We start from the raw sequence: 67,935 nt of genomic DNA, 5'->3' as shown, positions 1-67,935 counted from the left end.
CAGCAGTGGGGGACAAGGTGAAATGCACAATCTGTCACAGTAGGAGCATGCAACGCGTAGTGTACTATTGTACCAAATTTTTGTCTTCTAGCGCTGCCTTCTTTATCCTTGAATTTGAATCATGTCCTTTCTCATTTTTAGCACCCACCAAGTTTTCCCTCCATTCTATAATTCTTCCCTCTCTCTCTTCACAATTGTACCAGCTTGCAACGTTGGTCCTTTCTTAATTAAGCTTCCTCACTCATGGCTCATCAGCAGACTCGCCCGGTCTTGCCTCATCTTGACTACGGCTAACTTCTGCACGCGAAATAAAAATTAAACTAACAAATGGGAGCACCTAATGTACTCCACACTAAATTAAGCAAACAAACCTATAATAACACTGAATTTAATAATTCCAAGGCATATATTAACTCACAAAATGTGGATTAACAAGAAACATAGGACATCTTAAGTCTAAAGGCCAGAATTTCAATTTCCATAGTTGCTTTCTTTTCTTTGAGAAATTCGGTTTGGAAGGCGCGTAACTTGGCCAGATTTAATGATACGGTTATCACTACATCTTCTTCCATCTTTGTTAGTAAGGCTTTTGTTACTATTGCTAGCAATGCTGTTGTTATTCGATCCCATTTGAGTATGCAGGACTTCGTTACCCTTAAGAGTTTTAAGGTAACCACTCGGCCTCCGAAAGCACCGAACATTAGTGAGGTTTTGTGGCAACCCCCTAGAGATTGGGTGAGATTAAATTAAGATGAAGTCTCTCTTTCTCCTTCCGGTATTTCTGCTTGTGGGGTATTGCCAGAGACAATGGAGGGTGTTTTCTGGGAACTTTTGCTTCTTTTTTGGGTGCTTCTAATTCTCTCATTGTCAAAATCTTGGATGCTATGCAAGCAATTGAGTTTGCATATGAGAAGAATTGGAGGAATATTTGGTTGGAAACAGATTCGCAGGCGGTGGTTCTTGCTTTTAAGCCTTCGTATTGTGTTCCTTGGGTGGTTAGAACTAGATGGTTGAATTGTATTTATTTAGATTCTCATTGAAATTTTGTGGTCTCTCGTATTTTTAGAGAAGAGAATAGTTGTGCAAATACCCTTACTAACTTGGAATTATCTATGACTGATACTACTATTCATTCCTCTCTCCCTCTAATTTTAAGGGTATATTTTGTAAAAAAATAGATTAGATTTGCCTTTCTTTAAATTTATTTTTGGTTGAGAGAGAGTCTTAATATAGTCCCCTCTTTTTGTGTATTTTTTCCTTTTAATATTATAGTAAAACATTATTTATAAAAAAAAACTTAAGTTGTCTTTTTTATGTTCTTCACATACGCATGATTTGATGACGTCAAGTGGAAGTGTAACATACTAACACGCCACAAGTGAAGAAGAAATGAAACAGGGTCCTACTAGTACTACCATTAGATGGAAATGAAAAGACATGATAGAATAGAATAATCTAATACGCCACGCCAAATTGCATCTCCACGCCCAATCATCGATAATCTATTTCTTGTTAGCTCAAATAAACCAAAGAGTATACACTCCATGTTTTTGGGGAGCGGTCTGTCTCGTGAAAGAATCCCTCTAGTTAAATCTTTGCTATAAAAAAGGTCTTTAGTATAGGGATCTTGTTAACCTGGCTTATGAAATCTAAAAGGGATATCAATACTCGAATATTTTAATTTTTAAAAACTTGAAAAAACAATGTTTAAGATGAATATTTCACATTGTTTTTATAACATATCTCTAAGATAGGAGTATCTTATAGGAGTAGTAATGATGAGACATTAGTGGTAATATCTTAACTTATTTAAAAAAATTTAATAATTTTTAAGCAATTCTTTTGTTTCATCAAGTTTCTCTCAAAATATTTTGAGTTTTTTTTATGAAGTCAAAATATATTTACAAAAATGATTGTTACACAAAAATTGAGGGGGAAATGACAAAAACTAATTAATAAGATTTGAATCTTAAAAATAAATAAAAACTTAGCCAATTCTTCATATGATTTTATCTTACATTCAAGCGATTGAAATCAAAATAAATCAAAAAAATTAGAGACACAATTTATATTAAAAAAAATCCATTCAGCAATTCCCTTGATCTTAAGAAATGGTAAAAGACATCATGTTAACAATAATTATAATGAAAGTATGTCATCTATTCCAAAATTTTCAAGGCGCCAATAAACTACTAGTGTAATGTTTTTAGATTTGGGTGGGGTCTGTTAGTGGTATGTCTTTATTTGACATGTTTTTTTTGGTGCAGTTACCATGCATAGATAAAAATCTATGCACCATGCATAGATTATTATAGACTATTGGATTATTGGATCAAATTCTAGACATCAATTATTATTACTCAATACTCACCATTCAATACTCAATATTCAATACTCAATATTGAATTAAAAATATAATACAATGGCTTATAGAGACTTATGCATGATGCGATTATTAACCAAAGCCGTTTCCTCTTGTATCCTAACATTCCTTGTGCTAGCATATTCTCATTTAATATTATATCTTTTTGCTTCTTAAAAAAAAAAAACAATAGCCTAGACAACTAAAGTGGAGTCTGATTCCACCCAAATCATGGTCCGCCCTTTGTTTCTAATTGTTTCAATTGATCTAAACCCCCTAGAAAGTTCACCTAGGGCAATAGTTCAACAAAGAATTTTTTTCTCACAATGCCACAAAATTATTTTCTAGAATGTCACCGTTTTGGACACTTTTGTTGTTTGACCTGGCGTAAGGGGCCCACGTGTGATGCAGGTAAGAGCATCTCCAATGGTGCAACCCATTTTTGGGTTCTTTATGGGTCCCACTAGCCACATCATCTTAAATAATTTTTATAATTTTTATTTTAATTGTATAATTCTAAAAAGTTATTATTGGGCCCACAACTTTATTTCATAAACTAATTTGATTGGGTACCACAATTTTTTCATAGTTGCATTGCAATGCAATGGTACTATGATGTGGCATGTCTAGGTGGAGAACTTATTAGAAGGAACTACCATTGGAGATGGTCTAAGAGTACTTCCGTCATTTGACCAGACGGAACGGTCTTTTTTTATTTTTATTTTTTGTTTTCTTCAGATATAAATTTTAATACATTTTTAATACATTTAATTTAATAATTAATTAAAAATCATTTAATTTTTTTTAATTAGTTTTAATTATTTTTAAATAATAAAAAAATTTAAACTTAAATATAAATAATACGAAACAAATTACTAAATTAAAAACAAATACTATTAAACATAATTATAATAATAATACAACTTAATATTTGTAGCAGGCAATAAATCGTAACTAGTTAGAAGGGCCTGCAGCATCACATTTTTTGCGCATATGGGTTTGTTGACAGATTCCACATCGTCTTTTTGTTTTCTCAACAATGTTCATTTCAGTCCTAATGCGAGTGTTGTTCGGGCGACCTTTTTGTTTCATCGCATTCTTTCATTATGTAAACAGTATCGCCTTGATATTGAGGCCATCTATCTACTTTGGAAACCCCGGTGAAGCTATGTTCGTATACTTTGAAGATATTTTTGAAGGTGTGAAAAACACCAGAAAGGGGGTTCGAATCGAGTTTTAAAAACAAAAACTTTTTTTTGAAAATCCACTTTAATAAAAAATAGACTTTCTTCATTATAGATAATAACGTAAAAGATGCAAGAAGAAAAGAACAATGTATGTTTATATTAGTTCACTTGTAAATTATCAAGCTATTCTAGTTCACTCGTCAAGGTGATTTTTCCTTATCAAACAAGGTCTTAATCCAATAATCTCAAGATTATTACAATACACAAGTTAACTGCAAGCGACTCACGTACAGACTAATCTTAGACTTCTCAAGGATTCTGGCTAACTAGTCCCTTAAGGAACAATCAAACAACGGTTTGAAAAAGGTTTGTTTACAATAGATTTGCTTCTACATAAGCTGATAGTAAACAGTATTTCAAGAATAATAGACTAAGGAAAGCGTATGAACAGTCTTATAAGAACGAGAATTAGCAGCCTTTTCCTTTGGTCTTCAAGCCTATTTATAGCCAATAAAATAATATATTCGTTGGAGTGTATTTCTGGAAATTCCATAAGCTGGCAACTTGAACAACGTGGGAGACAAGATAGTACAACGCGTTCGTCCTTTAATGGTAGTGGAGCCAAACATTTGTTTTGTACCATGTACTATGTGCCACGTTTTCTTCTTGGACTTCAGAGGCTTCTGATGTGCATGAGTTAGAAGAAAGAAAATAAGCCTTTGGTCATCAGAACTTCAAGTCTTCAGAGTCTTCAGAACTTCTTTTTCAAAATCTTCAGCACTTGGTCTTCAGTACCCTTTATCTTCAGCAACATAAGTCTTCAGCATCTAGACTGTTCCTTAGAACTTTTGTCTTCAGATCTTCAGAACTTGGTTTCTTTTATCGTGTATCAGAGTCGCAACTTCAGAGCCTTCTAAAGTAGTTTGCTACTGTTCAGAAGAATTTGTGTAACACAGAAGCGAACACTTGGTCTCTTCTGATGTTTTAGCCACGCCTTACATCAAATTCAGAACCTTTTTGCTAAATACTCAAAATAACAAACATTAGAGTACCAAAATTGTTCATACAAACATACTCATTGTTATCATCAAAACTCAGGTATTATTGTATAACCAACTCTTGTTCTAACAATCTTCCCATTTTTGATGATGACAAAACTATGTATTTTGATGACACAATTTTGTACATAATCAGAAAAAGTTTCAAAAAATAAGAAAGGTAAGGAATACTTATCTTTTACATGAAAACTCCCGCTGAATCTAAGACTATGTGAAGATCATATATCCTGATTATGAATCGTGTGGGTAACTCCCCCTGGTTGCAATAAATCTGATATTGAGATCCTTAGAGTCTTGATTCTTGATGCTAATCATGCCATATGAGGTCTTGAATTCTCAGAACCATTAGAAGTCTGATTCCAGTCTTCACAAAGCCTGATTATGAACTTAATCTTCTCAGAGTTTGATTCGAAAGTTAGACAAAAATCTTGTTTAACACTTTTAGATACTTATTCCAATCAGAGTTCATGATTCTCGAAAAAGAAAACAATTCTAACAGAATCATAAGTTTATCTTTGTTAGAATGTAAACAATTCTAACAAAAATCATGTTTAACACTTCTCAGAGCCTGATTTTTTTATTGCTTTTAGGTGGTGTTGTAGCGGTGAAGTTTGTGAGACTGAAGTCAATGATTGACTTAGCTCAGATATTTTAAACAGAGTCACCATCGCGCTTTATTGTTTCCAAAGGAATTCGGAGTGGAAAAATGATGTCTGCTGAGCAAACGCGTCCCCAGACGCGTCTCTCTCTGACCATGTGTTGCCATAATGTTTGCCCTGCTGAACGCATTTCCAGACGCGTGCCAGGCCCCCAAACGCGTTACAAGACGCGTGCCAGAAGTCCAGAAAATATCTCCCTCTGCCCTGACGCGCCTCCAGATGTAACACCCCTTTTTACCCCATAAAATAATAAGCATATAATCAGAGAATAAGCATGCATATAACTCAAAAGGGCGTCACATTGACGTTTTCAAAAAACTAAAAAGCTTTTAAAACCGACAACATTTATCCATAAAATACAATACACCTGGTCATTTCAAATAACACCTGACATATAATCATAATTCATCCAGAATATGCATTAACAGCGGAAAGTAATACTCATGTGTTTCATATAAATGATACATGTCCCATACCATGATCATAATATTTGGCCTAAAGCCTCTCAACAACAAGTAACCAATTAAACAGGTTCACAAGTTATAACAAAATACATAAACAAATAGAACATGAGTTCAACATCTAAGCTACCCAGTGTTACATGACCAGAGCATTGACTCGCTACTTAATTATCAAGCAACTCGAACGAAACTCCGACTAGATCACACGCCAGCTACTAATCGTCAAACCTGCATGTCGCCAAACGAGGGGCAACATTAAAACAGAAGGGTGAGAATACGAACCATTATGAAGAAAGTATAATGAGATACAATGGTTAAATCAACAATTATAGGAATGCATTACACTTGCCTAATCATAAAATTAATGCTAATCATAATTCACATATATTAAGCATACACCAAGTATAAGAGTATAATATTTCAATACTATTTTTCTCAATTATACACATAGCCATAATTATCACATATTCCCGCATTTAACCAATTACGTATTCAAAAATCACCCATTCTCAATTATCAACTAATACAAATATCACTACAACACCAAGTGTACATAATCAATTACCAAACTAATACACGTAGCATTACGACATCAATGCACATAATCAATTGTTCACTCGTACACTTATTACAACAACATAATACACGTAATCAATTATCACAATCATGCACATATCATGACAACATAACGCACATAGTCAACTATCACTTAACTCTAATGTGACTCAATGAAACATGTGACACTATGCATGTGGTACCAATGTGAAATTCTAAGTTTCACCGGCCTCCGATTCATATCTCTATAATCTAAGCCACACTTCCGATCCGGACAAGATCAAAGTCCCCCAATTGTAAACATGTAGTTTACGGCTTCCGATTCACTCTAGAATCCAAGCCCGCTTGTGTTTCAAAGAAAATCCACCTGTGTTTCAAGGCACACTATGATATGAATGTATATATAATATCGCAAATATATGCAATTAAGATCATCTCTACCATCTTAACTTTCCGCATATCACAATAATTCAACTCTATGAATTATCCACCAATTGTACACAATATTCACAACACACACACACACACATCATACACATCATTCACATCCGAATATTGATCCAACTTCAAGTATATTCCAATCAATTAAACCCATTGCAATTAATTCAACTATTAAGAAACTCACCCAATTATAAATTACACTACATTAGTTCCAATTTACTAATTCATTTTCTATTCCAAAACTAATATTTAATATAAAATAATATTTAAATCCACACTATTTCGGTCGGTTCGTAAATATCAAATTTTCAACAAAATAACACAACCATATTAATCTACTAATTAAACTTAGCTACCACGTTTATTTTCATAAAATTCTGAACAATTAATTATACCGCTTAATTCGGCTATTCGATCAAACATGACTGTCTTAAATTTATATGTTATATAATTGTTACTAAAATGTTCCAAAGCTACTACCTGTTACGTTACTGTTTCTACTTAATTAAAAGAAATTTCTAATACCAACATCCAATTATATAATAGATATATACACTTACTTTTCAACTCAATTCTATTTTCATTTTCAATTTCTAGCATATCCATGTTTCTTCAATTACATATGATCTTATAATCATAATTCATTTCCAATATATATTATAATTCCATTCACATGGTAATATAAATATCACTTTGCATATACTAACATAACAGGCACATGTTGGGAATAGAAAACAAACCAAGTAATAAAATATGAGCACATAGGACTGGACCGTAGACACAGTAGAGAAGACAAAATATTAGAACACCATGGAAACAGTATGAAAAGAAAAATGACGCTGCCGGCCATCGTCACCACACTCAACATGTTTTCAATTTGTTTCCAATCATATTAACTAACAACAATTAACAACAACAATAGGAAATTAACGAGGCAGCATTTAACCATTATTTCCTATTACCAAGTCAATTTCCTTTATGAAACTCAGCAATACTACTACCAAATCAATTAACATTTCCATGGATTCAATCAACAACAAATCTAATCATGTTAATCTACTCATTGACCCAATCATACTAACCCATAATAATAGGGATTCTCCCCCTTACCTCTTCGATGTGCTTCAAACCCTAGCTTTTGCCCCTTGTTGTTCTTCCCCTTTTTGCTCCTCTTCTCCTCTTTTTCTCCTTTTGAAAAAACTCAGCAAAAAAATGAAAATGATACCCCTCTCTCTCATTCTACCCTTTACTATATTATTCATATTGGGCTTACCCCATATAATTCCACTTCCTAACTAATTAGGTCCAATTGATAAAATAGAGTAGTCAAATAAATAATTATGCTCCAACAAATAATATTATTACCCTTAATATTATTTTCTGATTAATCCAATTAAATCCGACTTTATCTCAAATAAATAAAAATCCAATAATAATATTATTTCTCTACATATTCCACTTTATTAATTCTTCGATTAACCAATAAATTCCAACTTCACTTAATGATCCGAACGCGTTTCTCAATAACGCCGACGATCCAATTAATTATCAAACTTCGTCCAAATTAAGTAAATAAATCCTTATTTAATTTAATTAGTCAGTTAATTAAATTCGGGCTGTTACAACTCTCCCCCACTTAAAATATTTTCGTCCTCGAAAATTCAGTCGACACAACCATCTCAACACCAAAACCACGTCCACTCGAAAATAGATAACTGTTGCACCAAACGAAACGGTTCCTGACAAATCCAACTCCAATACACAATTCCGGTATATCACTCTTCATACTTTACCACTACACATTTCCTCGAATTTCGATACATCATTAATACCATGATTAATACTCAAATCATTACGATGTTCCTCATCCAAAAATTCTCTTTGTCCGAATTCAAACCATCAGGAATACAAACTTGATCACAACATCTCATGACACCATTCTCGACATTCCAAAAGTTATCACTTTTTCCTTGATTACTCAATATCATCTTGTCAACCAATTGCAAAATCCGATTTCTAACCTTCTCTAATCTTGTCAAAAATATCACAAGTAGGCTTCAACATACCAACTTAACACACGAAGACGTCGCTTCGCAACCAAACTCAACTCTCTAAATCGTTCCAACGATTTCCAATTCTTGAATCCTCAACATAACTTATAAAATTATTTTCTACTTAATGCATCGGCCACAACCTTCACTTTTCCAGGATGGTAGTTCAACCAAAATCATAATCCTTCAAAAGTCTACTCGTCTTGTTTACTTCATATACAACTCTTGTAGTCACTACACACCTCAAATCTCGATCCAAATAATAATGCTTCTTAAGTTTCAAAACAACCCAACGGCGGATGACATCCATTCATACATCGAATAATTCCTCTCACAAATTCTCAGATACCTTGAAGCATAGACCACCACTTGTCGATTCCGCATCAATGCACTTCAGCTCAAAATCACAAACCTAAATAAACCCTCTTCCTTTAACCAAAGGTCACATTCAAAAAACTTCGCATTTAACCCCCTTCTCTTTCAACATTGATAATACAATCCTTAATGTTCAGCATGTCCTTGTCACTCTTAGAATCAAAACATCCTCAAAACATTACCTCATTGAACCTTATTTTCTTCTTACTCGATAAAATAGGCGTAACTCTACGACTATACACTCAGACAATGAACCTCTTCTCGAACAATTCCTCAAATCCACTCTTCAACTTCTCCTTAGTCGCTTTACACGCTACCAAGTTAGTAAGACACGTCTATCTCGTTCAATACGATGTCGTCTCCTATCAACAATAGATTAAGGGTGATCAAGTCCTCAATTTGTCAATAGACAACCGACAACCATAATGAAACATAAACCACCGTTACTAAATTATAATAGTGTTCCTTCAGAACTTGCACTCGAAATCACTTACAACACGAGATTCCATAATCTCTCTTACGATTGCAATTACTTAGTTCAACTCCAAACAGTTCACACCAAAATTCATCAACTTGGTCTAACGGAAAACAAATTACATCAATTCTCAAAATCTCTACTAAAGATGTGTAATCTCAAGCTTCTCCATAATTAACATAAAGCTTTTGTTTTGATGAAGTCAACACATATCAAAAATATGAGCAAAAGAACTATGATGGCATTTGGAGCATTTGCAACTTTTATGAAGATTAGCTTTGTGATTGATCTTCAAATATTTGGTAAAAGCTAAAACTGAAACATTGACATTTTAGTGCTCAAAAATATCTCCTTTATCATACATATGCATTACCCTATCAAGATATATCATTGCCCTTTTGTTCCAAGTCATTTACATATGTTTTTCACTTTTTAGCTCCAGAGTAACCGGTTACCAGAAACCAAGTAACCGGTTACCTCAACTCTGCAGTGCCTCTGTTTACATGTTTTTGGCTGTTTCAAGGTGAAGTAACCGGTTACCATAAACCAAGTAACCGGTTACCTGGGAGAAAAATTCAAAATCCAATAAGTAACGTTACATGGTAACCGGTTACCTCATTTCAAGTAACTGGTTACCACTGAACCAGTATGTCTTTTTCAGCATGTTTTGAATCCAAACGAAATTATATTTCACATCCATAACCATTGCATTGTTCCATCAAAATGCAACCTTTCTAAAGGGTGTAAAGTCATATATAAATACCATACATATTTATTTTTAAAACTCACCTCTTTCAGAAAAATATTCTCATATAGTCATATACATTGAGCACTAATATATCTTTGTGAATTGTTTTACTTGAAAGGGAAGATCAATCCAAGATTGATATATTATTCATCATCATAAACTCTTGTATCATTCAAAATTTATTTCTCCTTACTATCCAGGATTGTTGGAAGTAAGTGTTGTGTTTGAAGAGGATTGTTCTTCATCCACATTAGTGTTGATTGATCTTAAAGGTGTTAAGAACCTTTGATCACCCTATAGGTTAGATAGTAGGCATAAGCTTGTACAATCATTCTAACTATAGTGAAATCTCTTTCGTGTTTGAAAGGGGGCTGGAGTACTCTCGGATTGTGAGGGGAACTAGTATATATCGTTGTGTTATCTTTCCGCTTTTACCGCTTTCAATGTATCAAAACATTCTACTCAAAACTTCTACAAGTGATTGATTCATTGTATCAAAACTTCTACTCAAATTATACTTAGAAATTATATCTTATTTTTCAGGATTGTTGAAAATAAGATTGTATTGACTTGCTATCCAGGATTGTTGGGTGCAAGGGTTGTTTGTGTTTTGAAAAGGATTGTTCTTCATTCACACTAGTGTTGTTTGATCTTAAAGGTGTTAAGAACCTTTGATCACCTTATAGGTTAGATAGTAAAGCATAGACTTGTACAATAATTCTAACTATAGTGAAATCTCTTTCGTGTTGGAAAGGGGACTGGAATACTCTCGGATTGTGAGGGGAACCAGTATATATCCTTGCGTTCTTTACTTTTCCGCATTTTATTGCTTTCATCATCATTACCAAGAAAAGAAAAGAACCTCTAAAAAAAAAACCTTCATACATTCAACCAAAAATTATTAGAAATATTCTCATAAAACCGATAAATTTTTGAAGGCCTAATTCACCCCCCCTCTTAGGCGCACTCTCATACTTACAATTGGCATCAGAGCAGGTTATAGGTAACATGTTCCTAAAGATCCAAAATGGCTTCCGCAAATCAAAATCCGGTTATCAAATATGGTGGTAGTTTCAACAAACCTCCATTGTTTTGTGAAGAATACTTTGACTTCTGGAAAATTCGGATGAAGGCTCACCTAGAAGCACAAGGAATAAAAATATGGGAAGCAGTCCAAATGGTCCTTTTGTTCCTACAATTGTTGTCAACGGTGTTGAATCAACAAAGCTTAAAGATTCATGGAATGACGATGATAAGAAAAAGGTTATCTATGATAAAAAGGCAATCAATCTTCTTCAAGGTGCATTTAGCATGGACGATTTTTTTCGCATCTCGGCATGCATAACGGCAAAGGAAATATGGGATACGTTGCTAGAAACTTATGAAGAAACCACCAAAGATAAAATATTAAGATCACAAATTTTAAGTCAAGAATACGAGTTATTCAGAATGAAGCCCCAAGAATCAATCATTGACTTGCAGAAAAGATTTGTGCACTTAACAAATCAATTGAGAGCACTCGATAAGGTTTTTACTAATGATGAATTGAATCTTAAAATTCTTAAATCTTTGAACAATGAATGGCAACCGGAAGTTACGGAGATATTCAAAAAGAATAATCTCTCCAAAATGTCATCCTCAACATTGTTCGGAAAACTCCAAGAACATGAAATAAAACTTGAAAGATTGAAGAAGCATGGAATTCAAGTAAAAGATTCAAAAGACACTGTCTTAAAGACGAGAGTCAAACTTGATAACAACCAAGAAGAATCCACTAGTGAAGATGATGATAATTTTACCAAGAAAATGGAAGAATCTCAAAGAAAAGGAAAGAAAAAGGAGGCTTCCACTTCAACATAAGATGTCACATGTTATGAATGTGGCAAGCAAGGTCATATAAAACATGATTGTCCTAAACTTTCCAAGATTGGTGGTGTCAAAGACAAAAAGGACTTCAAGAATAAAAAGGCCTATGTTGCATGGGAAGACATTGATACAAGTTCATCATCCAATTCGGATAGTGACGAAAGCACAAATCTAGTATTCATGGCATCACATCATTCCGATGATGAAGACGATGAGGTTAGTAATGAATTTTCCATTTATGATCATGATGCTCAAGGTGCCATAAAAGAACTATTAAATGAATGCAAGATGTTATATAGAACCATATCAACACAAGAGAAACAAATCAAATCTCTTGAACAAAAAGTTGATACCATGCAAAAGGACTTTGAGATTGAAAAGAAACAATATGTTGATAAAATAGAACAAAAAACTGCATGTAATAATTGTGAATCACTTTCTTTTCAAATTGTCCAATTAAAGAGAGTCTTAGAAATATATGAAAAAGGACAAATTGGTTAGAAGGTATCCTTAGTCAACAAAGGTATTCTAATGATAAAAGTGGACTTGGTTATTCAAAGTTTTCAAAACCAAGTTCTAACAAAACCATTTTTGTTAAGGCTAGTGACCAAACATCTCAAGATAAAATTAATAAGCCTAAAGTAGTTCATCACCATCCTAAGAAAATATTCTATAAAAGAAACCTTATGTTCCTAGATATAGAAGTAATTTTGTTCCTACTTGTTTTTATTGTGGTATTATTGGTCATACACCTAATGCTTGCTATGTTAGAAACTTTAGTGTGGCAAGTGGACATTATGTGTGGGTTAAGAAAGGAACTAACTATGATGGACCCAAAGCACATTGGGTACCAAATCAAACTTAATTTGTTTTGTAGGTTTGCTTGAGGACCACTTAATATCTATGGTGCTTTTGACAAGTGGTGGTTCTTAGAATTTGATGGAAGATGTAAACTAACTTTCAAATCTAGTTCTAAAACTCCAAGGGTTATTTCATATGGGGAATACCTTAAAGGAAGAATCCTTGGCGTTGGCAAAATTGAAGCAATAACTTTCATATCAATTGAAGATATAATTTATGTTGAAAGACTAAAAGCAAATTCTTCTAAATATTAAAGTCAACCTTATGACAAAAACTTCAAAGTTCATCAAAGATGAATGCTTAATAGAAGACGAAGTCACACATGGGATTAAAACTTAAAGATTCAAAGAGAACTCAACATTTTTTGGATAAGCATGATGTATGAATTTTCAAATTTTCTAACATGTGAAGTTATCATATAAGGTACATATCACTAACTTTTATCTTTTAAATAATTCACAATTACATTTGTGAAATCATGTTAGAATATGTTTTTATAAAAAATATGGTCAAAAAGTGCATAAACATGCTATTTTTATGTTATATATGATTATATAAAATATTATGTGGTTTTCATCTAGATTCATTGCTACTATCATTACATTTTTTTTTGCCTTTTTGACTCAGGTAACCGGTTATCATAATTGAAGTAACCGGTTACCACATCTGTTTTCTCAATTTCTTCGCTGCTGGAAGTGTGATTCAAAATGAAGTAACCGGTTACATGATCCAGAGTAACCGGTTACCCTGTAGTGTAAATGTCTTCCTCGCCCGAATTAATTGCTGAGTCAATGTTTTGTTAAATTTCTTTTATTATTGGTTGTTTATTATATTTATTATAGTCAAAATTGTGAATACAAGATCACACTCACAAAGATGTTTTTGATTCATGGCAAACTCAACAAGCATTCAAGCAACAAGGTACAAGCAGAAGAACTCAAAGAAAAGCAAGCTTTGGTCTCTCATAACAGGGCAGGTCGACCTACTATGCACACAGGTCGATTCAACACAAGCAAAATAAGAGGAACTCAGAAAATCAGCAGTTAGGTCGACCTACTCCCAACACAGGTCGACCTAAAATGAAGAAATTTACATATCACTCTGCTAGGTCGACCTACACAACAACTAGGTCAACCTAATCTGAGAAAATTTCCCCAAAACGCATCTGAAGTGGATTCTGGTCGACCTACCTCTTTGACAGGTCGACCTAACTGGGAACAAATGACATCCAAAAGATATGCAGCTCTGTTAGGTCGACCCAGTCCTAAATTAGGTCGACCTATCTGATCAAAACTGACTTCCAAAGTATATGCAGCTCTGTTAGGTCGACCCAGCCCTAAATTAGGTCGACCTATCTCATCAAAACTGTCAAAATTTCTGGTTTTCTCTGCATCAACTGAAAAGCTCTCATATATATTGTCCAAGGTTCAATTATTGAATATAACACCAATGTCATACCCCAAATTTGTCCTACCCCTTATTTCTGACTGGCTTTAGACTTGCATTTCATTTGCCTACCTCTAATAGGTCATCTGCATTCATTCATACATTTTGGATCAAGGACCTTGAAAATTGAGACTTTTGCTTCTCCCCAGCTTAATTCATTATGTTTTATTTGAGTATTTGAGGTGGAATTATTGTCTTGGTTTATGATCACTATGGATCTTTTCACAACACCATATCAAAACTACTCGTTAAGCATTTTGTTAGACTTCTTCGGCCATCAATTGACGGGTTCTCGAATGATACGTGGAAAGAGCTAGAGCTATGGATGATTTTAGTGAGCCTACTTGAGTTTGCTCTTCATGGAAGCATATTTAAGTAGCATTGATTCCATTAGGGTATCTTGTATTTGAATGACAATGATGGTGAAATAGGCCTACATAATTTTCGTTACGTGAGGTTACCATCCAGGAAGACCTATGGATTTTTCTTCACCAAAGGACATTTAATTGTCACTTCATGACTGCATACAAGAGGTGAAGGTATTTTAGTCTTGTTCAATCAATTTGGTGGACATAACGATGCAAGGCTATTCATTTAAATACATGGTTGTCTTGTAATGTAAGCCACATCTCCCTTTTGTTTCAAGTGATGGTGATGCTCAGTAGGCTAAAAGAAAGTTAGCTATCTAAGGATTTGAGGAAACAATGTCCTTGTTACGTTCAGAAACAAATATCAAAGTTAAGGAAGGTTGGAATTCAAAGTTCGGTCACCCAAAATTACAACAAAACTGAAACTCTGCAGTGGGAGAAAAGTCTAACCAAAATATTACAAAAAAGTCCATTACAAAAGCCAAAATACAAGAACGCAGTCAGTTCCTCCCAAGTTCTGGATCATTCAACCGAAGCAGCTTCGACAAAACCGAGTCAAGCCTTGCAGCGCATCAAATCGGTCCGCAACCCGCAATGGTCCTATCCCAAAGCGACACTGCCAGCTTCTCCGCATTCTAGCAGCCCCGCGACCCTGCACAAAAACAAAATCAAATCAAAGTCACTACATTCAAACTCCCACAAGTTCATTACAAAGCACACTCATGATTCCAAACCATTTTCAACCTATACCATTCACAACACTGCCTAAACTTCAGAACTGCAATACCATACATATTCAAACATACATATTCACTACAAGAAAAAACCATGTAAACTTGCATAACCACACTAACAGCTAATCCAGTTTCAAACCATTTCCACCGTGCCTTGTAAATATCCAAGCCATCTTCCTAATCATAGCAGCCCTATTTAATTCAAAATCAGCACCAAGACTATCCAAAAAAAAGGGGGTTGAACATCAAGCTTAACATAACCGACACCTAGCTTCTAATAACAATTCACCAACAGCTTTACTTTAATTTCTACCAATGCTAACCATAGCTTAACAGAAAATCTGAAAAGAAAACAGTTGCCAATACCTGTACTGCATTCCAATCAGAGGCAATTTTCGTTCATCTTGTGGAAGCTCGCATGAACCAAATCTTTCACTTACTCAAGTTATTGCAGCACATCCAAGATCGAGAATCCGCAATCATTAATAATACCATCAAAACAGCCTGCATATCATACAAAACACCATCAAATCCTACATTCAGTTCAAAGCAATGTTAGCTCAGTTTCATATTAAAGAAGAAAACCGAATTAGGTTCAAACAGCACAATCCAAAACAATACCTACATCATTTCCATCCAACTAGCTCTCCTAATTACTAACCTTTCATAAACCAAACTATCCATAACAGAATTTCAAACCCTTCCTATTTGTCAACACTAACAAACCTTCTCACCTTTTCCTAGTCAGCATATAACAGAAAAACAGATTCGTAACTGCCTAATAACCAACTCTCAACCTCCAATCCTAGTCAGCATACTAACCTATAACTGACTTCAACAAACTCCTAACTGAAAAACAGAGATAACTAACTTGCTAACCGAATCAATCTCTACCCTCCATCTCCTAACCGATTCTCTCTAATCCAATGGCCCTCAATCATCACTCTCTAACTGAATCTCTTCAACCTTCTCACCTATATATTCTCCTCTCCCTCCACAATTCAAACACACGCCATAATCATCTTCACCTTCACACACCATTCTCCATTCACCTCACCATTCTTTATCTTCATCCTCTATTCATCATTAACCACTCTTCAACCTCATCATCATCAACAGAAAAGGAAAATCAGAAGAGAAGAAAAATAACTCTCAGAACAAAAATTGGAAAAGAAACTCACCGAAAAGATGTAACAAACTCTATGAATTTTCTCTCTCAATTCATACTCAATCTTCATCATCTCAGAGCCATCGTTCAGCTTTCAACAACCTTCGTCATCACCATCTTCATCAATTCAGGGAGAAGAACTTGCTACCTGCTCAATCTCAGAGATTTGCTTCAATCTTCAAAATCATCCCTCACCAATCACCATAACCGAATCTGCATCTGCAACATCAATTCAACGCAACTCCTATCTTCGTTATCCTCAATCTCCCTTTCCCAATCATCACCACCGATCCAGAATAATCTTCATCTTTATGCATCGACTCTGTTCATCGTGAATTCGAACAAGAGGAGGAGTTGAATCGGAGAGGATTCGAATCTGAGTAAAGACAAGTTTGAGCAGAGAGATGAGAGGCGAACGAAGAGCTTACGGAGTTGAGATGGAGGACCTCCGCATTCTCTAATCGGAGGATGGGAGATATTCGCCATCGGCGCCACGATCGTGAGAAGCAAAACGAGAGAGCAAGGCCGAAAGTGGAGATTTTCGTTGTGCACTCAGCTTCACGGTGGCCGAGAGAAGATTGATTTCGCCGGAGAAAGTTGAAGCCGTCACCGCCGCGAGAGGAAGAGAGAAGCTTAGGATTCGTGATAGAAGCTCAAAGGTCACACTAAGGTAACCCTAATCCCATTCCCAATTTCATCTTTCCTTTTTTATTTTATTTTTAATTAATTGTTTTTAAACTTTTAATAGATCTGAATAATGATAAATCTGGGCCATGTATGAAAATTCTCTTCACACTCCCTCATTGGCCCATCATACACCTTCATTTTGGTTTTCTGAACAACAAAAATCTGTATACCAATTTGGGCTTTGCGAATTACTCGCTTCACACCCCTGTGGCCCGTCACACATCCCTTTTCGGTTGTGCTCAGAATCAGAACAAAAACGTCACTTTGGGCTTCTCTCCCTGGGCCTAGCATCTTTACTAAATCAAACACCCATTTTCAATTTACACCCCCTGATTCACATAGTTTCAATTAGAATTAGGCCTCTTTCTCCTCTAGTTTTTTTTCCATTATTCTTAGGTCCTAAAACAATAGTAATCACCATTTTGTTAGAATTTTCGAGTAATTGTTGACACATAAAATCAATAAACTTGTTAGATTCTTAGGCCACTTTTTGAATTAATTTTAGCCTTAGAATTTTCACATAAAAGCTCATAAAAATAAGTAGATTTTAGGTTAATTTTGACATTAATCTTTTGAATTCATTTCTTTCAAAAAACCCATAAAAATAATAGTACTTTTAACTCACTTTTGTGCTATACTTTGACTTGTTCTTTTTCATGCTATTTTCAATATTCTACTTAGCGCTTTATTTTCCATGCCTCTTTTAAATCCTAACCTTAGGTAGAAACCATGATAATATTAGGTAAAAATTCCCATTCATATTAGGCTAGTTTACTTAGGCTAGTTTCTTTTTCTTTTACAACATAAAACATCTAAAGATATCAAAATAAAATCCCATAAAAAAATACAAAGAAAACACTTAAAAAACATTAATAAAAAAGTGAAAATCATTAAAAAGGGAATGGAAGCTTGAACATCCCTTGCTTTAGGGAATGTTCGAGTGCTTGGATCTCCCTTGCTTTAGGGTCCCATTCAGGCGTAAGTTCCCACTTCTAAAAAACACAAACCATAGAGTAACTCGAGTTTCCCTTGCTTTAGGGATTTCCTCGAAACGCTCAAACTCTCTCTCATCTCTTTTCTTAAGGGCATTGTTATCTCCGCTCCATTGCATCCTAGGTCGATCCCTTATGCAAGAGCGCGAGCGTTAACTCCGCCCAACTAAAAAACACAAAAACAAACAAAACTATGGAGCCGAACTACGGCGCTCTGATTCCTGAAAAGGATACGTAGGCATCAAGTCGCGGGGCTTGAACGAGCACATTTGTAAATATTCCTTCTTTTCCCCGTATTTCTTTTTGCATGCATTCACATAGACATAGACATAGTATACACCCTTTAGATAGAAACAAACATAGGTGGATACCATCGAGTACGATGGGCGCGAGGGGTGCTAATACCTTCCCCTTGCGTAACCGACTCCCGTACCTTGATTCTCTGGTCGCAAGACCCTGTTCCTTCCTTTGTTAGGTTTTCTGATATTCCTTTCCCTTATGGGATAAATATATTGGTGGCGACTCTGTTCATTTTTCGCGAGCGTGCGACAATAATCAACCACATCTGATTAGTATCCTTTTATTTTTTATTTCTGTTTTAATTTCTTTGCAAAATTAATTAAAAATAGTTTCAAAAATTAAAAAAATACAAAAAAAATATTTTTAAGTTTCTAAAATAATATATTATTTTCTGAAATAAAAATATTTTATTTTTCTTCATAATTTCAATATTTTGCATAATTAATTAGTATATATTTATATATTTGCTTTTTAATTATTCTAACCAATCAAAAATCAAAAAAAATTGTTCTTTATATAAAATATTGTTTATATATTATAGACTAATTTTGTACATATTTTGAATAATTTTCTCTTTAAGTTTTAATTATTTGTATAATTATTTGTATAATTATGTATTAATTAGCTTAATCAATTTCAAATCAATTTCAAAAATTCCAAAAAGATTAGTTTTGTTTTAAAATTAATTGACAAATATTTTGTACATATTTTAAACTTAATTTCTAGGTTTAAATCTATTTTCATCTTTTTTCTTCATTTTTAATTTAATTAATCATGCATTAATTATAATTAAAATCAATCATAAAAAATCCAAAAACATGCATTTCTCTATTTATCTTATTGCAATTTAAATTCCTAGATAAATGTATAGGATGTCAAAATCATGTAAATAGGCTTAGTTTACATTTCCTGCACAATCGATGTAATAGCGTAGATTTACTTTCCGCACTTTACATTTCCGCATTTTAATTTCCAGCAAATATAAACTGCGTGTATGTCAAAGATAAAATTGAACCGTTAGATCACTAACTTCAAAGATAAAATATCTGAATCCAATCACAATCACACTTGCACCTTTTAAGGTAATCCCTTCTCATTCTTTTCAAAATCAAAGTCAAAATTCTACTGTTTCGAGTACAAAATCGAACCTTTTGTTTGTATCCGGTGAAAGGATAGATTTTTAAAGGAAATAGGATAAAGACCTTACAACTCAGGGTAGACCTCCTAGTTTGCTTGCTCAAATCAAAACAAACAAAATTCTCATACACTGTTGTTTTTCAAAACAAAACTTTCCAAAAAGACAATATTTTGTATACATCCAAACACGGATCATTACAAAGTTAACGTTCTTTTCAAAACATCTTTCGAAAGATAAACAAACATTTTGTATACAGCCGCACAAGGATCATTACAAATTCAATTTACAAAGGTATTTGAAACCACATATGAGCATTCTAAAGCAATTGAAAAGTAATCGAAAAACAAGTGAGCTAAGCAAACTTAAGAGCCCATGGATAACCATGGATACAAAGGGTGCTAACACCTTCCCTTTGTATAACCTACCCCCTTACCCAAAATTTCTTAAAGGTCTTTTTTCTGTTTCTTTTATAAACCTTTCCTTAATTGGATAAAATAAAAGGTCGGTGGCGACTCTGTGAATTTTCAAAAAAAATGCGAAAGCATAAGCGATAAAAAAGAGTCAGTTCACGTATCTCTCCCGCTCAGAGGTATGGCCCGAAAAACGGAGGTCCACAATATGCGAGAGAACAGAAAAAACTAAAAAAAATTGCATTTCTGATACAATTCGGAAGTTCATTTCCGAAACTGGGAATGGATGTGTTTTCGGAAATGAACTTCCGAAATACCCCTGCGAAGCTCGCTTCTGCAACTTCCATGGCAGACCCCAAAAACAAACTTGAAAACTATGTTTAATCATTCTAAACAACCTAAATAGCAGTACCAACCTAACCTAATACAATTTTTGCTATTTCTAAACACCCTAATAGAAATTTTAATCATAGATCTAAAACTCGAAATGCTTACCGATTGAAGAGATTGGAGGGCTTTTGAATGTAGTATAGCAAGGTTATTGGAGCCTTTGATGTAGCCTTGGAAGTGGTTTGCACAAAATTTCTCTGGGGTTGTGTTTGAAGCTGAATTAGGGTAAAATGAATGGGGGAGGGGGGTTGTTTTGTTTATTCTGCAAAATGCGCAGTATTTCGGAAATGTACTTCCGAAATGCTGTTTTCGGAAATGTATTTCCGAAATAAGACAAATTTTGAAAAAAAAAAGGCGCTTTCGGAGATGCATCTCCGAAAACACATTTTTCTTGCATTTCAGAAATGCATTTCCGAAGTCAGGGGTATATATGGTTTTTCACCAGAGGTGACCTAGAAGGTTGGGAGGTGGGTAAAGAAATTCTCAATTTTAATCGTATGAATTGAAACTCATTAAGGAGGTTTTAAGTTTTATGATTCTTAATTTCTTATAAAATATTAATGAGTGCAAGTTAACATATAAAAATATTTAAACATTATATAAAGTACTGTAATTAGATCTCGGATCTTTGGAATGCATGAATCATATTTAATATTTGGCTTAAATGCACCCTTGGTCTCTATAAGTTAGCGAATTTTTGATTTTCGTCCCTGTAATTTTTTTTTGTTGGTATGAGTCCCTATATCTTACTTTTTGCTTGCGGTTTAATCCCTAATGCCAAAATCCGCAGGAAAATCTGCAGGTTTTCCTATGAATTTTCTTGCGGATTTTGATTTTAGGGACTAAAACAAACGCGAAAGTGAAATATAGGGACTCAGACCCAGAAAAAAAACTTACAGGGACAAAAAAAAAAAACTCGCTAACTTACAGGGACCAAAGGTGCATTTAAGCCTTAATATTTTGTAAATTAAGTAAATGACTATTTATAATTGGGTTAAATATGTATTTGACTCCTATAAATATCTCAAATTACATTTTTATCTATAAAAGAATAACATATTTTAATTCTTACAAAATTTGTATACATACAATTTTAATCTCTGTGATTTTTTTAAATTTTAAAAACTATTTAATTATCCTTTAAATTTTAAATTTTTGAATAATTTTTTTCATTAATGTTTAGAATACTATAAAATATTTCCTTATCGAATTATATAATTTTTTAAACCGAGAAGAATTAAATATGAATTTTTTAAATTTCAAAAGATAATGATAAAAGTAATGTAATTATCGACTTAGAAATCAAATTTGAGTTTTTTTACGAGGAACTTTTTATAACGTTCCTAACATGTATGTAAAATAATCATTACACACACCAGTTTAATAGTAGGGACTAAAACTACGTGCGTTCACACAAGTTATAAATTTGGTAATTTAATAGGGACCAAAAACACATTTAACCGTTTATAAATTAAGTAAACTAGTAACAAAACGTGCGTTCACACAAGTTCTAGTATGGGACGCACATTTGTTTTAGATGTATATTTTTTAATAGAAAAATATCTGGTTATCCGTGAAAAAATAATAATTGAATGTATAATTAATAAAAAATTATTTTGATCAGTAACTTCATGTCCTGTTAATAATCAACATTTTGATCAATAACTTCATGTTCCCGTGTACAAATATTATTTTTCTTTAGGTATCGTTATAAAAAATATCTGGATCAATAGTAAATTTTCGTGTATAAAAATATTTAGATTAATAATAGATCTTTTCGTATTTATTCATTTCTTTAAAAACTCTGTATTATTCAAATATGATTTTTTTATGAGATAAAGAGAATAATAAAAAATTAATTATAATAATTTACTTATATGATACTCAAAATTTAAATATTTCTCTATCAATTTTTTTAAAGAATATTTAGTCAAATTAAAAATTTAAATAACAATTAAACGTTATATTTAAGAGAAGATAATCAAAGTTAAAGGTGGACCCGTTTCTAGTGGAATGTGACCCAAAACCAAAAAGTCTCAATCAAACTTCATAAGTTCTCAATTAAAATATCTATCATATAAGAAAAGTCTACCATTTGAGACTTTCTTAGGCTATCCACATCAGCAACTCTTCTATGGTTGATCCACATCAGCTTTGGTGGTTACTACAGAATTTTTGCTCCTTCAACTGCATGGTGGGCTGCGGCAGTTATTGCTGTGGAAGTTTCACCCTCACAGCTTCTCATGTTGCTGCAGTTATGTAAGGTCCATTATTCTGTGCCTGTCCACGTTCCAAACTGCACAATTGCAGTAATTATGTGTTTAAATGGCTTGCCTATTTATCAGTGATTTCATTCTTCTCTTTCCATGCTTGCTAACTTCTGCGGTTATCATTCAGTGCAGTGTGAATTTGCATTATCATGTCAAGGCCTGTTGAGAGAATAGCAGAGATCAATGATGGAAAAGAGCTTTGGAAGATTGTTGTTAGGATTCACCACAGATGGAAAGTTGTCTCCAACAACAAGGAACATTTTGAAATGATCTTTGTTGACAAATTGGTGATTACCCTGTTTATGTTTTAGTATGTTTATCATTTACCTATGTTTTTATAGTTTGAATCATTTTTTGGTTTCTGCTGCAGGGAGATGATATTCATGTTGTTGTTCCAGCACCGCATGTGTCGGTGTTCACCGAAAAATGCTTATTAGGCCATACTTATGCTGTATCTAATTTTAAGGTGGTGCCTTATGTTCTGGCCTTCAGGGCATCGGGACACAAATATATGATAAAGTTTACTGCTGGAACGTCTGTTCTTGATGAAGACAAACATGAGATACCCCCGAAATCGATTTTATTTACAAGTTTTTCCGACATCATAACAGGGAGGTTTGACAAACATGTTCTGATTCGTGAGTATGGTTTTTGGCTTTTTTATTATCTCATGTTTTGATGCATTTTAGCCGTGTGAAATTAATAAATTTGCCTGACAGATGTCGTTGGAATGGTTGATAGTATTGGTTATGCACAGACTGAGTCAGGTGCAAAGAAGCAGCAAATTAGCATGATGTTGCGTGATCACAGGTTTGTTTTTTTTTATACATTAGACTGCCTGATATATGAATCATGTTATATATCTTAATGTGTTGTGATCATGGTTTAGCAACAACATGTTGAACTGTACTCTGTGGGAATCATACGCGGATCAGTTCATCAAGTTTAACAAAGTTAGGGTTGCTGCATCACTCCCTACAGTTGTGTTGCTTCAGTATGCCAAAGTGAAGGAAGAAGGTTATTCCATGACTTATTTTTTAGATTAATACTAAAACTACAAAATCTGTGATAAATATATTGACAAGGTATAATTTGAATTTGCAGGAAAGTATCCTCTGTCTGTGACAAACACCTACAATGTGACCCTTTTATGTGTTGATGCTGATTTTCCGGTCATGAAAGACTTTATTGATAGGTATGTTGATAGTGTCATCCATTTTGTACAGTTATTTTTTTCATGTATGAATTTGATAATGATCCATGCTATGCAGAATGCCTGAGGAGAGCAGGGTAACCCTGTCTGAACAACTTGGAGGGAATTCCCAATATTCCTCCCAAAGTTCTGAAAATCAACAGCTCACTCCTGTGCAAAAATTGTTCTCAAAGGCTATTGTTTTGCCTATTGCTGAGATTATTCAACTTACGGATGTATGTCTTTCTATTTTCCTATATTATCATAATTATAACCTCATTCTTTAGTGTGTCACATGTTTCTGATTTTGGCGGCTATTTGTCCAGGTTACATTTTGTGCTACTGTCGCTACAACAAAATTATTAGTAGCATCTCCGTTTGGATGGTACTATCGTGCCTGTCATATGTGTCAATCTATAGCGCGTGGGGACAGCCCCCCCTTTGAGTGTGAAGCTGGTCATGAAACCATGGCTGAAGTCCTTAGGTTTTAGTTGTTCTCACCTAATAGATGTTGTTTCTGTCATGTTTATGATGTTTTTATGTTGTCGGCTTTTTTAACAGAGCGACTTCTTATGATGTTCAGGTATAAGATTGAAATTGAGGTTACTCACGGGGGCCAAAGCTGCAATTTTGTCTTCTGGAACAGAGAATGTGAAATGCTGTTGGGTTTATCTGCATCGCAACTTCGTAACACTATGATTCAGGTTATATTTATATTGTGCAGACGAATTGGAATGTACTTTCCAATACTCTGTGTACACTAATATGGCCAGTTGTTTAAATAGGCTAGAATTACTGATCCATTGGACTTTCCGTTAGCACTTGATCAGTTGTTGAAGTTGGAAATGGCTATGAAGGTTAAGTGGCATCCACGCTGGAAGAACTGTTCCGTCGTTATGATTATAAAAAATGATCCTATTATCCAGCAACTTAAGGAAAAATGGGGAACAGATGAGGTCAGCTCTAATGAACCGACATTTGTTTTATAAACGAGGACTTCATATTATAACAATTTTTTGCCTGATTTTGTTTTTCTTTGGTAAATTCTCAAGGAACCTATTCCAATCCAAACTGTCGTACCTGAGACTCTGGAGGTAGAAATTTTAAACTGTGTATGCATTTTTTTGCTTTTCCTGTGATTATGTTATATTGAAAACTGTGTTTAACAATATATAGATTAAAGAGAGTGTTGATGAGGCTAAAACAGATGGCAATGAAGACTGTGAATTGGTTACAGTAAGTCTCACTGCAACACACTTACCTACTTACATTTATATCAATATTACTAACACTTACCGACTTACATTTATATCAATATTCCTAACTAATAGTCTTCATCGTGGCATTGCAGGACCTGGAAATTACATCTGAGCACAAGCCTGATGCTGTCACACCTGGTGGTAAGAGGCATCTTCCTGCTGCATCAAGTGAATCCATTGATTTGGACGGATTACATGATGGGGAACTGTCATCTAACAAGCTGAAGAAGATAATTAAAATTGAGAAGATTGATTAGATCTATTTTTATTTTGTGTGTGTTTTGCTTAGGTGTTTGTTATAAAAACTGAATGTTAGTTTCCTTTGCTTTTAATCATGTGTGTGATTTCATTTTCTGTAATAATTAGTGCATGAATACTGGCTATGTGCTTCTGTTATGTTCAATTTGATTTAAGAATTATCAATGGTTTGTGTGGCTTATTATATTCAAATGATTCAAATTCAACTACATATTATATATACTATTATTAATTATTTTGATTCTTTTTGATCATATATCAAACATTCCATTTTAACTATACCTCTTATAACGGGGGTGCTGCTTTTTTATTATTTTTAATGTTAGTTACAATAATGATGTCGCAAAGAACGGTTTGTTTGGATTAGCACTCTCTAAGCTTTCTGTCATTACATTGTAAACTAAAACATGGATTGTGCCTCACAAACAAACACCAGAACTTTTAACATTTGACTATGTTAACTATCAATAAATAATTTTATGTCTGATCTTAGTATAATGTTGATACAATATTGTGGGACAGATTTCATTTTAACTAAAAGCATATCAGAGCAGATTAATAGAATATAATAGGAGAACTTAAAAAATTTGTCCCGAAAACGATTATATATTAGATCTTCCAATGGTCACAATATTACTGTGTTCCCATTCTGGATAAAGTGCTTACAAAATAACATGTAGCAGAATATATATAACACAATGTACCAAAATAACATTCCCAACATATAATATAACCATTAAAATTCAGGTATAGTACACGGTTTGCAAATAGCAGCAGTTTCTTCATTGTCTTTCAACCTTCACATAGATATACGGAGAGAATCGCAGCATACTCCACGCTATTGTATCCCCATTACGCAGGTTAAGAGATTTGGCGAATTCGTACCATCCCAGGGCCATGTACTTTTCATATGGCTGGGGTATTCCTTTTCTGTTAGCTTTGTGAACCTGACAGGTAACAATGTTCTTCGTCCTCACATCCAGCAGGTTGATTTCATCTTGAAAGCGACGGAGGCATCTTTTGGCGATTTCCTTAGGGAAATGCTGCATACAAGAAATAAGGTAACTATTAACAATATATACTATTTACATTTTCAATAACATGATGCTCATATTCAAATATCTCCTTACCATTACATTCTGCTGTGTAGATTTAGCATTTGTAACATGGGTGTTCCAGAAAAAATTTTGAGCCCCTGTAGAACTGTCTACAGTAATGTCTGTACCCACCTTTGCTTTTTTCACCATTTTACCCTTTTGTTTCTTACCCTCTTTTGATCCACTTGGTTCACCAACTTCAGAAACTTTGATTTCATTTGTGTCAATGTCTGTTGATTCCTCTTTTATCTTTATAGGTCCTGCATTGGGATTGCTTTTAACCCTTGCGCTATTTTGTGCGACAACATCAACATTCGACACAACACGACCAGGGGGCACATTGCGCTGTTTATTCCTGCGTTTTCTTTCCACCTTAGGATCGTACCCTGTTTCCTTTACCAAATGTTCTATGATTTCCATTGCCTGATCATCGCTGTTCCAACATTAAATATGGATTAAAAACAAACCGCATATGAAGCATTCTTTACTAAGCAATAGTCATATGCCGAGCAACGACGGGATATACAATCCAACAATAAAAACCAACAATAGTCATTCAGTCACATTTGATTTCTTGACAAATACCACACATAATACAACATTGAGCTATATTGATACTACACCCATCACTAAATGTTGTTAACTGTTATTACCACACTACCATATTTTGTATACCAGTATACCCTATTTTGTACGGCAAAGCAAAGGTGAAATAAAATTATCTACTCATACCTGAAATCATTTTCATCATCAGAGGGAATTCGCACAGAAGGACCACCGTGTGAAGATGCCATTGTCGGAACCCTAACCGCAGGCAGTTGCAATGCTAAACTTCTATTCAGTGCAATAGGAAACAAGTACTTGGTACATGCAGAAAGTGGATTAACTGTTCAGTTTCTATTTACTTATAATATTAGTTTTGACTTAAAGTCTTTTTAAAAGAGTAACACATCCATCAAATAAAATATTATAAATAACCTGTATAGATTAAATTAAATACATTTAACACACACAACAGTTATAAGGGAGGGATAAATGGTAATTTAAATCTATAACCATAATTCTATTCATATTCAGTTCCAATTTCATATATATTCAAGTATGAAAGAAAAATTAAAATCAATACTGCATTCATGACATTTAAACCCACCAATTCCCCTTCAATTAGAAACTGTAAACTTTTAGTATTCAAAATCATGAAGTAGCATGCTATACATCTCATATTGTGTGCATAAATCTATACAAATAAATCTTATTTGTAATATTATTATTCATCCTACTTTTGTGTTTGTGATGGAAACAGATGTTGTTAAAAACCCTGCTCCTCAAACATCCATTGCAAGAAAGAGGAGAAAGCTTATTCTTAAAGCAAAGAGGGATTATCGAAACCGTGTCAGATCAAGCAACCTCACTTCCCATTTAAATCATAATTTTACATCTTCTGTAACATATGAAACCACTATTGAAACGGCTATGGCTAGAAAGAGAAGGAAAATAATCTTGGATAACAGAAAAAGATTGAGAAATTTGTTCAATACTGAAGTTAGTAGGGTTCAAAATACAAACAACATTGTTAGTCAAAGTCAGAACATGGATCATGCATCTACTTCAAATTATAATATGTCAAGTCAGTCCATGGATCATCCATCTACCTCAAATCATAATGTGTCTGTTGAATCTCATTATGAAGACAATGATGACTCCAACTCTGACAATAATTTAAATTCTTCTAATAGTTCCGGCTCTGACGAAGATTCAGACCCGGCACAATTACAGGAGGCCCATCTTCAAGGTATTTCCATATCATACACTGATAACCAAATGATGTACACTTCTTCTGTTAATAGACATATTCAGTATTGTGGTTTCTTCTTTCAGAATATTACGATATTGGCGACCAAAGTTATGAATGCGCACACTGCCAAGCATGTATGTGGTACCAAGAAAAAGTGAATAGACACAAAATTACAGCAACTCCTCGCTTTTATCGTTGTTGCCGTGGAGGAAAAATTGTTCTTCCGTTCCTTGAGCAACCTCCACAGGTGTTGCAAGATCTTCTATTTAATAAAACATATTCAGATAGTAAAAACTACCAGGCTAACATACGAACATACACCGCAATGTTCTCATTCACTTCCCCTGGAATGAAGTTCGACACAACATATTCTAAAAGAGGTGGACCCCCTACTTTGAGACTGCAGGGTCAGACCTGTCATCGAATTGGTACACTGCTGCCAGAAACAGGGCAACCTCCGCAATATGCTCAATTATACATCTATGACACGGACAATGAAGTTGAACACAGAATAAAATGTTTCAAGTAAGCATGCTCAGACATAATTACACAATTGTTTTATAAAAATATTATGTTAAACTATTTATTCATGGCTGCGAAAAATAAACAGGGACAACAAAGGCATCGAGCGACCGGTTGTCAAAAAGCTCAAGATGATGTTAGATCAGCACAATGTTCATGCCAAAGCTTTTAGAATGGCAAGGGATGTTTTAAGGACAAATTCTTTCACAGATTTAAAACTCAGGTTTATTTCTGATAGATCCGAAGATGGCCGTGTTTACAACAAACCTACTGTCTCAGAAGTGGCTGCACTCATTGTGGGAGACATTGATTCTGCTGATAAAAGGGACATCTTAATTCAGCGCCGCAATGGTGGTTTGCAACGAATAGATGAGTTTCACCCAGCATATTTGGCTTATCAGTATCCTCTTATATTTCCTTATGGGGAAGATGGTTACAGGAAAAATATAATGCACATATATCGCCATGAAACTGAGGTCACTAGGAGAAACCGTCAAAGCATTAAGGATTGGTTTTCTTACCGGTTACAACAACGTCGCAAAGAGGCAAAAACACTACTTTACTCAAGACGCCTATTTCAACAATTCTTAGTCGACGGCTATGCTATGATGGAATCCGAACGACTGAATTGGTTGAGAGATAATCAATTGAAATTAAGAGTGGGCAAATATAATAATTTGGCCGCTCAAACTGATGGCGATACAAGAAATGAACACCAAAAGCGAGGAAAACGAGTTGTTCTGCCATCAACATTTGTTGGTAGCAAGAGATATATGGATCAACTATATTTTGACGGTATGGCCATTTCAAGTCGATTGGGATTCCCTGATTTATTTGTTACTTTTACCTGCAACCCAAATTGGCCTGAAATTAAAAGAGCATTGTCAGGCACAGGTCTACAACCCAATGATAGGCCAGATATCATTTCAAAAGTTTTCAAAATAAAGTTTGATACCCTCATGGATGATATTACAAAACACCATGTCGTTGGAAAAGTGATTGCATGTAAGTTGTTTCATTTAATTATACTACTTTTCAATCATGTGTCTGTGTAGAACCAAAATATTACATCAAACTAACTTTCAATTTAATAGATATGTACACCATTGAATTCCAAAAGCGCGGATTGCCACATGCTCACATCTTGATATTCCTACACCCTCAGAGCAAATACCCAACACCATCTGACATAGACAAGATCATTTCTGCTGAAATTCCCGACCCGACTGTTCATCCCAATTTATACAAATTGGTTAAGGCACATATGATGCATGGACCCTGTGGCCTTGCTTGCGTGACCTCACAATGTATGAAGAATGGACGATGTTCTAAATACTATCCCAAAAAGTTTATTGAACACACTATTGTTGATGCAGAGGGATATCCGCTGTATAGGAGAAGATCAAAAACCTTCACTATTGAAAAAAATGGTATCACCTTGGACAACAGACATGTGGTTCCATATAATACCAGATTTCTTATGAAATACCAGGCACATATAAACATGGAATGGTGTAATCAGAGTACTTCCATAAAATATCTTTTCAAATATATCAATAAAGGCTATGACAGAATAACAGCAGCAGTTTCAACAAATAGCAATCAACCTGTTGATGAGATCCAACAATATCTCGACTGCAGGTATGTCTCACCCAGTGAAGCATGCTGGCGCATTTACTCTTACAATATTCATGGCAGAAAACCAGCTGTGGAACGTATGTTCTATCATTTGGTTGGGGAGAAACCTATATACTATACAGATTATGCACGCATGGAAAATGTGCTGGAAACTGCAAGTGTGACTGAATCAATGTTTACTGCATGGCTGGTAGCAAATGCTAAATATGAAGAGGCACAAACATTAACTTATGGTCAATTTGTCTCAAAGTTTGTTTACCACAAAAAAAAGAGAGAATGGAAACCGCGGAAAAAAGGCTTCACCATTGGACGTCTCATATGGGTTCCGCCAACAACTGATGAACTGTTTTACCTGCGCATGATGTTGACGGTGGCAAAAGGACCAACAACATAGGAGGAAATCAGGACCGTGGATAACATTCAGTATGATACATTCAGAGATGCATGCTTTGCAATGGGATTTCTTGAAGACGACAAAGAATACATAGCTGCTATAAAGGAGGAAAGTCATTGGGGGACTGGTCATTTTCTTCGATATGGGATGAGGCACCAATGGCGCATAAGTATGCAATAGAATCGCTTGACAGAACTTTGAAAGATGTTATGAGTGCAGACAAAAATTCAACTGATGTATTCGGTGGAAAGGTTGTTGTTTTCGGGGGCGATTTCAGACAGATTTTACCTGTCGTCCCCAGAGGCAGTCGTTCCGATATTGTACACTATGCCATAAATGCATCTTACATATGGCATTCAGTTGAGGTATTAACATTGACAAGAAACATGCGGCTATGAACAGGATCAACACAGACTGACAAAAATGAGATAGCACAGTTTTCAGATTGGCTTTTAAGAATAGGAGAGGGCCGAATATCTGAGCCTAATGACGGCACCGCCGAAATCAACATACCACTTGATATTCTGATAACAGAATTCGATGATCCAATTGTGGCCATTGTCAATACCACATACCCTGATTTCATAAATAATTTCCAATGTGTTGATTACCTTAAAAGTCGAGCGATACTTGCCTCTACACTGGAGATTGTTGATCAGATCAATGACCATATACTTAACTTGATTCCAGGTTAAGCAACAAAAATATATAATTTAATGGATTATATTAATCTAATTTTTGCTTTTACTAATTCTGTTCAGTCAACAATGCAGGAGAGATTCGTGACTACTACAGCGCAAATTCAGTTGACAAGTCTGAGATTCATGACCCAGCAGTAGTTGATATCCTCACGCCAGAATTTCTAAGTTCCCTCCGAACATCAGGATTGCCAAACCATCACTTAAAACTAAAGGTTGGGACACCTATAATGCTCATGAGAAATATAGATCAAGCTGAAGGTTTGTGTAACGGCACAAGGCTGTGTATAACAAAGATGGCAGCCCATGTATTGGAGGCTTCAATAATGGGTGGTAAAGGTTTGGGAAATTTGGTTTACATACCTCGAATGGATATGTCACCATCCCAATCACCATGGCCATTCAAACTGAATAGGAGACAGTTCCCTATTATAGTTTCCTATTCTATGACAATTAACAAATCACAGGGACAGTCATTGGATAACGTTGGTTTGTACTTACCGAAAGATGTATTCACACATGGCCAGATTTATGTCGCATTGTCAAGAGTAACAACAAAAAAGGGAATCAAAATACTGATACATGATGAAGAAAAGAAATTCAGGGAGAAAACTACAAATGTTGTGTATAAGGAAGTTTTTAACAATGTCTAAGTTTTTAAAATTGATCAGAGTAAATCTGTAACAGCGGTAATCTATATTACTAACAGCATATTAGTATTGCAAGTAACAGCAGTAATATATATTACTAACAGCATATTAGCAATGCAAGTAACAGAAATAATATATATATATATATAGCATAACATCTAAATACCAAAATCTTATATATTAATATAAAGGTGGACCTAAGTCCACCAGAAAATTACAAAAAGTTAAAGAGTTAGATACTTAAAACAAACTTTTACATCATTTTCAATTTTTCAACATTGTTACAAGTATCTCCTTGCTGATGGGATCCTTAACGCTGAAGCCCATAGAGTCTCCATCAAGCAGGCACCTTTCCTTGGCAAATTTGTACCAACCACGCCCTAAGAACATCTGACCCTTTTCGGTATGATGAACTTCACATTCATACCTGACTTCCCTTTCCCAGTCAACCAAATCTACAAACCTTGCTCCATGGAGCCAGCGACTTGCCACAACATGCTCAGGAATTTCCTGCAATATTGATATAAAACAACATTAAATAATCCCATTAACTGATAGGGAAAGACGATAAGCTTAAAACGAATAATAACTTACAAGAAGACATGACTAAGCCATCTTCCCGTTGACCACATCTTGCTTCCAGATACAATATTGTAACTTAGCAGGCTGTTCTACATGGCAACTAAAATCCTCAACAACCGGTTCATGGCATCTGGAACATTATACAAACAAACAGCATGGTCAATAAATAAATGTGTTATCAAACATTCTAAATTCAAGCATAAAACGTATACTCAACATAAGCTAATTCAAACATACACAGAGTTATCAGAAATGACAGCTTTCCCCACAGCCATTTGGTTCACCGAGTTTTCTTCGCCTGCATGCAACCATATATAACTTTTAAATTCAAAATGTAACAGAGCAAACTTTGAAATGATATGTTTACCTTTACCTCTCATTGCTTGATCAACTCTTCCTTCCATCTTTTCAGAAATTCGCAGCTTACACTGTTGGTTCCAGAGTAATGATGAATGCTTCAGTTTTTAGTGCTTTCAAACTTCCTACACATTACTTATATAACACTCTAAATGGACTCTTCACATACCTGCAACTTTTCCACCGTCCAATAGAATTCAATGCAATTGTTCAATTAGTCTTCTTTGCATTTACATCACTTCAAAACAGTTTTCGTTTTATTTATATGCCTCACGAAAAATAATAACTGCCCATAACCCAATTGATCTTTCACATCCCAATATAATATAACACATTACAACTATTTTATAACCATTTAATATTATCGTACTACTCTTTAACATATACTATTAAATTGAATTTTCAACTATTCATATGTCCATTGTTGTGTGTTTACCTATTAGATTTAATAGCCTACCATTTACAGGAGCCATACCCCAACTTATACCAACAATAATGAAATTAGGTACCCTATTCTGATCAAGTTTGATAGATATCCTGTTCAATACTTATAATAAACAATACTTAATTTTAAAACAGAATGGTAATCAATTTTGCATAAAAACCATGGAAGATTTGGCTCATTCCATGAAACTTACAACCAAAATTGATAATATTTAATTTAAAACCATACATAGTGCCATAATTGTTAATCTTGGTTCACATCCACCATTACAAAAAAAAAACAAAACCATAAATCCCATATAAACCAAACTGCTAAAAAACGGCCCTATACATCCACCACAAACATTGCCTAACCAACAGCTCTATCAACGATCACCACTGCGCTCCACTGTTACTATAATATCTAACACTGGCGGGTAATAAATCACAAAGTGCACTTTATCACCTACTTTCAGTTCCGCTGCCCTTACATAGTCAAACCATTCTCCATACAAATATGTTTCATTTTTTTGGCCTCTTCTTCACATTGCACTCATATGGGTACCCGTTGTCCACATCATTGAGGGTAATCTCTGACATTCCAGCAAGCCCACATTTCTCTACTATTTCTGCAGGAATATACTGCACTCATTGACATACAATATCAGTTACATTACATCTCTGTATAACACCAGTGTGCCAACAACTATAGACTTTGAACACTGCTTACCATAACATTTGAGCAAAACTTCTTTACATCATGAACTTCACGAGTCCAGTACGCTTCTTCGAACTCTTCCTGTACAGGACTCATTTCCCTGAAATTAAGACCACATTTACAGCACAATGCAAACACAACAGCATCAATATACCTATAACGATAATATATTCCCTATCACTTATAAATAAACTTTACCTTTCACTATCAGAAGATATCATTATGTATTCAATCCCATCTCCATCATCCCTTCAACACAATAACATACAAACTATTTATTAAACTAAGTTGTAACTCATTATTCCGGAAACACATTCAATTTTGTCGAGGTTAAATGGAATTCAATACAAAAAAACAAAATTAAACTATAAGATTACCCTTTATTTTCAACAATCCTGGCAGCCTCTACAGAAACTTTACCGGCATCGTCGACACGATTCAATCTTTCATGTTGTTTCTTCCATTCCTCCATAACATCATCATTCTCATGTGACCCACTCAGTATCCTCTCAACTGTGAGCCGCTTCCATGGAGTTTGCAACTCCAACCTATCGGGTGAACTGGAATCAAAACAACATTGCGACCTCTAAATGGATGAATATCTTATGATAAACTCTGCAAACAACATAAACAGTAACACATGCACATACCTTCTTGGCTGCGACATTTTGTTCTTCACACTTATCACCCAACCCTGCGTTTCTTACACCAACAATGCCAAAGACAGACTCTTTGATTGCTTATGAATCCAACGTTACTTTCATTTTAAATGCAGCGTTATGTAACAATACCAATAATAGGATTCTTTTGTGGGCCTATTAACAAATTAGGTCTAACAATAAAAATAGGTTTTCTGCACCAAGGCTAGAATTCTAAGGCCCAATAAACTTTAATGTCCTATTAACTTAGATATATTAACCAACTATAAGGTCCAACAGGTATTTTTAACCTATTTAAAATATTTTACCTTATTATATGAACTTACACACACATATATATATATATATATATATATATATACATTTTCCCTATTTTATTAAAGTGCCCTAAAACCCAATGCGCGAGACAGACGGGTACCCGTGCGAACGCATGGGTAAGACACTAGTTAACATAAATATAAATGTCAATTAATGAAATTTTTAATTTTAACTTACACAAATATACTCTTCGTCTCCTACACTTTCAATATACACCACACATGGTATTTTCAAGAATATGGGATACATATTTGTAAATAAATTTAAGACACTATTTTACTAATTATAAATACCAATGAAATTGTATTTTTAAAACAAATTATCATTATTTCGAAATTGAATATATGAAAATTTATAATATAGATAAAAAAGTTGTAATTGTTATAAAATAAGGAGAAAGAAGATAAAAGAGAAGGGAGAGATATGAGAACAATTTTGTATTATTTCATCGGTGTATCTTTCTACACTGAGATTAGTCCTATTTATAGGACAACATACAGACAATATCATAAATATACATTATTATAAATAAGGAATAAAGTTATTGGGAGACAATCATCCAATTATTCATAACACTCCCCCTTGGATGTTTGTTTTAGATATGCCTCGTTAAAACCTTCACTAGAAAAAACCAGTCGAAAAAAATCTAGTGAAGGAAAAAGAGTACAATATCCTTTTAAAATAAATTTATTTCTCCCCCTCAGCTAAACGATTATTTTTTCGACAATGAATATTAATCTTTTGTACTAGTTGATTAAAAGTTCTACTTGGGAGTAACTTTGTGAAAAGATCAGCAAGATTATCACATGAACGGATTTGTTGGATGCTTATGTCACCATTCTTCTGAAGATCATGAGTGAAAAATAACTTTGGAAAGATGTGTTTTGTTCGGTCTCCTGTAATGTAACCATCTTTCAATTGAGTGATGCATGTCGTATTATATTCATATATGGTCGTTGTATTTGTTTTCCAGAAGACAAACCATAAGTATTTGTATGTGTTAGATTAAGGATCTAAACCAAACGCATTCACGACTTACCTCATATAGTGCTAAAAGTTCTGCATGATTGGATGAAGTTGTTGCTATTGTTTATTTCACCGATCTCCATGAACTAGTTGTACCACCACATGTAAACAAACAACCTGTTTGTGATCTACCATTGTGAGGATCTGATAAGTAACCTGCAGTTGCATAACTTGTTAATTCGAGTTTTGATACTTTGGTATAAAATAGACTCGTGTCTATTAAACCTCAAAGATAACGAAGTATATGTTTGACTCTGTTCCAATGTCTTCGTGTGGGTGAAGAATATTATCTTACTAATAGATTAACCACAAATGATTTATCACGGAGTGTATAATTAACAAGGTACATCAGTGCTCCAATCGCACTGAGATATGGTACTTCATGACCAAGCAATTATTCATCCTTTTCTCGAGGTCTGAAAGGATCTTTATCTACATCTAATGATCTAACAACCATTGGAGTAGACAACGGGTGACGCTTGTCCATATAGAAGCGTTTTAACATTTTTTTCTATATAGCATTTTTGATGTACAAATATTTCTTTGTCCAAATGCTCATTTTGTAAACGTAGTGTTATACCCCAAAATTTGCCCGCATCTTTTTTCAAGAAAACTCCAATCTAAAAATTAAGAGTCTCATATAATCATGGATTTTTATTTCAACAAATATCCTGACATATGAAACACTTAGTTTTTAGAATTTTTCTTATACAGTAATTTGGCTTGCAGTTGAATTTATTCTTACGCAAACGCCAAATACTGTTTATTACTTCACACATGCTATTTATTTATTTACAGATAAATAGTACTAACACAATTGGTACAGAGTTAAATCTTCTTGCAGGCGCAGAATCAGAAAACTCAGACTGTACTGGTAACAGTATATTAGTTATTTATTATGTTTATGTTTTTAACAAGTCATGTAAATAAACGTTCATTTTTCACATAAAACAAAAACAAAAACAACAAAAAAGAAAATTAACCTTGACTGTTGATTTTTCACTCTAACTGCTACGTCAATACCTGAACAGTCAGTTGACAGCCAAACTACTGGCAGTACAATTCTCAGTGTTTTGTACCATCAATCAAATCAATCTTTCACAATTCAAAATTCCAAGATTTTTGTTCTAGAAGTCTTCTGAATATCACGCGATTAGCAGAGACTCAACACTGCACAAAAATCAGGTACGCTTAACTGTCTCCTACACAAACAGTCCCTGACTAGGGTTTTCTTGTTTTTACAGGAGAAACAAGCTTTTGAGACCTCAAATGGATTTCATGCACATCCATATATCTCAAAGTACCATCATACAAATTTTCAAACTTCAATTCACTCAGACGCACCGTCAGCAGCTCAAACAGTCAACAGACGACCCGTTTGACCAAAAAAGTCAACAGACAGTCAAAAATGAAATTTTTTGTCAAAGTCCATATTTTGTCAAAGGATTCATCATTTGATCATTGGATGATCATAATTCATCAAGGAAAGATCAAAAATCAACAAAACCCTAAGATTCAAAATTAGGGTTTTTGCCTGAAAAGTCAACTCAACTTTGACTGGTCATAACTCTCTCATCCTTCATCCAAAAAATTCAAACCAAATCTCATTTTGAAGGAAATTCAATTATCTTTCAAATGCAATTGATCCCATGGTCATTGCATTCACCATTTGAAAAATATGACCAAAGACATTAGAGGTCATTTTCAAAGTCAACAAAAAGACACTTTTTTCAAAAGGACACACATGGAGCATCAAAAATCATTTTGACATGAGACCAAAGCATTGGTTAGAAGACTCTTTGAGGTTTCCAAAAAGTGCAAGATCTCCTTCATATGACAAAAATTGAGGGATTTACACCTTGTTGAAGTTGGCTAAATTTTGGGAAAATGCATAAAACCAACATTGCTCAAAAATGTATTTTTTCCAAATGGGGCCAAGTTTTCATGGTTCAAACATCTTTGCCATGATATTATGGGCCTCCCACGACCAAGACTAAGCCCATAACATTTTTATTCATTTTTTGCTTAATTTTATCTTATTTTAAGATTAAATTAAAAGGAAAAATGAATGGATAATGGGTAGCTTACAATCTAAGCATGAGTCACCCAAGGAATCTCTGATTTTCTGCAGAGAATTGAAGCACAAGGCAAGAGAAGTAAAGGAGAGCAAGACTTGGTCAAATATTCAAGGATTTTTAATATTTAAAAATCAAACTTTCAACCAAGCAATCAATGCTCTTAGCTTCACTTCCAAGCAGCTCTTGGCCTATAAATGAAGTGGAATACATCAACAACAAGACACACACGAAATTATAGCAAGAGCATAGCCATCATCTACATAAAATTCTCAAAAAAAAATATCAAATATATGTAATTTTCGTTTTCATATTTCCAGCCACTATCAATACAAAATAATCATCCTATTACTCTTGTATAACATCATAGGTAAGGATTGACTCATAACATGTGATTGAAACAACCTTAAACATGCTCACGATCATCTTCATGTTCATAACCATGTAGCTTTCGTTTTCATATGCATGCTTAACTATAATACAAACTAATCATTTGAATGGGCTCATGGCATGACATAGGGTAGATTTGAGTGATTACATGCAAGTTCAAACGTGGTTTTGAAGCTCTACCATTTTTGAGCTTCAAAGATGTAAACCTTTCGTTTTCTATGATAGAGGCTCCAAATGAAAAAACTAACGACACTATCATGTTCAGAAGGGTCCATTTAGGTGATCTGGGTGGCCCTTGTTCTTTTTTATTTTCGTTTTGTAGGTCATCCAAAAGGTTAAAGAATTGAAAGCAAAATCCGCAGGTAATGTTGCAGGTAAATCCGCAGCAAATTCCATAGGTAAATTGAAGAAGATGATGTATAGTGATGAGGACCCTTTGACTGCTCGCGTGGCCTATCCTCATCTTTCTATTCGCCAGTCAACTTCAGTGGGTCCCACGCTGGACTCTCAAAGTCAGCATAATATCATGCTACTCCTCTAACCACGTGCATCATGTGTCTTGCAACCTGAGCCCTTGATCTCCACTAATCCTCAATCCAACGCACCATACAAGTGATCCACACCATGTACATCACTTAATTTCCATACCTGATCGTATCCTTTTATATTTTCTATTTCTATTTTAATTTCTTTGCAAAATTAATTAAAAATAGTTTTAAAAATCCAAAAAATATACAAAAAATATTTTTAGACTTCTAAAATAATATATTATTTTCTGAAATAAAAATATTTTATTTTTCTTCATAATTCCAATATTTTGTATAATTAATTAGTATATGTCTGTATATTTGCTTTTTAATTATTTTCAACCAATCAAAAAATCATAAAAAATTGTTCTTTATATTAAATATTGTTTATATATTATAAACTAATTTTGTACATATTTTGAATAATTTTCTCTTTAAGTTTTAATTATTTATGTAATTATTTGCATAATTATGTTTAAATTAGCTTAATCAATTTTCAAATCAATTTCAAAAATTCCAAAAAAATTAGTTTTGTTTTAAAATTAATTGACAAATATTTTGTACATATTTTAAACTTAATTTCTAGGTTTAAATATATTTTCATCTTTTTTCTTCATTTTAATTTAATTAATCATGCATTAATTATAATTAAAATCAATCATAAAAAAATCCAAAAACATGCCTTTTATTTTTCTTGCAATTTAAATTCCTAGATAAATGTATAGGATGTCAAAATCATGTAAATAAGCTAGTTTACATTTCCTGCACAATCAATGTAATAGCGTAGATTTACTTTCCGCACTTTACATTTCCGCATTTTAATTTCCAGCAAATATAAACTGCGTGTATGTCAAAGATAAAATTGAACCGTTAGATCACTAACTTCAAAGATAAAATATCTGAATACAAACACAATCACACTTGCACCTCGTAAGGTAATCCCTTCTCATTCTTTTCAAAATCAAAGTCAAAATTCCACTGTTTCGAGTACAAAATTGAACCTTTTGTTTGTATCCGGTGAAAGGATAGATTTTTAAAGGAAATAGGATAAAGACCTTACAACTCAAGGTAGACCTCCTAGTTTGCTTGCTCAAATCAAAACAAACAAAATTCTCATACACTGTTGTTTTTCAAAACAAAACTTTCCAAAAAGAAAATATTTTGTATACATCCAAACACGGATCATTACAAAGTTAACGTTCTTTTCAAAACATCTTTCGAAAGATAAACAAACATTTTGTATACATCCACACAAGGATCATTACAAAATTCAATTTACAAAGGTATTTGAAACCACATATGAGCATTCTAAAGCAATTGAAAAGTAATCGAAAAACAAGTGAGCTAAGCAAACTTAAGAGCCCATGGATAACCGTGGATACAAAGGGTGCTAACACCTTCCCTTTGTATAACCTACCCCTTTACCCAGAATTTCTTAAAGGTCTTTTTTCTGTTTCTTTTATAAACCTTTCCTTAATTGGATAAAATAAAAGGTCGGTGGCGACTCTGTGAATTTTCAAAAATGCGAAAGCATAAGCGATAAAAAAGAGTCAGTTCACGTATCTCTCCCGCTCAGAGGTATGGCCCGAAAAAAAACGGAGGTCCACAGAACTGGCGACTCTGCTGGGGAGTCACTTTCAAAAAAAAATGTTTTTAAAAGGGGTTACCTTAAGAGAATAGATCACTTCGATGTTTTCAATTGATTGACTTGATTGCTCTATTTTTTTCAAAGGTTTGTTTGGGTATTTTGCTTGTGTGGAAGATTCTAACCCGAATCTCGAGATACCTTAAGTATATGACAATAGACCAAGGAAACTGTACGGCATGTACCGATACGGTTGATCTGGTAGTCATCGTTAGTGCGATACTTTGGTTTATACTGATGTCCCTTGAAAACGATCAAGGAGTATATTAGGCTTCCGAAATGTCATTAAACACTAATTTGTCTTAGAACCTTTTTAGTTGAACTTGACTTATGGCCTATTAAGTGGCTAGCTTTGAAATTGATCGAAGTTAGTTATCCTCGAGGAATATTTTGATCGGCCGCTCGAGCGCCGTATTGAGATATAACTTCCAAGGATCATAGAACCCGAATACTATTCTAGGACAGGTTTTAACCAACTCAACTTCAGTGGGGAGGGTATCACCTATCAGCTCCATGCAAGCCTTTAAACCTAAGGCTATTGTTTGATTTGTTTTTGTGTGTGTGGTGGTCGTTTTCTTTACCTCCCCGTTTCACTTGGGAGGACGGCACGCTAAACCCTTCACGCGAAATTTGGAAGGAGAATGCGCCCGTGGTGGGATGAATTTTGTTTCAGTTCTTCCTACGATATCACACGAACTTTCTTATTTGTCCTACGAGTAGGAAAGGGAAAAAAAGATCTCAACTAAACCCTAGGAGTTTGCTAAGTGTGGGGATTTCACCTAGACTAGAAATTCTGGAGTCCGGGAGGTCGGTTATACATAGGGAAGTGTTTAAACACCCTACATATCTGTAGTACTCTACAGGAACCTTCTCTGTGTCATTGTGATTGTGTTTGCTGCTAATGATTGGGAAAGTTTCTCCTTTGTGTTAGGAGAAGGAATTGAATTGATTTGAAAAGACAGACAGATAGACAGACTGACTATTTTTGGTATTTTATTAGCTCGCTGAGATTCCTTGTGAACCTCATGCCTACATATCCCTAGTGGAAGTCAGAGCTTAATGTAGTTCGGGGAACTAACTAGGGAAATTAATTATTTTTGGTGCCTTGCTTGAAGCTCAAGGTTAAAGCTTGGAATTAAATCTCTGTTTACAGTAAAGAGACATGAAATCATCTTTACAGAGAGGTATTGGTACTATTCTACCATAAACATTTAAAGGAGTGACAGAATAACTGAATTCATTTCATTCAAGAGGGGGACCTTACTTGTGTATGTGCAAGTATACCAGTCAAATGCCTCTTAAATGAAAGAAAGATGCTCATCCAAATTAGGGAAAGTTACCACATGTCTGGGTTTTACTGCCAGCTCATGCCTTTCAAAATCCTAAATGGGAGACTTGATTAAAATTGAAATGGAAATGTTTGTTTGTTTGAATGTGGTAGAGTAGTAAAAATATCTCTCTATAGAGATAAGCTATGTCTATCTACTGTATAAAAGATTTGACTTTAGCTGGCTTGTATGAGGCCCAAGCTTGAGACTTTTTGATTGATTTATTAATATTATTGACTCTGGGAGATGACTCCACTGGGGATTAATTACAGGGTATTTTTGTGTTTTGTACAAAGCCCAGAATTGAGGCTGACTCTACTTAGGGAGACTCTATTTATGTGCCTTGTACAAAGCCCAAGGTTGTGGCTAACTGTTGAGGATAATTGAATGAATGACTCTATTTTATGTGCCTTGTACAAAGCCCGAGGTTGTGGCTGACTCTAGCTAGGCAAAACATTATTTTCTGCCTTGTACAAAGCCCAAGGTTGTGGCAGACTCTTAAATAAACTGAGTATGGATGACTCTATGGGGAAAAGATCCTAGGTGTTAGGAATCTTTGACACATAAAAATATGGTTTATCTGCCTTGTACAAAGCCCAAGGTTGTGGCTACTGAATGATGAAGAACTCACTGAGGAGACTCTATTATCTGCCTTGTACAATGCCCAAGGTTGAGGCTGACTCTTGACAGGGGAGTTTTATTGTTTGGTGCCTTGTATGAAGCCCAAGGTTGAGGCTAACTGTTTTTGTTGGTTTTGACTCTACTGAGGAGATTTTATTTATTGAAAGACTGTTTTTCTTTGGAAGCTAACCCTTTCCAGGGATTTTGACTCAGCTGGAGAAATTATTTGGTAAAAGACTGACTTTATCATGTTTTTTGGAGGCTGACCCTTTCCAGGGGTTTTGACTCTTTTGGGGAAATTATCTCCTAAGAGAAATGAATCTTTATTTTTTTGACATTTAATAATTGACTTTGGAGGCTAACCCTTTCCAGGGAATTTTATTAAAAATGAAAGAATGTGTGGAAGCTAACCCTTTCCAGGGATTTTGTTAACATGAATGGCAGAAAGATTATCTAATGGAGACTTCTTGTTTAAAGCCCAAGATGAAGGCTGACACATGCTGAGGAGAAAATAAACATAGATCCTAGACTCTGCTAAGGAAGATTGATGAAGATAAGGGTGACAGAGACTGTCCATGTCTCTCATTCCAAAAATGTACTCAATGTAGAATTGAGACAAACTTAGCTTGTTTAAAGTCTGGTTTAAATTGGAAGAAACTCACCCGGGCAGGCTAAAAGGTGACTAAAGACCTGTTCCTATGTTTATAAGAAACCTGATGGGTCCTTGTATACAAGCTCAAGAGGAAGCTGGAAATGCTTTTAAGAAGCCTGTGGGTCCTTGTACAAAGCCCAAGAGGAGGCTAATCGAGGGTCCTTGTTATAACACAAGAGAAAGCTATGTAGTTTTGAACTTATTTTGGCTCTAAGCAAATGGGTAAGAGGTTTCACCGGGAATAATTCCTCTTTGGATGGATGTGTCCTATTATTTGGATTCTAAGGTTTTTACCATGATATTTCACCGGGAATAATTCATCTTGGGGGTTTGAACTACAAATCTCTAATTAGGAAAGAGCCTTCACCGGGAAGACATTCTCAATCCTAGGCCATATTCCTATAGTCTATATATATAGTTTAACTGTCCTAGGGTTTATACTCAAACGTAGTTCTAAACTAATATATATACGTACAGTTCTATATTTGACAGTAATTTAAATAAAGACTGTAAATTGAAAGCTTGTAAAGCCTAACCTGGATGGAGTGGAGGCCTTTGAAGAAGTATGTACAGAGCCTCACCAGTAATTGGTGGATAACAGTTGAATATATATATGATAAACAGTTAAGGGTTTTTGAAAACAGAAGAAGTGAAGATGGACAAAGGTCACATAGGTATCTGAAGAGTTTCACCGGGAATAATGCCCTTCAAATACCAGAAGAATGTTTTGAAAACAGAAAGAAGATTTTGAAAATACAGTTTTGAAAACAAGCTAAGAAGAGAAGGTTTTTGGGACTTACACTCTATTAGAGGCCCAATACTTTACAGAACTGGTGTAAAAGCAAATTGAAAAATGATTTGGAATGATACAAGGTTTTGTTGTTTGAAAACCCTAATCATTTGATTTATTCGGAGATTGAAAACAGTTTTGAAAATTGACAAAAGTCAACTTAATTAAGGTAAAAATAAAGACTTTTAACTAATTAAGACCTAAACAATTAGGGTTTTATCATAAAATTATTTACAAAGTGATTAGGTTAAAATAAAGTGACAATATATATTTAAAGTATTTAAGAAAACACTTAAAAACATACTATTTTAAACCTAATTAAAATTCATGAAATAAATAATATTTTTATGATTTTTTTGACTATTCACAAAATAAATATATTAAATAATAGGTGTATGAAAAATGAAGTGAAAATGATTTAATTTGATAGGTGAATTAATTGTGTGAAGTTGTGAAGAAAATAGGTGTGACAAGTGATAAAAAATTAGGAATGTCTCCACCAAGGCTTGAACTCACGCCCTTTAGGTCACATACCCAAAACCAAACCACTGGGCCAGCGCGCGCATGGTGATAGTGATACACATCCAACACATTATATTTTCAGATAAACGTGTAAATCATGAAAAAAATAAAAGGAATAAAAAGTCTGGGGCGAGGGGGATTCGAACCCCAGACTTGAGGCACGAGGAGACTAAGAGCGCATGTGAGGCCACTAGGGCAAACGATGTATTCGTTTAAAACACGCTTTCAGTTAAATATATTTTAAACCCTCCCCTGAGAATCCAAAAATGGCGCCACCCACCATCTTCATCTTCAACCTCAAGCTCTTCAAATTTGAACTTCTGAACTTACTCGTTTCTCAACCAAACGTGATGATGTAAAGATGAATTTCACTCCAAATTTCCTCACGAATCTAAATATGTAACTAATATATATTTATATTAACTACATCTAACTAATTTACCAGAAATCGTGAAGAACCCTAAATTTTAAAAATCAAATTAAATGACTATACTGAAAGATAAATGAATGATGATAGAGGGTTTTCAATCCTCTGATGATGCTGAACAAGATAGAATCGAGCTTTATCAAAAAGAGTGCTTAAATTAAAGAGGTGAGGTTCAGAAACTTACCTCTGAAAATGGAGGTCGTGAGGATGATAGAGAGCACCTGGGCTTGAATGAATGATCTCAATAGCTTCCCTGAGACTCAATGATGCTAACTGAATGCTTATTGGAGCTTGAATCCTCCTGAATTGCTCTATGGACCTCCCTCGATTTCAGCTTCAAGTGAACATGGAGGTTGTTGAATTTGGAGTTACAGATGAGCTGCAGCCATCTGGTTAGCTTCACTATGACCTGAGGAGTGTGCCTGGATGATTGGCTTGGCTTGAAACCTCCTGAATTGTTCTGTGGTCCTCCAACTGCAAGTGCTCCAAATGAGAGGTGGAGATGATGATTCTCCACGCCCAGCAGTGTTCCAGAGGTTTGGATCACCTCCAAATGCCTCCCTCAATGTGTTTGAATACTTATTTTCAAAGAGAGAGCTTTGGTTTGAAGAATCCGAGTCTTCTTGCCAAAGGACCTTTGAAAAAACTAAGTATGAAGAAAGAAAAGAGAAAGCAAGAATTCTGTTGCTTTGGTGTGTTTTTTGAATGAGAATGAGGCCTCTATTTATAGGCAATTGGTTCAGTATAGTTGCAGAAGAGTGAGCTTGCTTAATGAAAGAAGTTTGGTTTCTTAAGCATGAAGGAAGTTTGCAAATATCTCTTATGCAATGATGAGAATTTTGATTCCATTTGATCAATCCCCTAGCCCTCGATTTTGCTTGATCTTAGGGGACAATTCTGAGCCAGAAATGAGCTCTAATTGGTTGGTGAGAAGATTCCTTGGGTGATTCATCAATTTGCCATAAATTCACAAATGTAATCATTACATAATCACATGTTCTTGTTTTTAGAATCTTCTTCAATCCTTATGACATGGTGAAAATGAATGCATGGCATTGTTTCAGATATGTTATGGGTCGTGTAGCATCCATAATTGAGGTCATGTGCACAAAATTTCAAAGTTCAAAAATGATGCATGACCTATAATTTTACTTCATGAGGCCAACTTTGAACAAGCATAACTCTTAGCTCAAATTGAATTTGGAGAAGGTTGAACACAATTTGGAAAGCCCTAAACATCTACTTCAAATCATTAGTTTATGTCTTCTTCAGAATCATTTGGGAAATTTGTGAAAAATGAGCCCAAAGTTGGATGAAAACTAGGTTAAAACACTTAGAAAATTTTCTAAGTGTTTATGACCTAAAACTTCAAAATTTTCAAAACCCTTAAATGGTTGATCTTTTGAAAAAAGTTCTTATGTGAGATGTTGTTTTATTTTGCAAGATCTACAACTTTCATGTTGGAAGTTTTTTGAGTTGTGTAGGTGAAATTTTGAGTTCTCACCATGCCCTCAAAAACCCTAATTCCCGACTTTTTGCTCCTTGATGAATTTCTTTGAATTTCTTTGGTCAAATGACTTTGACATCCATATATTGATGATATTGATCTTTGAAAGTCATTTTTTGACCAAAAACCTTAAAAGTCAATGATGATCCCACACAGTTGACTTTTCCTGACAAAGTGAATTTTTGGGCTTTTGTGTAGAAACAAGATCTTCTCCTCAAATGAATGATGTAAATGGATTATATTGAGGTAGTAGAGATTCTTGAATCATGTCTTGAGTTTTGGATCCATGCCCTGATTAAAAGTCAACTATCTTGGTGAATTAGGTCAAAAACCCTAATTGTCGACCAGAGGACAATGATGAGTGTAGACTTTGAATTGAGGTGTAATGTCCAGTGGATCTTGTCATAAGAGTTATTTGAAGATGATTAATGTCTTTGAATGGTTTCCTGGGGCTTTTTAGGGTTTCCCAAAGGTGATCCCTGATTTTAGTCCTTGATAGGCTCCAAACCCTAGTCTGTTGATCTGAGTAATCCTGTACTTAGATGACTGGGTGTCTTAATCAATAATAGGTGTAATAATGAGGCTTTTGAGTCTTATGATTGTATTAGAGACTAATCCCTCTATTGATTGATCCTTTGCCTGAGTTTTCTTGTCTTTGAACACCCTCGATTGAATGCCAGACTGCCCTGGGTACTTACTTTGACTTGATGAAAATCCTGAAGATATGTTATCTCAGGGGGGTCAAAAATTAGGGTATGACAGATGCCCCTATTTAAGTTTCTTTTATCTGGAGGGAGAGAGATTGAGATCTCGATTTCTCCTGCGTAAAAGAGACTTGAATATCAAAGAATGCCCGAATTTTGGGCGCTCCTGAGATGATAAAATCTTTGCATGATTTGATCCCGTTGTCGCACTTGGCGGGGGATGAGGAGACAAACTCCTGCAGAAATACTTGATGTGGATTCTGGTGAATGGATGGCAATGTAGGATGCGCAATCCATCTTCTTTAACTAAGTGTTGATACTTAGAAAAAGGTAAACAACCTCCCCCTTGTTTCGGATGTCCATAGCTCGAAACTGGTCTTAGTTGTGTTTGGACAATATCTTAGATAAAGAGAAAATTTCCAACGGTTTGTTTCCTCATCAAACTTCTTACCAGCACTTGGAGGTAAGATACCATTTGACGGAAAATAAAGAAACTTCAAAGGTTTGTTTCCTCATCAAACTTCTCATCAGCACTTGGAGATGAGATACCATTTGACGGTAATAAAGAAACCTCAAAGGTTTGTTTCCTCATCAAACTTCTTACCAGCACTTGGAGGTAAGATACCATTTGATGGTAAATAAAGAAACTTCAAAGGTTTGTTTCCTCATCAAACTTCTCATCAGCACTTGGAGATGAGATACCATTTGATGGTAATAAAGAAACTTCAAAGGTTTGTTTCCATATCAAACTTCTCATCAGCACTTGGAGATGAGATACCATTTGACGGTAATAAAGAAACTTCAAAGGTTTGTTTCCTCATCAAACTTCTTACCAGCACTTGGAGGTAAGATACCATTTGATGGTAAATAAAGAAACTTCAAAGGTTTGTTTCCTCATCAAACTTCTCATCAGCACTTGGAGATGAGATACCATTTGATGGTAATAAAGAAACTTCAAAGGTTTGTTTCCTCATCAAACTTCTCATCAGCACTTGGAGATGAGATACCATTTGATGGTAATAAAGAAACTTCAAAGGGTTGTTTCCTCATCAAACTTCTCACCAGCACTTGGAGATGAGATACCATTTGACGGTAATAAAGAAACTTCAAAGGTTTGTTTCCTCATCAAACTTCTCATCAGCACTTGGAGATGAGATACCATTTGACGGTAATAAAGAAACTTCACCATCTTCCCTTTTGACCTGGCATCTTTGAAAGATTGTCATATGGGCCCGCGCTCTTTTGAGGGGCTAATGACTTTGTTTGAAGGCGGACGAACTGTTTTCGGGGTAAAAACTGCCATTCGTCGACTGGTGCCTGGGGAATCAACAAACTGTTTTCCTAAGAGGAAAACTACCATCCATCGACTCTGTGGGGAACTAAACATCCCTGAAACAGACAAACTGTTTGAAGAAACTGCCATTTGTCAATCTCTTGAGTATTTAACAGACAAACTGTCTTTTCTTGGAAAAAGACTGCCATTTGCCAATTGCTAGGGGAACAAACTGTCTTCTGCCGGGGAAGACTGCCATTTGTTGACCCTGTCGTGAAGGAAAGTGAGCAAACTGTCTTCTGCTGAAAGAGACTGCCATTTGCTGTTTTTGTTAGGGAATCTGAACTATCTTCTGGACGAAGACCATCATTCGCTGACTCCGCTGGGGAATTATTTGTCGATCTGTTGGCAGATTTCCTGAATTATTTTCTTTGACGAAAAAGTGGCATTTCTCGACCTTGCTGGGGAAATACCAAACCTGTAGGGAATTCCAAAATGCGAAGCAGACTATCTTATCTGAAGAAGACTGTTGAATGTCGCTCTGCAGGAGAATCTCGGCTGAGGAATTCCAAAAGTGAACAAACTATCTCCTTGAGGAAGACTACCATTTGTTGACTTGCTTGGTGAGATCCTTGTGTATGAACTGTTGTTTCGAAGGAAAAAGTTTCTCCGGGACTTGCAGGGGAAACTTGAGTTCATGCCTCAATGACTTAGGCATTCACAGGATCAAAGCCTGACTTGACTATGCAATTGTAATGTATGCATGAATATTATGACAATGATAAAATGTAAAGTGAATGTGAATGGAATTGTCGCGGATGTAAAATCCTAAGATGCGACTTGAATTCTTGTTGATCAGAAGATGTCCTCTTCTTGTAGTTCGAACTCTCTTGGGAATATCTGGTTATCAGTTGTCCGCTGTCCGAAGTAAGTAGTATGAATTGAAGTGAAAATCCGTCATCGGGAGATGTTCGCAAAGCGACCTCATGGGGAAATCTTGGTTCCCGAAGTCTCAACCGTTCTCGGAGCAACTGTTTGCATTCTTCCTATTGTTTGTAACAACGGTACGCAGCATGTGATTAATCCTCCTCGCTGCAGGTTTCTTGAATGCACAGAGTGATAAGCATCCGCAAGCAAGGTTGGAACTGGATTTCCAATTAAGAAGATCTTAATTGCATTGATGTCGACGAAATCGTTAATGTTAGGAAACAAAAACAATCCGTAGATAAGCAAAGCCAAGATTTCCTCAAAAGCGCTCATATCTTGGATGCTGACGAAGTACCGAGCTTGATCAAACAGGAATTTGGAGGGCAATCCTTGAATTCCTCCTCTACTCACCATATGAGTTCTCATGTCGACTACGTTTAAAGGAGTAGTTGCAGCAATGATAATGTCGTCAGGATTCTTTTCCAAACTAGAGTACGGATCTTGCGCGTACACGGGTATTCCAATCAGACGAGAGTACTCCTCTAACGTAGGCATGAGCTGATAATCTGGAAATGTGAAGCAGTGATACGTTGGATCGTAAAACTGTACCAAGGTGGGAAGGATCCCATCCACCATGTTGGTATTGAGCAAAGGCAGAAGTTTTCCATACTTCTCCTTGAAAGCCTAGGGGTTGACCACCAGCTTTCCGAGCTTTCCCAGTTCCTCGACCTGGGGAATCTTGAAGGTGTATTTCCTAGCTCTCTTTCTTCCGTAATCCATGGTATAGATCCTTAAGTCCTTTCTCCGTTTCTCTCTTTCTATGAAGTTCAAAACGTTCGTTATTTAGTTTCCTTGAAAAACGACTCGAAAAAGACTCTTTTTGTTTTTAGTTGTTTATTAATGAATGATGCATGAATGCATGAATGCACACACAAGAGTTTTAAACAAACATGGCGTTGAAGGGTATAGTGGTCATGAAGTCCAAACGCAATCCCCGCCCCAATGGTAAACTAAGGTTAAGGATTTTTGTACCTGTAGAACGGGTTCTAGGGGTCTCAGAGTTTTTGCTCAACCTTAAAGATACGTTGACTGGTATCTATAAGAGAGTTTTCTCTGAGTGTGTTGCACCCCAAAATTTGCCCTCTTTCTCTGTGCTATAAGTTATGAAGGACGTTTATTTTGTCGTTCAAAAATTGAGAAAAATTAAAGAGTTTCCATTATTTCGAGGTCATTAAGTCAAGGGCCTGTGAGATGGATTGCAAAAGATTGAGTCATGGTACGAGGTTATGAAGGCACTGATATACTTTCAATATATTGATAGCTTATCGTACAAGTTTGGTTTGAATTAAGGAATTGAGATTGAATTAGGGTCTCAACAATTAGAGGATGAATTCGATTTAATGGTCTAATTGATCCTATTACTCAAATCTCATTCAAGGCATTTTGTTCATCAAGAACTTAATTCAAGCTAAAAGCAAGGAATGAGGTTGTGGATTGTTTGTGATCAAGGGATTATCATTTCGTTCAATTATTTGTTGATTGCAATACAAGGTGATTTGTTTTGGAAATCGAATTTAGGTTCATTTGAGAATTAAAACCGGAATACAAAGTCATTCAAGATTTTTCACCGATTTCATTCATCAAATCAAGTTCACCATGATTCAAAGTCATAAGGCATGTTCATCAAAATATCATTACAAATTCAAACCATTATATTCATCCATAGTCCATTACAAAAGTATACAAGTTACAAAGCCCACTCATTCAAGCCCATTACAAAATTACAACAAAAAAAAAACCATAAACTTGTTCTTAATTTTCTAATCCAATGTCATGCTTCTGTATTCACTATTCAATAATAATTCCAAATTACATATCCAAAAGCCAACTTGCTTCAAGTCAAAACCTCCACTGCATTCAAGGGGTTCAACCGCCTGCACTTCAGCCCCTTAGTTTTTCGAACCCGCAGCTCAACATGAGGCAAATCCCTGTATTCATATTTCAAAACCACTAGCAGCAGCACAAAGGAGAACCATAACAAAAAATTCAGGACAGAAAGTGAAGAAGAAATTCAGAGAGAATAACCAAAACGTAACAAACTTCTGAGTTCAGAAAACTTTTTCTCTTTTTCTCTTTCTCTCGATTCATTCATCACTTGTTCACTACCTTGCCAACATAACTCTTCAATCACAAACCCTTGAGAAAAAGATCGATAACACAAAAAGAAAAGTCATAACAGAATTTGGTTACAGGGACTAACCGAATCATCGTTCTTCATCTTTCTCAATTCACAACAATCTTATCATCTTCATCATCCCTGTATCTTCAATCATCAAGCTTCACTCTCGACACTCCATCAATCTTCAAACACAACTTCAATCTCGATTCTGCAGAAAATGCAACAGAAAATCAATATCCAACAAATCCGCAAGAAGTAGCAACAATCGGCATCGTCATCAATCCGCAAGAATAGCTCGTTCTCGTCATCATCTTCACGACGCCACCTTCACAATCTCCATCTCAGATTCGACGAGCTTCAACATTCTTCACCACCGTAACCGTTTTCTCAGATTTCAATTTACACTCTGCACTTCAATAATCAACAATCATAATCGAGTCTGCAACAAACTTCGACATCAATCTACAGAAAACAATAGCAAGAATTTTCAACACAATCGAAGAGAAGAAGAGATCAGAAGTGAACAAGAGAGAACGAGATCGAGTGCGAATGCTACCTTTCGTGAGGAATTTCTCTCTTTTTCTTATTATCGGCATCAGACTCGAAGAAGCATCGGCGTCATCTTCGGTCAGTAGAAATGAGAGAGATGAGTGACGATTGAGAGAGAGATGAAATCGAGAGTTTTCGGCGGTCGGAGAGATGAGACTGGAGACTGCGGTGGCGCGACGGAGGAGCTTGTCGGAACAGTGCACCGGCGCCGGTCATCGTGTTTCATGAGGAAGAAGATGTTTATCTCAAACACAAATGTAACCCTAATTCCCTTTCTCATTATTTTTGATTGAATTTGATTAATTGGTGATTGAATTAATAATGTCTTAATTGAAACCATAAACCTGATTAAGGGGAATAAAATTGATAATACAAAAATCTGTAAGTAATGAGTGTTTGGATCACAACTTGTTTGGGTTTTACACCGAATTTCTGTTCACACCCCTCTCATAGCCCATAGTGCCACTTATTTTTGACAATAACAAAGAAACTGTAACAAAAACAAGTTGTTGGGCTTCCCTATGGGCCTGCGCCCCTTACTAGACTCTGCACCAGTATTTCACTCATAAACCCCCCTGTATTCATTTTTTTTTGCATATTAGATTTAGTTTTTGTAACTAGTTTGTTGTCCTTTATTTTTAGTATAGAAAAATGCATAAAAACAATTCCACTTTGTTAGATTTGTGCATGATAAAAATGAATAAAAACATGTATTTTTTTCTTAGAATTTAAATGCTTTGTTACATAGTTTTGTTCTATTATTGTTAGATAAAAATGTCACAAAAAACAATATTAGTCTTGTTAGATTTTATTTTAGAATTTAACTTCTATTATTTTCTATGGCGGGTGTGTGTCTCCTTGTTATTACTGATTTGTTTGTTGAGATGCGCGAGGTACTTTGAGAGGGCTGATTGTGATTTGATTGCTTCGTGTTCCACTTTATTTGTGGGACACGAATTCATTTCTGATGCGACTTGATTTGCATCGTGTTCCACTTTATTTGTGGGACACGGACTTATTCCCGAGGCGATTCATCCGATCTCTCATTCATTGAGATGTATACTCCTGTATTGTCTGGATTGTATTTCTTGCAGGTTGCTTGTGTGGTTGTGTTTTATACGCACCACATAGCGGTTGTGATTTATTTTCACACTGCATTGCTTTGACGCTTATGCTGGATTCCTGGCTTTTGCTGGATGTTAGATTACGTGAAGTTTCTTAGTTCTGCTTGCGTTGCTAGCTCACTACGGATTTGCTATCCGTTTGGTATTGTCTCCTCGTCCCTTTTACCGCTTTCTCGCATCATCCTTTAACATGAGAAGTAGGACCTAGACATGCATCTGGCCAAGCCCTCGAAAGAGGCTCTGTTTTTGTTGGTGTGTTTACATTTGTGCTTTGCGGCAGGGAGTCACGGTGTAATAAGTCCTATATGGCACTCCGTTAAGTCCTCATGGAAGGCATGCGGTCAAGGGTTCGTAATCAACCCCCGCCTAGTCTCATCGAGTCTGTTTGGTATGCGCACGCCTCGCGTTGCTTGCTTCCGAACGTGCAAAAGATCTTGTTATCGAGTATGTCAGGAAAAGGGTTCATGTAGCCGGACCCCCACCTTTCCTATAGCTCATGTCACTCGACGTTGATGCTCGGTGTACGCACGCACCGTTTTCCTTTACGATCCGTGACGGCTTGGTTGCTGAGAGGGGTCCGCCCTCTTGTCTATGGCCCGATCATTTTCGCGAGGTCTAATGCTTGGTTGACTTGGGTTGAGCTGCTCCCCTTGGCTATGGCGGGACCGCTTTTCTACCATTCGGTCAGTACCGTTGGTTTTGTTTGCTTCACGAGTGGATGCTCGTTTGTGTGTTCATTGTTTGCTTCCCTTTTCCCTCGTAGGTTGTTAGTTTATCTTAGACTTGTACCCTTTGTATGATAACATTAGGTAGCAAGCTTTCCCCTTTAGCTTAGGTTTTCCTCATGCATCTTTTAAAACACAAACCACACTCTTTGATTTTCTTTTCTTAAGAGCTTGTTATTTCCGCTCCATTCCCAAGCATAAGCCTTCAAAGGTCGAGCAGCGGAGTGTGAATGTAACTCGTTCACCTAAAAAACACAAAACAAACAGAAATTAGTTAGCCGAGCTACGGTAGCTCTGATTCTGCAAAACAAATACGTAGGTAGCGGGGTAGGGCCCGTGCGAGCATAACACTTTCTTTTCCCTACATTCTGCATTCATTTTAGTCCAGATTAGCGTAGATTTGTTACACACCCATAGATTTAGACACTAGCGTGGATACCATCGAGTACGATGGGCGCGAGGGGTGCTAATACCTTCCCCTCGCGTAACCGACTCCCTTACCCGTTTTTCTCTGGTCGTGAGACGTTGTTTTGTTTTGTGGTTTGCTGGCATTCCCTTCCTTTTCAGGATAAATATGTTAGTGGCGACTCTGTTAATTTTCGCGGTAGCGACAGCTGGCGACTCTGCTGGGGAAGTCTCGACCTGTTGCTGGTCCGGACTCAGCGAGTCGATCCAAGCGCTTGTGTGTTTATCTTTGGGTGCTTTACTGCTTTGCATATTTACCTGTTTGCATTGCATTCTATGTGCGCTTTTACTTTTCTGCATCATATTCTGGACTGTCTGGATCTCTGTTTGTTGGGTGGGTGTTACAAGAGGTAAAAGGCCCAATACCCAGGCTATGTGTGAACCATAGGAACCCTAGGATAGAGTGGGAGCATGGTTTGTCTCGAGGTGTACGTCTCGGGATGAATTATGTGACCACGAGCAGAGTAGTGGTTTCAAACGGAGGTATTATCGTCAACCGCATCCGCGCTGTGATGATGCTTACCTTCGGGCGGACCGTATACTGCGTTTCATGACCTTACCTTGGCCTAGATTTTACCCGTGAGTGGGGCGGGAATCAATGATTATATAACAGGTACATTGTTGGTGACCGCTGTTCTTGTTCGTGGGTTACCGCTGTTCTTGTTCGTGGGTTACCGCTGTTCTTGTTCGTGGGTTACTATGGTTCTTGTTCGAGTGGTTTTGTTCCTGTTATGATGACTATGGTTCTGTTTCTATTGATTATGGCCCGTGATCTACGGGGAGTTCTGAATGCCGAACCTTTGAACCTGGATCGTATAACTTTGAGGATATCCAGACATGTCCGGTGGGAGACATCCAAAATCCCACCACTTTGCATCATTGCATATTTACTTTCCAAAAAATGATGTACAAAAAAAATAACTAGCATACCAGCATACATGTTCCTTCCATTTCCAAGGAATCGTATCTTAAAGCCTCGTGTCGAGCTTTCCCATCTCTTGCTTTCTAAAAAATCAAAACATGAGGATTCCTTGGAAATCGAATGAACATGGCATTGCATTCATATCATGAATCTCATACATTCCATACATAACAGGTATTCAGGATCGAGGGTCTCTTATTCAGATTGGTACTCTCACTGGACTCAGAGACTTGACTTGTTACTATTGTGAGCTCAAAGATTGGTCATGGAACAACTTTATGGGGATTTTATCCAAGGTGAAAACTCAATTGGGTTTCTTTTTGAAGACAGGTCTTATTCTCATTTGCTTCCACGGATGCTTTATTTGCAACTGGTTAAGTTCCGTACTGTATTGATGTTTGCAAGTTCTCTGCTTGATGATGATGACACTAGGTGTGAATTCTATCCTGGGGCACCTGGTCTTGATGTTAGGATCTGCAAGTCTTTGAAGTTGTTTGGGGCTCCCGCACGAGGGATAAGCAAGACATTGTCTATCTTGAGCATTGCACCATTTGCATTGTTCGAATCCCTAAAGCACTTACAAATTTCGTGTGACTTCACCAGAATTTTCTGCCAGTCAGTAATCAAGAGTGATCAACAGAGACATCTCTCATTCTCAAGGTTCTGCTTCATATTCGGGGTCACCTCTTCCCGAAGTTCCATGTTCAGTAGCCTTTGCTTGTCAACAGAGACAGAAAAAGTAAGAAGCAAGTTGATGTAATCCCCATGTCTGGTGTTCAGTTGCTTTGGGTGTTTCTCACCACAGATAGCTCTCCTGATTTCAATGACAATACTCGGTGTTTTCCATTCTCGGGGCACCTGATCATAATGTCAAGCCTTACAAGGTGTTGAGGTACAAAAAGTCCAGGACTTGCTCGATACAGAGATGTTTGAGTTTATGGTTTCTACTAGTCAATCCTATTTCATCTGCTGTAAGTAGAATGTTTGATCCTCCTCAAGGGGTAACTCATAAGAATCACTTGCAATATGTACTGCCAGAGGCTTCCTTCCCAACAACTGTTGTGTGTTCCAAGTAATGACTTTGATAGCCAAGTGCCAGAGGTTATTGTTGTTCGCTGATAGTAATACAAGTTTCCTCCATTCATGATGGTGTTTACTGTTTCAGCAGCTATATTTAGGGCTCCCGACCGAGGGATAAGCAAGACTCCGTGTTCTTGAGTTTGCATCATTGGAAACTCAAATCCCTAAAGCATTCATAAACTCCAGTCGCTGTTTTGAGGGCTCCCGACCGAGGGATAAGCAGGACGCTTTGTATCTTGAGCTTGTGCACCACTTGCATGACTCAAATCCCTAAAAACTGGACACTTGCAACTTCTGTATGACTTTGCCGAAATCTTCTTCCAGGAAGCAATCTAAAGTGTTCTGACGTAGTGCTTGGTGTGCTTTCCACTCTGGAGGCACTTGGTTATCTGATTGAAGGCTGTCAGTCATTCAGAGACAAAGTACAAGACCTGATTGATTCAAAGGCTATCACATTCGCACCTGAAGTCCAGAATTGAAGTTCTCCTTTGACTTAGCGGATCTTTTGAAGCAATAAGTCCATACGGAGAAGATCTCCTCAACATTGGAAATTCCTAATTCATCATGCATGTTCATGTTTAAGCTTTCTTGTTTGTTCAATACTGTTGCATGCAAAACTTGTTTATTTTTGAACTATAATCATAATGCATTGGATATGTTTGTCTTGAAAAAATCCATTCGCTTTTGCTCTTATATGTTTCTCTGTGCTTTTTGTGATACTCAACTCTTGTTATAAAGCACGACAACTCCAAAGGGAGAATGATGAACATAATACCAAAAACCTCAAATGGTATGCTTTTGAGTAGAACCCTGTTGATGATGTACAGGCATTGTTTCAAATTCCCAAACACTGGAGATATAAGGGAGTGAAACCCTCGTTAACCCCTCTGAGCCTTCGAAGTAGGAATTTCTTTTCTATTAAAAAAAAACCTTATTTTAACCCAGGGGCCGGGTAGTGTTCAGTAAACCTGATTGAGCATTCAAAATTCATCAGGAGCACACATCTAAGGATACAACAATGGCTATCTTTCAAAAGGTTGAGGAAAGTCAAATCCACAATGGTTATCCCTCACCTCAGGAGGTCGAGACATCAAATTTATCCCTCACATCAGGAGGTCGAGACTAACATCAAAGCCGCTGTGGTTTATCCCTCACATCAAGAGGTCAAAATATGATGATACCACAATGATAATTCTTCATCAATCAAAGACTCAGGCAGTCACAATCACTTCTAACAAATCATAGATTCAGGATCACACGACTTGTTCAAAAGAAAAGAATAAATCAAAAAAAGAAGAAAAGCCCGCTAAGTCAACAACTTGAAAACAAGTGACTTAGGCAAAAATTAGGGCATCCCGCTGGACATCCAACTCGAAATTCAAAAGAACTTGTCCAGGCAAAAATTAGGGAAACAAAAAAAAAGAGAAGTGAAAGCGAAAAACAAGGATTACAAAATAAAGATCCTCGCCAAAGAACAAAGTCGTGTGATCAGACACCAAAAACAAAAGGTAAAGTGACTGCCGTGTCCGAAGACCTATTTGATTCCTCAATCATCTCAAACTTCTCTGGAAAGATGAATGCTCGTGTCAAGTTAACTGAACGTAAGATTGGAGAACATCATGAAGGGGGTGGGCACCAAATAATTTGAGCCTAAAAAATCCTTTTGTTCTTAAACCGTGAACCTGACCACGTTACAACCCTTGAAAGTCCTAATTGAAGCAGGGTTAATTCGAAAGCAAACTATACACGAGAATACGGTAAGCTGACTCCTAGGAGATCCGCTAAGCGCTTGAGTTGGTATCACACCATTTTTCTTTAACAAAAAAAAAACTCGATGTTACGACATCCTTTCATAAAGTTTCTTTAAACTTCAAGACAAACATGCTCTTTGCATTAGAATTATATTTCTCATAATAAACATTCTTTGCATGTGAACAAGTGCTTAACATCAAGAAAGTTTCCATCATGAACTTCAGATGAAAAGTTTATTCCTCCCAAAGGACAAATTGTCTTCAGTACTCCGTTGCGCAGAGGCATCAATATCCCATGTTTGATCACCCTCAGGGGCACAAAAGCGTTTGATTACTCTATCGAGTAAGTTTTCGCTCAATCTGAGACAATCAGGTCAAGATTTGAAGAATCTCTCAAAGTGCTAAGCAATCAGGGGCATTCACCCAAGCACAGTCGAAACTACCTCCAATACAGGTCGGGCAGGGGCATGGTGCCAAAATTCTTGATACTGGGGCAAGTCAGTTTGATATGATAGCACAAATCTCAGGAAGTCCTTACAAGACGAATTTCTTTAAAGTCCTTACAGGCTGGGGCAAGGCATTATGCATTGGCATTTTATCCTCATCAGGAGGTGTTCAGTTTAAAGTTCAGGTGTGAGCTAAACAACTTATGAACTTGAGAACCATCAGGGTCGTCATCCTCAATGGTCTGAAGCTGAAAGTCCAATCTTTAGTGGTATCTCTCTGCATTTCAGTGTGATTTTCAAATCTCTTCCAGAGGTTGCAACCGTTGCTTATCAGTATCCCTCAATCAGAGTCATGTCATGTGGACATCGAGTCCCTTTGCTTTCCGACCCGCGAGTCGTGAGTTTCCAACCCTCGTGTTGTGAGTCCTTTGCTTTCCGACCCTCGTGTCGTGAGTTTATCTCTTTTCCGACCCTCGAGTCGTGAGTTTGATCCCTTTCCGACCCTCGCGTCGTGGGTTTGATTCCTTTCCGACCTTCGCGTCGTGAGTTTATCTCCTTTCCGACCCTCGCGTCGTGAGTTTACCTCCTTTCCGACCCTCGCGTCGTGAGTTTATCTCCTTTCCGACCCTTGAGTCGTGAGCTTACCTCCTTTCCGACCCTCGAGTCGTGAGTTTATCCCCTTTCCGACCCTCGAGTCGTGAGTTTATCCCCTTTCCGACCCTCGTGTCGTGAGTTTTTCTCTTTTCCGACCCTCGAGTCGTGAGTTTATCTCCTTTCCGACCCTCGCGTCGTGAGTTTGATTCTTTTCCGACCCTCGTGTCGTGGGTTTGATTCTTTTTCGACCCTCGTGTCGTGAGTTTGATTCTTTTCCGACCCTCGTGTCGTGAGTTTGATTCCTTTCCGACCCTCGAGTCGTGAGTTTACAACCATTCGTTGTCTTTCCAACCTTCGTGTCATGGATTTCCAACAGTTGCAGATAGTTGTCATATACACTCCAATGTGTCTGTAAGCCCATTACTTGATTGGCATCTTTAAAATCAATACGAATATGCAAAACACTATGGAGAACCAATGCCTGTTTGATGTTGTGGCCGATACTTGTTTGGTGTTCTAATCACTGCTTGCTTGTCAACTCGTGAATCCATTGCTTGTTTAGAAGGTTTCAAGCTCAGATGTCTGACAATCTGTTTGCTCTTGCATTTTCCCATTGTGGGTGAGCATCACTATTCTCTATCATGTGAGGAAACCCTGTGAAGATGTTATGCTATATCCTGGGGCATTTTCATCTGTTTATCTCGCGAGTACATCCTTTCGAGTACACCCTCAGTGTGTTGGCGAATTTATCCAAGTGAGAGATTCTCATTCCCCAGCTGAGTACATCCAGATGAGGTTTTCTTTGTTCCAAGATTCTCATATCCTCAACAAAGCATATTTCAACGAAATTTTCGTGCTTCGGAAGTCTTATTCCCCGGTGGAATATTTTCTCCCCAGTTGAATCATGATTGAATGGTATCTGATTCCCCAGCTAGCTCTTAATGAGGTTTCTTGCCCGAGTCCCTCATTCTCCCCAGTAGAGCGTTTCTCTCCCCAACAGATTGACCTGTTGTCCCCAAGAGAGTTATCTTATTCCCCAGTGGAGTTGTCTTAACAAGAGGTTCTTATGTCAAGTTCCTTATCCCCAGCGGGTCTCTCATCTCCTCAGTGGATCGTTATGCAAAAGTATTCATCTTCCCCACTGAATCTTTCCTCAGCAGAGGTTCACATATATCCTCAGCATAATCTGTTCCCTTCAAGGATTTCCCCAGCGGAATGCGTCCTGCACAAGAAAGTTGGTCACTCCCTATCAGAGTTATCTCCATGACTTGTTCTTATCTCCACATCCCCAGTGTGTCGAGAATTTGCTTCTCCAGTGAAGTTGCCCGGGTATCCCCAAGCAGGATTTATTCCCCAGCCAGAGCTCGCATCCAAATTTGATCGTCTCCATCAGATTTCTGATCCGTCTTCGCCAGCTCGCAGTTTGTGACCCTTGGTCACTCATCTTGTCCTCCCCGCAGAGTTCTATAATCTCTCCAGGACTTCTTCAGCAATTCAGTGCTCCTCCGTTGTCTCCCCAAGCAACGTTCGAATCATGCATCATTTGCATTGCATTCTCAAAAGCGTATAGCGCCTGCCTTCTCGGAAACGTTATTCCATACACATTCATACATACATCATGCATAAACCATATCATATCTGTTTCTTTCTGCAGGAAAGTCATCAAGATATTCTAAATGCTCCCTAGAGAGCAATATTCGCCTAGTCATTACGGGCGCTTATCCTGATGTTTTGAATCAGAAGAGGATTGTTCTACTTATTTTCTGGCATAGTTCAGATCAGTTCAAAGACATTCCTATTCCCGATGCCCCCAGATCGGTGGAAGATATTTGTTCCTATCCTGATATCTAGCTCAGTTGAAGGAACCGCCTCCGGATCTCTATAGATCTTCCGAAGGAGCAAGCCCTCTGATACATCAGATCAGTTGGAAATATCTACTCCCTGACGATTTAATTCGTTCAGAAGAAGAAACTCGTTTGCCCAGTCCTGATGCCTAACCATCAGTTGAAGACGCTTTCTTTACCCGGCGTACACAGTTCGGAAGAGATATCTGTTCCTATCCTAATATTCAGATTCAGATTAGTTGAAGGAACCGCCTCCGGATCTCTGTCGATCTTCCGAAGGAGCAAGCCACTGATATCATCAGATCAGATGGAGATATCTGCCTGATTGACTTTTTCATTCAGATGAAGATTGTCCTACTTATTTTCTGGCATCATGTCCAGATCAGTTTAAAGGCATTCTTTCCCCGGCGTACACAGTTCGGAAGAGATATTGTTCCTATCCTGATTACCAGTTCAGTTGAAGGAACCGCCTCCGGATCCCCGTGGTCTTACGAAGGAGCTAGCCGCTAATTCCCAGATTAGTTGGAATATCTACCTGATGATTTAATTGCATCAGAAGAGATGTCTGCCCTGATTCCCAGATCATGATTCCCAGATCAGAGATACCTATTACCCGTTGATGCCCAGATCAACCGATGTATCTCCCTCGATTCCCAGATCGACTTAAGACATCTATCCCGATGCAAGTTCGGAGACATCTGCTACGTCTGATACTCAGATCATTCGAGATGTTCCTTCTCTAGATAAGCAGATCATTTGAAGTGTTTCCCCTGCCAGTGGGTGCCCGTTCCTTCTTATCGCAAGTTGGAGCTTATTTAACTACCCAGGTCAATTGAAGTTTTTTCTCCCTGCTTGCGGGGTGGTACATTCCTTCTTATTGCAAGATGGAATCTTCTATTGATCAAGAGCGCAAATTTTCGAGTTCATTCTAGTATTCAATCTCCTTCCACCTCAACGGTTCGAAACTTTCGTTTCTCACTCGCCAGGTTCAAGAAGTTTGAATAGGGGCAGCTGTTGCACCCCAAAATTTGCCCTCTTTCTCTGTGCTATAAGTTATGAAGGACGTTTATTTCGTCGTTCAAAAATTGAGAAAAATTAAAGAGTTTCCATTATTTCGAGGTCATTAAGTCAAGGGCCTGTGAGATGGATTGCAAAAGATTGAGTCATGGTACGAGGTTATGAAGGCACTGATATACTTTCAATATATTGATAGCTTATCGTACAAGTTTGGTTTGAATTAAGGAATTGAGATTGAATTAGGGTCTCAACAATTAGAGGATGAATTCGATTTACTGGTCTAATTGATCCTATTACTCAAATCTCATTCAAGGCATTTTGTTCATCAAGAACTTAATTCAAGCTAAAAGCAAGGAATGAGGTTGTGGATTGTTTGTGATCAAGGGATTATCATTTCGTTCAATTATTTGTTGATTGCAATACAAGGTGATTTGTTTTGGAAATCGAATTTAGGTTCATTTGAGAATTAAAACCGGAATACAAAGTCATTCAAGATTTTTCACCGATTTCATTCATCAAATCAAGTTCACCATGATTCAAAGTCATAAGGCATGTTCATCAAAATATCATTACAAATTCAAACCATTATATTCATCCATAGTCCATTACAAAAGTATACAAGTTACAAAGCCCACTCATTCAAGCCCATTACAAAATTACAACAAAAAAAAAACCATAAACTTGTTCTTAATTTTCTAATCCAATGTCATGCTTCTGTATTCACTATTCAATAATAATTCCAAATTACATATCCAAAAGCCAACTTGCTTCAAGTCAAAACCTCCACTGCATTCAAGGGGTTCAACCGCCTGCACTTCAGCCCCTTAGTTTTTCGAACCCGCAGCTCAACATGAGGCAAATCCCTGTATTCATATTTCAAAACCACTAGCAGCAGCACAAAGGAGAACCATAACAAAAAATTCAGGACAGAAAGTGAAGAAGAAATTCAGAGAGAATAACCAAAACGTAACAAACTTCTGAGTTCAGAAAACTTTTTCTCTTTTTCTCTTTCTCTCGATTCATTCATCACTTGTTCACTACCTTGCCAACATAACTCTTCAATCACAAACCCTTGAGAAAAAGATCGATAACACAAAAAGAAAAGTCATAACAGAATTTGGTTACAGGGACTAACCGAATCATCGTTCTTCATCTTTCTCACTTCACAACAATCTTATCATCTTCATCATCCCTGTATCTTCAATCATCAAGCTTCACTCTCGACACTCCATCAATCTTCAAACACAACTTCAATCTCGATTCTGCAGAAAATGCAACAGAAAATCAATATCCAACAAATCCGCAAGAAGTAGCAACAATCGGCATCGTCATCAATCCGCAAGAATAGCTCGTTCTCGTCATCATCTTCACGACGCCACCTTCACAATCTCCATCTCAGATTCGACGAGCTTCAACATTCTTCACCACCGTAACCGTTTTCTCAGATTTCAATTTACACTCTGCACTTCAATAATCAACAATCATAATCGAGTCTGCAACAAACTTCGACATCAATCTACAGAAAACAATAGCAAGAATTTTCAACACAATCGAAGAGAAGAAGAGATCAGAAGTGAACAAGAGAGAACGAGATCGAGTGCGAATGCTACCTTTAGTGAGGAATTTCTCTCTTTTTCTTATTATCGGCATCAGACTCGAAGAAGCATCGGCGTCATCTTCGGTCAGTAGAAATGAGAGAGATGAGTGACGATTGAGAGAGAGATGAAATCGAGAGTTTGCGGCGGTCGGAGAGATGAGACTGGAGACTGCGGTGGCGCGACGGAGGAGCTTGTCGGAACAGTGCACCGGCGCCGGTCATCGTGTTTCATGAGGAAGAAGATGTTTATCTCAAACACAAATGTAACCCTAATTCCCTTTCTCATTATTTTTGATTGAATTTGATTAATTGGTGATTGAATTAATAATGTCTTAATTGAAACCATAAACCTGATTAAGGGGAATAAAATTGATAATACAAAAATCTGTAAGTAATGAGTGTTTGGATCACAACTTGTTTGGGTTTTACACCGAAAATCTGTTCACACCCCTCTCATAGCCCATAGTGCCACTTATTTTTGACAATAACAAAGAAACTGTAACAAAAACAAGTTGTTGGGCTTCCCTATGGGCCTGCGCCCCTTACTAGACTCTGCACCAGTATTTCACTCATAAACCCCCCTGTATTCATTTTTTTTTTGCATATTAGATTTAGTTTTTGTAACTAGTTTGTTGTCCTTTATTTTTAGTATAGAAAAATGCATAAAAACAATTCCACTTTGTTAGATTTGTGCATGATAAAAATGAATAAAAACATGTATTTTTTTCTTAGAATTTAAATGCTTTGTTACATAGTTTTGTTCTATTATTGTTAGATAAAAATGTCACAAAAAACAATATTAGTCTTGTTAGATTTTATTTTAGAATTTAACTTCTATTATTTTCTATGGCGGGTGTGTGTCTCCTTGTTATTACTGATTTGTTTGTTGAGATGCGCGAGGTACTTTGAGAGGGCTGATTGTGATTTGATTGCTTCGTGTTCCACTTTATTTGTGGGACACGAATTCATTTCTGATGCGACTTGATTTGCATCGTGTTCCACTTTATTTGTGGGACACGGACTTATTCCCGAGGCGATTCATCCGATCTCTCATTCATTGAGATGTATACTCCTGTATTGTCTGGATTGTATTTCTTGCAGGTTGCTTGTGTGGTTGTGTTTTATACGCACCACATAGCGGTTGTGATTTATTTTCACACTGCATTGCTTTGACGCTTATGCTGGATTCCTGGCTTTTGCTGGATGTTAGATTACGTGAAGTTTCTTAGTTCTGCTTGCGTTGCTAGCTCACTACGGATTTGCTATCCGTTTGGTATTGTCTCCTCGTCCCTTTTACCGCTTTCTCGCATCATCCTTTAACATGAGAAGTAGGACCTAGACATGCATCTGGCCAAGCCCTCGAAAGAGGCTCTGTTTTTGTTGGTGTGTTTACATTTGTGCTTTGCGGCAGGGAGTCACGGTGTAATAAGTCCTATATGGCACTCCGTTAAGTCCTCATGGAAGGCATGCGGTCAAGGGTTCGTAATCAACCCCCGCCTAGTCTCATCGAGTCTGTTTGGTATGTGCACGCCTCGCGTTGCTCGCTTCCGAACGTGCAAAAGATCTTGTTATCGAGTATGTCAGGAAAAGGGTTCATGTAGCCGGACCCCCACCTTTCCTATAGCTCATGTCACTCGACGTTGATGCTCGGTGTACGCACGCACCGTTTTCCTTTACGATCCGTGACGGCTTGGTTGCTGAGAGGGGTCCGCCCTCTTGTCTATGGCCCGATCATTTTCGCGAGGTCTAATGCTTGGTTGACTTGGGTTGAGCTGCTCCCCTTGGCTATGGCGGGACCGCTTTTCTACCATTCGGTCAGTACCGTTGGTTTTGTTTGCTTCACGAGTGGATGCTCGTTTGTGTGTTCATTGTTTGCTTCCCTTTTCCCTCGTAGGTTGTTAGTTTATCTTAGACTTGTACCCTTTGTATGATAACATTAGGTAGCAAGCTTTCCCCTTTAGCTTAGGTTTTCCTCATGCATCTTTTAAAACACAAACCACACTCTTTGATTTTCTTTTCTTAAGAGCTTGTTATTTCCGCTCCATTCCCAAGCATAAGCCTTCAAAGGTCGAGCAGCGGAGTGTGAATGTAACTCGTTCACCTAAAAAACACAAAACAAACAGAAATTAGTTAGCCGAGCTACGGTAGCTCTGATTCTGCAAAACAAATACGTAGGCAGCGGGGTAGGGCCCGTGCGAGCATAACACTTTCTTTTCCCTACATTCTGCATTCATTTTAGTCCAGATTAGCGTAGATTTGTTACACACCCATAGATTTAGACACTAGCGTGGATACCATCGAGTACGATGGGCGCGAGGGGTGCTAATACCTTCCCCTCGCGTAACCGACTCCCTTACCCGTTTTTCTCTGGTCGTGAGACGTTGTTTTGTTTTGTGGTTTGCTGGCATTCCCTTCCTTTTCAGGATAAATATGTTAGTGGCGACTCTGTTAATTTTCGCGGTAGCGACAGAGTGTAGTATCTGCGTGACAATTACTTCCGTAATCACCGCTCTACGTCCTAAAAAAAAGGCTTTAAGTGGGGTTAATGTGTTTCTAGGTCCTCCTGGTACAAATCAGTCTCGGAATGCATTGGCGCAGTTAATCACAACCAGCCAGGCAAATCCCAAGAGTAGACTTGGAAACCAAGATTAGAGGGTCTTCACCGGGAAGACATCCTCCATCCTATCTTATGTTGCACTCAAATCCGGGTATAGGATTTCTCACCACAAGGGGGAATCAAGCCCTTTCCCGATACAGAATAAACAAAATAAACAAATATAAATGCAGCAAACACATGATATGACACAGAGGTTAGGCAGGACCTCTCTTGTTTGAGGGGGAATTTGGCATCCCTAATTCCTCATTGGGGCTGGACCAGCAACAGGTCAACCATTGGTTTGGATGAAAAACCAAGGTTTTTAACACTTATATCCCCAGCAGAGTCGCCATTTTTACTGTGGTGTCGTTTTCTTTACCTCCCCGTTTCACTTGGGAGGACGGCACGCTAAACCCTTCACGCGAAATTTGGAAGGAGAATGCGCCCGTGGTGGGATGAATTTTGTTTCAGTTCTTCCTACTGAAGGATAGAAAAACACTTAGAAAGGGGGGGTTTGAATAAGTGTAGCTTTAAAAAACTTGACCGATAAAAATAAATTGCACAGTTATTTTTATCCTGGTTCGTTGTTAACTAAACTACTCCAGTCCACCCCCGCAGAGATGATTTACCTCAACTGAGGATTTAATCCACTAATCGCACGGATTACAATGGTTCTCCACTTAGTCAGCAACTAAGTCTTCCAGAGTCTTCTGATCACACACTGATCACTCCAGGAACAACTGCTTAGATACCCTCTAAGACTTTCTAGAGTATTCTGATCCACACGATCACTCTAGTTACAACCTGCTTAGATAACCTCTAAGACTTCCTAGAGTATTCTGATCCACACGATCACTCTAGTTCCTTACAACTTAATGTAATCAATTCTAAGAGTATTACAATTGCTTCTTAAAAGCTATAATCACAAACTGTGATATTTCTCTTAATGTTTAAGCTTAATCTCACTAATATATTACAACAGCAATGTAGTGAGCTTTGATGAAGATGAAGATTCTGAGCTTTGAATAGAACAGAGTTTCAGCAAGTTAATATGAATTGTTTTGTTCAGA

The 67,935-nt window shown here is 36.5% G+C and overlaps 3 protein-coding genes across 3 annotated transcripts; all 3 read left to right on the top strand.

Annotated features, from left to right (window-relative positions):
- The first annotated feature begins 23,151 nt into the window (after positions 1-23,151).
- On the top strand, positions 23,152-25,710 carry LOC131629045 (uncharacterized). Its single transcript, XM_058899842.1, has 12 exons — positions 23,152-23,289; positions 23,373-23,640; positions 23,722-23,812; positions 23,892-24,019; positions 24,107-24,197; positions 24,274-24,430; positions 24,521-24,579; positions 24,778-24,898; positions 24,980-25,150; positions 25,247-25,288; positions 25,371-25,430; positions 25,546-25,710. Exons 1-12 carry the CDS (start codon positions 23,152-23,154, stop codon positions 25,708-25,710), a joined length of 1,491 nt encoding a protein of 496 aa, XP_058755825.1.
- A 2,391-nt stretch (positions 25,711-28,101) lies between these two features.
- On the top strand, positions 28,102-31,157 carry LOC131629044 (uncharacterized). Its single transcript, XM_058899841.1, has 7 exons — positions 28,102-28,600; positions 28,687-28,850; positions 28,959-29,128; positions 29,214-30,130; positions 30,220-30,555; positions 30,688-30,766; positions 30,824-31,157. The coding sequence occupies exons 1-7, from the start codon at positions 28,102-28,104 to the stop codon at positions 31,155-31,157; spliced, it is 2,499 nt and encodes an 832-aa protein (XP_058755824.1).
- A 158-nt stretch (positions 31,158-31,315) lies between these two features.
- On the top strand, positions 31,316-32,508 carry LOC131629042 (uncharacterized). Its single transcript, XM_058899840.1, has 3 exons — positions 31,316-31,460; positions 31,560-31,847; positions 31,919-32,508. Exons 1-3 carry the CDS (start codon positions 31,316-31,318, stop codon positions 32,506-32,508), a joined length of 1,023 nt encoding a protein of 340 aa, XP_058755823.1.
- Positions 32,509-67,935: the final 35,427 nt, after the last annotated feature.

Source organism: Vicia villosa, unplaced genomic scaffold, assembly GCF_029867415.1.
Source record: "Vicia villosa cultivar HV-30 ecotype Madison, WI unplaced genomic scaffold, Vvil1.0 ctg.000505F_1_1, whole genome shotgun sequence".
Taxonomy (NCBI): domain Eukaryota; kingdom Viridiplantae; phylum Streptophyta; class Magnoliopsida; order Fabales; family Fabaceae; genus Vicia; species Vicia villosa.
Note: the sequence above shows the minus strand (reverse complement) of the source record. Positions and strands in the feature narration are given on the sequence as shown.

Excerpts from the sequence above, each read along its gene's own strand:
- LOC131629045 (XM_058899842.1), top strand. The coding sequence starts at position 23,152 with ATGTCAAGGCCTGTTGAGAGAATAGCAGAGATCAATGATGGAAAAGAG. Across the intron at positions 23,813-23,891 it reads ATGATGTTGCGTGATCACAG|CAACAACATGTTGAACTGTA; the intron begins GTTTGTTTTTTT and ends ATCATGGTTTAG. Across the intron at positions 24,020-24,106 it reads TGCCAAAGTGAAGGAAGAAG|GAAAGTATCCTCTGTCTGTG; the intron begins GTTATTCCATGA and ends TTGAATTTGCAG.
- LOC131629044 (XM_058899841.1), top strand. The coding sequence starts at position 28,102 with ATGGAAACAGATGTTGTTAAAAACCCTGCTCCTCAAACATCCATTGCA. Across the intron at positions 29,129-29,213 it reads CACAGAATAAAATGTTTCAA|GGACAACAAAGGCATCGAGC; the intron begins GTAAGCATGCTC and ends AAAAATAAACAG. Across the intron at positions 30,131-30,219 it reads CGTTGGAAAAGTGATTGCAT|ATATGTACACCATTGAATTC; the intron begins GTAAGTTGTTTC and ends TCAATTTAATAG.
- LOC131629042 (XM_058899840.1), top strand. The coding sequence starts at position 31,316 with ATGGCGCATAAGTATGCAATAGAATCGCTTGACAGAACTTTGAAAGAT. Across the intron at positions 31,461-31,559 it reads TTTACCTGTCGTCCCCAGAG|GATCAACACAGACTGACAAA; the intron begins GCAGTCGTTCCG and ends GGCTATGAACAG. Across the intron at positions 31,848-31,918 it reads TATACTTAACTTGATTCCAG|TCAACAATGCAGGAGAGATT; the intron begins GTTAAGCAACAA and ends AATTCTGTTCAG.